Source organism: Mauremys mutica, chromosome 1 (assembly GCF_020497125.1).
Source record: "Mauremys mutica isolate MM-2020 ecotype Southern chromosome 1, ASM2049712v1, whole genome shotgun sequence".
NCBI lineage: Eukaryota > Metazoa > Chordata > Testudines > Geoemydidae > Mauremys > Mauremys mutica.
In genome coordinates, this window is record NC_059072.1 from 211,105,899 (window position 1) to 211,177,987 (window position 72,089).

At 44.9% G+C, this 72,089-nt stretch overlaps 1 protein-coding gene across 4 annotated transcripts; it reads right to left on the minus strand.

Moving 5' to 3' along the window:
- Positions 1 to 723: 723 nt before the first annotated feature.
- Positions 724 to 34,218, minus strand: DDX3X (DEAD-box helicase 3 X-linked). Of its 4 annotated transcripts, none has more exons than XM_045002686.1 (18): positions 34,037 to 34,218; positions 31,579 to 31,633; positions 30,006 to 30,056; positions 24,504 to 24,638; positions 22,065 to 22,188; positions 20,387 to 20,548; positions 20,196 to 20,295; positions 16,497 to 16,632; positions 12,431 to 12,516; positions 11,261 to 11,359; positions 11,024 to 11,184; positions 8,566 to 8,710; positions 8,310 to 8,454; positions 7,775 to 7,956; positions 7,550 to 7,667; positions 5,650 to 5,806; positions 3,969 to 4,114; positions 724 to 3,267 (listed from the first exon to the last, which is right to left on the minus strand). In XM_045002686.1, exons 1-18 carry the CDS (start codon positions 34,079 to 34,081, stop codon positions 3,182 to 3,184), a joined length of 2,133 nt encoding a protein of 710 aa, XP_044858621.1. In that variant the 5' UTR covers positions 34,082 to 34,218; the 3' UTR covers positions 724 to 3,181. The 4 variants fall into 4 exon arrangements, with proteins under 4 accessions (XP_044858621.1, XP_044858619.1, XP_044858622.1 ...); XM_045002684.1 differs by having other exon boundaries at positions 8,265 to 8,454; XM_045002687.1 differs by lacking the exon at positions 24,504 to 24,638 and having other exon boundaries at positions 8,265 to 8,454; positions 34,037 to 34,217.
- Between the last annotated feature and the right edge of the window lie 37,871 nt (positions 34,219 to 72,089).

Genomic DNA, 72,089 nt, shown 5'->3' on the forward strand with positions numbered 1-72,089 from the left:
GGGGGAATCAGGGCTTAGAATTTGCTGTCCCAGGGAGGTGAAGCCTAGTGTGACTAACATTTTCACACCCTCCCAATTCTAGGCTACTCTAAAAGTTTAGCAGCTCTGTTCCACTGTCTCCTACCCACTGCATACCCTAAACCCGTTTGTGATTGTGTCCCCAAAAGACAACTTGTGGCAATCTTCCTCAGTTTCAGTAAGCTGTGTCCCCATGCCAGATCAGAGACTTTTAGAGCCCTTTCACCTGGCATGCAGGGGCTGAATCTTAGATTATTAGGATTGGAAGGGACCTCAGGAGATCTAGTTCAACCCCCTGCTCAAAGCAGGACCAATCCCCAAATGGCCCCCTCAAGAATTGAACTCACAACCTTGGGTTTAGCAGGCCAATGCTTAAACCACTGTAAGGGATTGGGGGGGGGGGGGGGGGAAGGGAGAGAGGAGAAGAGAAAAACCACACCCCACACCTCACCTTTTATGTCTACTTACTGCAGAATACAGATCTCTCATTACAACTGAGGCAACACCTGCCCATCTCAATGGATGCTATACAGGACAACTGTTACTGTATTATGTACTAGCATAAATGTGTCAGGTGCCAGACTGTTCATTATCTCAGCCAGCCCTCTAATGTGCTATGAAGTTGCAAGATCAGAGATTGCACCAAATTATTCAGTTTACAGGCATGATACGTGAAACAGCGACACTTAAAATGAGTGGACTCTGTGCAGTTCAACTTTTTATTTTAATAAAATCAAGAGTAATGCACAGCACATGCAGTGCTAGCACCTAAACTAATACAATAAGCAATTACTAAACCTACAGTGACTTGAAGTTGAATTTTTACATTCAGCAAGTTTAAATGCATTCTTTGCATATGATTTTTAATCCTTATTTCTGAACTGAAAATATTGCTGGCTGATAAAACTTGCTAAAATGCACAAGTCACTGATTATGCCAATACAACAAAGATAACCACATGTTTGAGGATTGCAATGTGCCAGACATTCACTGAAAAATAAAAAACAAAAACAAAACCACACACAACTAAACAAAACTCACGCAAACAAACATCTGAGAATCTGGACACTTCACATCAGTGTTTAGAAGTGTTTCATTAATATCTTAAGACAAGTGTATCAAAACCTTGGCATGTTTAATTTTAAGTTGCCAATTTTTGTTTTACTATCAGAAAGTTATGGCTACACTGCCAATGCCGGGTCTGCTTAATTTGACTTAAGAGTTTAATATGACTTAAACATTAAAAGCTCACACTACCCCGAAATATATAATTTCACGCATACGGTGACATTCAACATTCAAGTGCCAGTGTTTTTGTACTGTCTTTTGGTCAAGTTTCTTTAAACTTTCAAAGAATCACTTTTAGGCTTACAAAAATAAATATTTGTCAAAAATGTTCAATAAATATTACACAAAACTAGCAGCAAAAAGTATCTAGAAATCTCGTGTGCAAATAGTTTTCTTCCCAGCTATCATTCCCATGGTCCCAAATAAATTTTAGAATCTAGTTCCTTCTCCTTAGACAAGCTGCGTTCAATCTCCAAGAGACAAAATAAGATTGGAAGTTAAGGACACGCACACAAGACATATATAAAATTCTCTGAATGTGCAATAAAAGAAGTATTTTGTAAAAAGTTATGGGCAAAATGTACAAGGGCCTAAACCTAGACTAATTGAAATAGCACCATAACAAATGACCTCAATACTGTCAAGTGCACCTACTTAATAAAAGTTTTAGAACAAGGCACAATACACTTGAAAAAATCTATTGCACTTTAGGAGATTTTTGCCATTTTCCTATGCCACTGTAGATTAAGAGTTGATAATGGCTCTGGCCACAAAAGTTAGCACAGAAATTCCAAGTGGCAGAGGCATTTTACTGGTGGACAATACTTATCTTTGGCCAGATTTAGCATAAACAGACTATAAATACAATGGAAACCTATGCAACTAAAACTGACTAAAACTGCACTTTAATAGCAGAATTGAAACCTTGTGCAGTTATGTACATTTCCAACCTCTGTGATCTCAAGATTTGTTTGTTACTCTTCTGGAGCCATTTTACAAAGTCTACAGTAAGCCAGTTTAACATCTCAACGCAGCTTGAACAGAGTAATGTGAATCTGCATTAAAATAAAGCCTGCTGCATAATTCTTCCTGTTCATACCCTCTTGACCAAAAAACATCAACACTAGCATGCGTTATTAGACCAAAATCAGTCAGGCCCTTAAGGAGGACCGGTCACTGTCGTGGTCAGCCATTCTACCATTTCAATTTCATATGGCAGGCATTTTTAAAAAGTCTAAATAGATGAATTCTCCTAAAAACTATTTCAAGTTATCAGACCTTTAAACATTCCCTGTAATATTCTGCCCACATTTGGCTAGCTCACATTAATGATCTGCCTAAACATTGAAAAAGGAATTGCTGTATTTACTTGCATTAACTTCAAAAACAGTGCTTTTAATGTATGCATGTATCCATACATCATCTCATCATGACTGGAATGGCTTATTAAAGACTATCAGGTTCTAAGTACCTATCCAGGATAGAGTGAGCAAATCAGAACTTTAACTTAGTACAGTTTTGCCACATTAGAAACGAATTCCATTGATATGCTTCAAGATGTTTGTTTGGTTTTTTTTTTTCTCCAAATCTGCAAGTATCAAAAGCCCTAATGCAGGCTACCGCATAAGTTTTTGTAATATTATGGATGAATCGATGATTCCTGTTTAAGTTGTCACACCTGTGTGCCAAGGTTTGATTTTAGCTCAAGTTCAGTAATTTTGATTTTGTCAACAATTGATATCTTGAGCATTACTGAGCCAACAGGACATCAAAATAAAAGTTGTCTAAAGTTAAAGGCACAGTACATTAACAAACAAATGATCCTCAGTCACAAAATCAGAAATGCAGTTCGGGGTTGGGGATGGCTGGGAGGGGAGTTAATCCTGACTACAGCAATGGACTCTTCACCTTCAAAATAGGGCTGCTTGTTCTTTTGTTTCTTCTGTGACCTTGAGCTCCCTTAAAAAAAATTTCAGTGGAGAATCACAGCTGGTAATGTACTGCGAGTTCTTGAAGCTACACAAGGTATAGTCTGGCTAAGTTACATGTGGTTTCCATATTAGCTTGTTTGGTAGGATATCTGCTGCAAGCAGATTCAGTTGCCCCACCAGTCAACCCCCTGGGAGTTATAGTTTCCTCCATATCCATCACTGTTGTAGAAGCCGCCTCCATAGCCACCACCTATTAGGGAAAAACAAAACCACATCAACTTACTAAAACCTTTACATCCTTACAGTCTACCCCAGGGGGTTCTCAATCTGGGGGTTTGGGACCCCTCAAGGGGTTAAGTTATTACATGGGGGGGTTGCAAGCTGTTGGCCCCCAACCCAGACTCAGCTTTGCATCCAGCATTTGTAATGGGATCAAATTAAAAAAAAAGTTTAATTTATAGGGGGGTTGCAGTCAAGAGGCTTGCAACGTGAAAGGGGTCACCAGTACAAAAAAGTTTGAGAATCACTAGTCTACCCCCTTTTTTTGCTTCTTCCTGGACAGAATCTTTCTGTGGACCAAGACAGTGAGTGGGGGGGGAGGGGAGGGAGGAGAGATCTGGAGGAGGAGAGAAAAAAAGAGACACTGACCATACATGGTATTGTAAAGCTAAAATTAAGACATTAGGAAAGCTTTGGTGTGTATCCTGCTTACCATAATTTTGGGTACCACAACCAATATACTGTGCCAGCTAAATCCTCCTTTGAATTGTTAGGTTAGGTTCAGTGTAACAGACTATAGTAAATTCATAGCCCTTACAGACCAATTTAAGAGTTGACTACTTTATTTGTTTTAAGACAAGACCTAGTTTTCCTTAAAAAGATTCAGAGCTTGTTTTGAAGCTGCCACCACCAGCTCCCTCCTTTGTATTTGATTACAAGACAGACAATTACCTCCAAATCCTCTGCTGCCTCCATGGCTGCTGCTGCTACTGCCACCACCGCTGCGGCTGCTGCCTGGTCGACTACTGCTAAAGCTGCTACTACTGCCACCGCTACTTGTTCGATAGTCTCTGGCACCAAATCCTCCACTGAACCGACTATACAGAAAGAAATATTATTCAGTGTGTTAGTGCATTCTGGTAGAATGCAATTAAGATAGCAGCTTTGAAAGCTAAGGTGGAGTTTTGTAAAGCTGTTTGAAATGAATATTTGCCAAATATAGCAGTGCCCTTATTGCTTAGTTTCAGCACCAGTGTTTGTTGCTTGCAAGCCTCTCATTGCTAGTTGGACAGCATAAGTCGGTTAACATTCCATTTGAAATAAGCTGAGGAAAAGGTCTAACGTAGCTTACTTTTCAGTTGAATAAACCATAACCTACTGCAAGTTAATGTAGGATTCTACATTCACAAGAGTTGCTTTTCTCGAGTTCAGTTGTAGGTCTGATGCAGTACAACCCACCCTGTACAACTGGGGTAGAGGAAACAGCTGAAGAGCAGTACTAGCTATTTAAGGAACTAGTGACACATACCATTAATACACTCCACAAACTGATACCTATATATCATTGCTTATGAAATGTCACTGTTTTTGTATTAAAAAAGTAATATGAAAAAACTAATTATACTGCTGATGTATTCTGCTGCACCATTTAGAGTTGTTTTTCCTATATGAAGGAGGAGATCACTCCCTCTTAATCTATAGCCATCTACAAAGATATCTTCAGCCCCATGTTTACTGGCTTGGAACCCACAGTATAGCACTGCACTGAGAAATATTCTTGTCCACATAGCAGCAATTTATTGGTTAATAGGACAGAATAAGTATCACATACAGCAGTAAAAAGTGTCTCAGCTGATGCAATATGATTGAGACTTTGCTTTATACTGCATAACAGCAGCTTTAAAAAAGATAAAAAACATCTATTCTATTCGAAGTGGAAAAAGCACACTTTTGTTGCCTTTCCAAAACAAATAATCCTGCTCCCTTTAACATGTAAATAAAGCAAAAGCACTTTATAGGTGAACAATAAAAATGCAGTACAATATACTTTGATTTAGTGAGTGGGGCTAACTTGCTAAACAAATTCAGCTGCTTAGCAGCTTAATGTCAGAACCCACTTTACAGTAAATCTTGTAAGTCTGGTTTTCCAACTGTTTATAGTTGGTCTTACTTGTTCCTCATCCCAAAATTATCATCCAGCTCTTAAACTGATTAGGAACAACTCCTCTTTTAACTGGATTTTGGAGACTTTCAGAATAGGACATTTTAGCATAGAGGGGACTTACACACGACAAGATGTGGCTTCCTATGAGGGGCTCAGTTTAAAGCCAACTAAAGAAAAACTTCTGTTTCTAATGGAAAAGCAAATTCTCAAAGATCATTTGTATTTCCAACTCAACATTTTGCCTTCCTTCATAGTAAAGACCAACAACTTGGAGCAGTTTAGAGGCACCACAGTGCAATCAGAGACAGCAGTACTAAAATATATCAACATGGATGAGTTTTAGCTAACTCTCCAATCTGAAGTGTAATTAAAGCAAAGGTTTAGGCAATAGGAACCTGAATCTGCAACCATGGAACTGGCATAAAATAGATTATGCCCTTAATTAATAATAAATATTAGTCAAGTTACCTCTTTGAACGCCCACGACTGCTGCCACCCTTATGAATCTGCTCATAAGCCATGTTTTCCAACCACGATGGTACTTCCTGTTTAGCTTCAACAAGGAGATCTAGCAAGTCCTTGGTGATGTTTATGTTCCTCTCATTGAAGAATGAGGTGGCAAGGCCTTAAAAAAAAAAAAAAGAAATTGATTCTCAACATTAGGTAACTTGGTATGATGCTTCAAGTCCAAGTTCATCTAAGCTACACAGAAAGGGTCTTAACAGGAGAACAAACAAACGAAGTTAGTTGGTGGGTTTTATATTGAACAGGCTAGGCCTGTACTGAACTTTAAAGATACTTGAAATCGGTCTTGGGACAGGAAGCTGCCTAATAAAAGTAAGTATCTGTCAGACACCACTAGGCTTGAAGGAGTGCATGCAAGCTTGCTAGTTTCTCTTTACCTGAGGTTTGACAGCTAAAGGTTTTTTTTCCTGTATTGCCTGAGAATACTATGTAATTGGGTTATCAGGTAGGAAGATACCTAGCAGATGCTGAATTTACTCCGAGACTTAAGTCAGCAAACATCCAAATGTTTTTGTTTCCCATTTCCTTCCCTGGGAATTCACTTTGACACTTCTGCTTCATATTGAGAGAGAGCGCGAGAGAGAGAGAGCGCGCGTGCTCTCAATGAGCCTTCTCTTGTGGCAAGTTGCTTTATTAACCTGATGTTAGGTAACCAGCCTACAGGATTTGGTATACTTTTAATCCAGATTATGGTGTTATACCAGCCCTTGCAGCAACAACCTGACTGCATTCCAAATAGTCTGTTTTAACAGAACATGCATAAATGGCAGTTGGTCCATGCGCACTTGCATGCAAGTATTTAGCAGCTTTTTTTCTAAAAAGCCAACTGGAACTCTGCTATACTGGTTTCTAGGGCTGTCAATTTATCAGTTAACATATGCAATTAACTAAAATGTAATTGCAATTAATCAGTTTTAGTCACACTGTTAACACAATACCAATCTAACTATTAAAAAATTTGGTTTTTCAACATTCAAATATATTGATTTCAATTTGTATTCTGCATAAGTGTACAGTGCTCGATATTTTTATTACAAACATTTGCACAGTAAAAACAACAAAAGTATTTTTCAATTCACCACAGACAAGTATTGTAGTGCAATTTTTGTTGTGAAAGTGCAATTTACAAATGTAGATTTTTTTGTCTTGTTGGAGTGCAGTTGTGCAACAATGTAAAACTTTAGAGCCTAGAAGTCCACTCAGTCCTACTTCTTGTTCAGCCAATCACCAAGAGAAACAAGTTTGCTTAAACTTACAGGAGATAATGCTGCCCTCTTATTTACAATGTCAGAGAGTGAGAACAGGCATTTGCATGGCACTTTTGTAGCCAGCGCTGCAAAGTATTTACATGCCAGATATGCTAAACATTTGTATGCCCCTTCAGGCTTTGGCCACCATTCCAGAGGACGCACTTCCATGCTGATGCTTGTTAAAAAAAATTAAATTTGTGACTGAACTCCTTGGGGGAGATTAGTAGGTCTCCTGCTCCATTTTACCCACATTCTGCCACATCTGAGACTGCTATAACAAAATATATGATGACCCAGCACGTTTATTTTAAGAACACTTTCTTTGCGTTTTGTCAAATAGGCAGTGAAGGTACCAACGGAAGAGACACTGGAGCAATAAGACTTGCATGGAATTTTGCTCAATTAAACTGAAATGAAGATTACTGCTGCAAAGACTAGAAGTGGGTTTGTCTGAAGTAGTAGCTCAAAAGTAAGCTTCGTTTTGTAGTTCAAGTTTACTCTATTAGAGAATGTATATAATGTTACTTATAACCCAATGGAATACTACATTTGAAGAGCATCTTTTAGTAGACAATGCACTTAAAGAGTCTTACCAAGGTTTCCCACACGGCCTGTACGACCAATGCGATGTACATATTCTTCTATGTCACTTGGCAAGTCAAAGTTTATGACATGTTTCACATTTGAAATGTCCAATCCTCTTGCTGCAACCTAATGGTGAAGAAGTTCAACTGTCAGCTCTTAGCAAAGTTTCACAAGAATCAAGTGAAATAAGCTAAACATCTTATAGGAAGAAAAAAAAAAGGTTAGGGACTTACTGCTGTGGCAACCAGAATTGGGCTTCTGCCTGAACGGAACTGGTGTAGAGCTTCCTCTCGGTCTCTCTGAGAGCGATCTCCATGGATGCTTGTACAAGCGTATCCTTCGTGGTAGAGAAAGTCCTCCAGAGAGTCAGCTCCCTTTTTAGTCTCCACGAACACCAGAGTCAGTGAATCTTTACCTAATGCAAGAAGTTAAACCACAGATTTGCCACCAGTAATGCTACATCTGCAAATATTTAGCACCCCCACACTGTGGTAAAAGGCAGTTTCTTATCTTCTGCTCCAGTTTAATTGTGTATTTATTACATTACTTCATTCAATGAGAGATGAGTACCAAGGCCATTCCCCCTCCCATGATATTAATATTACCCAAGTAGTTTATTTGCATGCATACTGTTTTAAGTCAAAGCCAAAACATTCACAACATATGAAAAAACGGAGGAAAAGACTAACAGCTTTTCCTCCACCTAACATAGATTCTCATTACCTGAGCCATTAGAGCTGTGTTGAAATTCTCCCAAACAGTCTTTACCTGTGGCATTTAGCAGGTCAAGCAGAAATGACCGTTTGTCTGACTCTTCCACCCACACTACTTTCTGTGTGATGTTCTCAGATGTAGAGCCAACTCTGCCAACAGCCAGAAAGATATATTCATCCAGGAAGTCACGGGCAAGCATCTAGGAGGTAGACAAAAAAATTCCCACTGTTTTCCCCCACAAAGACTGGGGGAGTTCAAAAAGTACATACATTAAGCTTGTAGGTCAAAAAAGCCTCAAGCCAGACAATACCTGGATTTCCTTGGGAAAAGTAGCACTGAACATCATGGTATGACGAACTCCCTTTGGTGGCATAGTATCTTGTTCAACAATACGGCGAATTTGAGGCTCAAACCCCATATCAAGCATGCGATCAGCTTCATCCAGTACCAGGTATCTGGGATTAGATTAATAGGATCAAAATTGCTTACAGTGAGGAAATGTTTTTTCTTCGATTACCATATATACTCATTCATAGGCTGAATAATTTTGGTAAAAAAACAGCATCAAAAGTCAGGGGTCAGCTTATAAACAGGTCTACACCAAAATTTGATGATTTTAAACTCTACAGAATCATTGAATTGAATATCTAATACAAGGATCAGCAACCTTTGGCATGCAGCCTGCCAGGGTAAGTACCCTGGCAGGCAGGGCCTGTTTGTTTACCTGTCACATCTGCAAGTTTGGCCAATTGCAACTCCCACTGGCCACAGTTCACAGCTCCAGGTCAACGGGGGCAGCAGGAAGTGGCGTGGGCCGAGGTATGTGCTGGCCACCACTTCTTGCTGCCTCCCATTGGCCTGGAGTGGCAAACCACGGCCACTGGGAGCTGAGGAGCTCTGTGCCTGAAGATGCTCTAAACAAAACGTCCCGACCTGCCAGCAGCAACAGGCCGGGAGCCAAAGATTTCCAACCCCTGAAATACAGGGTCCACTTATGAAAGGGTCATGCAGTTTTTGCTATTTTTACCTATTCATTTGGGGGGGGGGGGGGGGTGTTGGCTTATAAACGAACAAGTACATATGGTAGTTTTTTTAATCCCCACACACAAACCAGGCTTTTTTAAAACAATTGTCAATTAAATATTTAATGCAGTATGCCAAGATTATTCAATGACCACTTGTATGACCTGACATTAGTTGGGAAGTATTTATGAGCTATATGTAGTTTTAGATGGCAGAACTAGTCAGTCAATTTAACAGCATGAAGGCACGCTTTTACAAATGTCTGACAACAAAATTCTCAGAGCACACAGTATGATCATTCCCACAGGAACCTCAGCTTAGAGCAGGGGTTCTCAACAAATTTTCTGGTGGCCTCAGAGTGTGGCCACCAACTCTTGCTTGCTCTGACAATTTTTCCTAAAAATACTAATTAATTTTAGGAGGAAAAACATGCACATAAATGTCCAAATCATTGTAATTTATGAAGGGTTTGGGGTTTTTTTTGTACAAACAGTAATAATTACAGTGGTCTCAATTTTTTACCTGACCTAAAGAGACTAAAACCAAGAATAAGGTGCTTTGCATGTTCTTATCTTTTGTTTCTTTTGCCGGCTTTTTCTTTTTAATAAAAATTTGCTAGTTAGTAAGCCTGCTCCTGTGAAAAGTGGTATTTGTAAGTTTGTTAATATTTCACAGCAGCAGACTTGCTAGCTAGCTAGGAGGCAATGAAAAGCAGTATTGAACTTACACTTATCACTTTTCACAGCAGATTTACTCAACCGTGGCAAGCTAGGGGAAAATTAAGCTGTGGATAGGGAGGTGGGTAGGAAGGCAGCGGGGGCCAGTTGTAATTTGGAAAGAGGGGGAGCCCCTGAAGCCCACTGTCACATGACCAGAAGATGCAGCAGGGGCCAAGGGTGATGGTGAGCCTGGGGCCAGAGCCCCGTGGCTGGGGCCCAGGGATATAGTCTCCACTGCTACATGGTCAGAGCCCAGGGATGGAGGAGGCAGCGGGGGCTAGGCAGCAGGTGGTGAGCCTGGAGCCAGCGCCCACAGCTACTGCACAGCTGGGGCCAGAGCCTGCTGCCCTGTGGCTGAAGGAGGCAGCAGAGGCCAGGGCGAAGAGGGAAGAAAGGGAGTGGTGAGCCTGGGGCCTGCTGCCCACCACCACATGGTGGGAGTCAGAAGCCCAAGCCTCACTGCCTCCAGGAAGGTGGAGAACTCACCAGTTGCCTGCTTCTACAGCATTTCTGGCTCCAGAAACGGGCAGGACCCAACTCTTTCTGGCAGCCATCCCCCCAAATCACTACCCAGGAGGTGGTGGACCCAAGAGAAGGCCCTGGTGGCCACATTTGAGAAACACGGGCTTAGAATGTCTCATCCACAGCATGAGAGATTAGTACAAGCAGCAAGTTTGTAGGAGACTGCTAAATAGGTGCAGGCTGCTAGAGAGCCATTATCTGAATGTGAGACCAGAGGAACATGGGGGGGGAGGGGAGGAGGAGGAGGGAGGGAAAGAGAAATGGTGTTCTGCAAATACTGTCATGTTTTAGAACCTGGGAAGCATATATGGGATTTGTACTGTTCAACTAGTAAGCCTTTCCTAAATGACTGTCCAGCAAAAACCATGAGAAAAATACTATGGATCACTACTGTTTACATTTATGTTTTTTCCAGTTTAAAAACCAACAGCTAAGTCCCAGGACCTTGTCAGAAATTCTATAGACATTTGTAAGACTGTCACATTCCAAGATCATTTCACATACTTGCAGAAGTCCAATCCAATCTTCCCCCTCTCCATCATGTCAACCAGACGTCCTGGAGTTGCCACAAGCAAGTGACATCCACGTTCCAAGTCACGTATCTGTTGACCAATGTCAGCACCACCGTAGACAACACAAGGACGAACTTTGGAACGATATGCAAACTGTAAGAACAGAACTAGTTATTTTCTGTTTTTTTAAAAAGCTCAGGATATTATATAGACAAGTTGCCAAAGATACCTTTCTGGCTTCTTCATAGATCTGCACCGCCAGTTCTCTAGTTGGAGCCAGGACTAGAGAGATTGGGTATTGCTTACGGCGTCCATACCTTCCATTTTCCTGAAGGACAGAACATTTAGAATAAATACATACATATTAATTTAAAGAGTTGAAACTAAAGCCATTTCAAACCCCGGGCACATCCTTCCCCCACAATTCTGAAACTTTCTTGCCACCAGCACAGCACTCGTGGCTGAGCATGGATCACAGACCAAGTAGAGCATCTACAGCTTTCTTTGCTCTAAATTGGATGACTACCTGCAATCAAGGCTATTTATATTCCAAAGGACCTGTTGCTATGAGTTGTTAAAAAGTACAGGAAGTCTTCCACTACAGAAAGTCTCAATCATGCTTTAGGCATTGGTTCTGAAGACTTGTGTCCCAGCTACACTATCATCAGGTATGCTAGGTGACACAAAGCTAATATGTCTTTAGGGAACAGAACTACAGAGATTTTCAAGACTCCCTGTAAACATTACTTATTTTTAAATCTTACAAAAGGGATTCAATACTGACATTTATTGGAGGAAAAAACAAAATGTCTTACTCCATGGTGCAACAACTTTACTTAGAAATAGCCACTTTTCAGTGGCTACAAGACATGCTTATTACCAGTATAGTTTTTTCAGCCTTCATTCTGGAAGCCACACTACAAGAGATCCTTTCATACTTCTATTATCTGACTAGTCCTAAAGAAGAGTTTAGTCCCTAGACCATCAAGAATGGCTCTGTGGTCCTCCACTGGCCTAAATGGAATTGAAATTTGGCTTCACACAGTTTTGTTTTAAGGTCTTCCTCTTTTGTTATGAGTGTCTGAAGACAAGATGTGTTAGATGGTAATATTTTTTGTTTGAGCCAAAAGAAAAAAACCACACACAAGAGGACCACGATGCCTGTAAGTGAGCAGACAAGCAACAAATGAGCAGCTCTCTGAAACTGCCCTCTAAATTATTGGGGGTAAGAAATTGGGCACAGGCCTTTCTGAAATAGACTGCTTGTTACTAGGAATACTATAACCAGACATCTCTAGAAAGAATAAATATTAACAGAAGAATTGCAGGCAAGAAAAGAATCCTGAAGGGGGACTGCGCTGGTTTTAACATTTCTGGGACTGCACATTTAAGAACTTGCCTTCATAGCCCTCAAAGCGTCACCGGGACCATCTGTATAGATCTGACTCAATATTGGTAGAAGAAATGCAGCAGTTTTCCCAGAACCTATTAAGAAATACAAAGGTTAATTGTGACAATAAAAACTTGATGGAAGTATTGATGCTATCAGCTGCAACACCGTACACAGTATTCCAAACAACCTAGCTGAACTAGACTGTGCTCCTGATGTTAACAAAGCAAGAAATAAGCGTTACGTGTTCGAGATGTGTTGCTCATGTCCATTCCATTCCAGGTGTGTGCGCTTACCATATGCACTGGTGCTGGAAGTCCCCCCCAATCCCCCTATGGCATCTGTAAGATGACTGGCTCTGGTGTGGTGCACGTATGCACCAGCATAAGGGGTGGGACTGGGTCCCGGATTGGTGGAAAGAGCTATTAAGGGCCCTTCAGGAACCTGACTGACATCTTATGCAAGACTACAGATTTACCCTGGACATGAGGATGGAAAGCCAACATTGCTGCCAGGTGCACCTTGACTGAAGATAAGGCCTGGCACACGTGCTTTAAATGAAGCAAGAAATCCCAGTTGTCTTTACAGTTCATCTTGGTCAGGGAGATGTTGCACTCAGATGTCCAGCAGGAGAAGTGTTTCCACTTTGCCAGTTAAGTTGCTCTGGTGGAGGGCTGCTTTCCAAGAGAACCTGCTGTACCTAACTAGAGTGCATGCGGCATCCAAGCTGAGGTGGAGAGAGGTAAGACTGGCTCCTGCATGCCACCAATGATCCTGTGACAGTAGGTCTGGCAGCTGGGCAGGAGGCCACCACCAGTTCCATGAGACAGTTGAAAAACAGAGGAGCAGGATCCACATCACAGGCTGGAAGGTCACCCTGGAGCACACCCTCAAAATGCCTGCTTACCACCCAGTTGGTTATGGATGGAGCTCAAGTGTGTATAGGATGCTGACTGGTGGCCTTGCTGGTGCTTATAGCTCACGCCTTTTTTATAGAAGGGCTCAGACCCATAGGTTTGGGAGCCAACCTTGGTCAGTTGTTGCTTAAGCCACTTCCTTACCAGCACTGGCATGTATAGGCTCATGGTGCACAAAGTAACCCTCAAGTCTTTCAGGCTGTGCAATTTACTGTTTGTTCTGAAAACAGTGCCAGACCATTGAATGGGAAGTCCTGGATTGACTGTTGAACTTGTGTTAAAAGGCCCAATGACCAACTAGGACACCCACCTCATTGAAACAGCTGAGGACATGGTTTAGGCTGCAGAGTCTGCTGCATCTGAGGCCACTTGTAGGGCTGCTCTGGCCACTGCCCTCATCTCTGATAGCCAGGAAACCCTTCCTGGGTTCCTCTGGCAGTGAGTCAGAACTTGGCCATGGATTGCCAGCTATTAGATCATAACAGCCAAGCAAGGCCTGGTGGTTGGCCACTCAGCTGGAGTCTATGTAGCATAAAAGTTTTTCTACCAAGGAGACTGAGCCTCTTCGCCTCCTTGTTCTTAGGCACTGATCCCAGTTGGCCCTGTCTGTTACGCTATTAGCTGCTGACAATCAGTGAGTTTGGGGCAAGGTGGGTATAAAGATATTATGTCCCTGTTAAGGGTATTTTCACTCTGCCCACTTGGAGATGGGGGCAGGAAGGAAGATGTCTACCACAGGGCCCTAGTGATTTTCATCACTCCCTTGTGCACCAGCAATGCCACCCTGGCAGGAGCTGCTGTACTCAGTACATCAAACAAGGAGTCCAAGGGCTCTGCCAACTCCTTGACTTCCAGCCCCATGTTCAAGGTGACCCTCTTCAAGAGCTCCTGGTGAGCCTTGGCATGGTCCTGGGGGAAGTGGGTGAAAGGGCTCTGCTATTGCCTCATCAGGTGAAGATGAGGAGGCAGGTACAGGTCTGCCAACCCTGCTGAACCCAGGGAGCCTGCTCTGACACCACGCCTGAATCTGAGGTAGGTGACAGGCTATCGCTGACAGTCTGTCCGATACCCAAGGCTGGCCTATGCCCCTGCAATGGTTGGGGAAATCCTTAGGGGTTCCAGAGTTGCCAGGGGGCTTGCCACTGGCCCTGGCCACCAGTGACAGCATGGCCCCCAGAGGGGAAGGCAGGTGCTCTTGATGGATGATCCAAGCCCGTGGGCAGGATCTCTTGGCTGTTGAAGTCTGAGGGGGATACATGTCCGGGGGACCAGGACAGTGCCATGGCCACCTGTCTACCCCAATCCTGACAGTTCTAGTCCCAAAACTCTGCAGAGGATCTGTACGAGGGCAATGGCTCTCAGTGATGCGATCTTGGTGCTGGTACCCTGACAATTGATGCTTGATGTTTAGCAATCGATGCTTTTCTGTCGAGTAGGAGTGGGAATGTGAGCGAGTAGACTGACATGCTGGAGACTGCTGACATGCTGGTGATGAACTGTACTGTTGGTCCAGTGACAGGACTCTGGGGACCAGTGTCTCAATCCTCTGGATCGGTGCCATGTGCTGGGAGAGTGTCTTGGGTGCTCCTGGCACCTGGGCTCTGGGGATTGGTGTCATGCCTTTGTGGGTCTATGCCAGCCCACTGGCAATCATTGCCTTGAGCCCAGGGACAGACCAGGAACTGTGGCAGGCAAGCCAACTTGTGTCCGTGGGCTGATGGTGCCACTCAAGCAAACGCTGATGGGATAGCCCGTGGCAAGGAGTGGTGCAGCACTGATGGGGACTGTTGGAAGGGTCCCAAAGCCCGTTTACCCCTCAAACAGGGCACATCCATAGCCTTAATGGCCTGAAAGGCCTCCAGTGTGGACAGCAGCGTCAGGTGCTGAGTGCCTCCACCACTCCCCGGGGTGGCAGGTGGATCTTGAAGTGGGCTTAACAACTCAGGCCTCATGGGTCTTTGCTATTCTCCAGCCCTCTCCTTCCCTTTATGGGACACAGGAGAACGTCCCCTCCCAGCCTCTACTTTTTAGCCAGTAGCAGGGGATAGGGCTTGGTACTGGTCTGAACCCAGTGTCAGCAATGTGCTCTGCAATGAGGCTGCAGTGCTAGGAGCAGAACCCAATCTGGCTGGCTCTGAGGCCGGAGTAAGGGCTGACTCTAATGAGTGCGCCGAGACAAATATCCCACTCCTTTTTGTTCTGTGGTCTGAAGCTCTTGCATACGTGACACTTATCACTAATGTGGGTTTCCCACAAGCACTTCAAACAGCTTCTATGGTAATCACTGACTGGCAAGAGTTTCTTGCAACAGGCACATTTGAAGCCCAGGGACCAGGGCATGCTCTGTCCTTAGGCTAAGTATCATTTGGGACTAAAACACTAAATCCACAGTAAGGGAACTATAAAAAAAACCTAAAATTTCTAACCCTATACAGAAAGTTCTCAACTGTGCCTAGTTGTGAGCAGCTTAGAGAGGCAAGGAGATGTTCCAGCACTGTCACTGGCAGTAAGAAGGAACAGAGGGTGGGGGAGCTGGTGATGTGCCTTATACTGATGCATATGCATGCCACTCCAAAGGGCATCAGAGCTGGGTCCCCTATGGATACCACTGGGGGGGAACACACATCACTTCTGGCACAAGTGCATGTGGCAAGCACACACGCCTACAATGGAATGGACATGAGCAAACACTTGAACCAGGAACTCAAGGCAGAATTTTACCCCCCACACCTTGCCCTACATTGAGTTAATACTGATCTCACTTTGGCCAAAGGAACAGTATAAAAACACAGCAATTGTCTGAATTGGCAGAAGCAACCGTATTCTGCCATCAAGTTATGTACTAAAACCTTAAAAATGCTGTATTCTAAGTACTAAGAGGCACCTAGCATCCACAGAGGAGGGCATGACAAGTAAGTTACCCTCACCTCTAACTGGTCAATCCAGATTTTGTGCTAGTGTGTTGTTCTTGCTCTAAGGATAACAGGCTACAGTTCCCAGTATGAAGGAAATGCAGGAGCACTAAGTTTGTCTGTCATGAGCAGTTGCTTCCTTTCCTATTAGTGATCTGCAGCTTCAAGATTTGATCGAATTCCCACCCCCATTTCAAGCTGAACTGGAAAGTCAATATTGTTATAGGTGCAAGATCAAAAACCTACCTGTCTGGGCACAGGCCATCAAATCTCTCTTGTCCTTGATGATAGGTATAGCATGTTTCTGAACGGGAGTAGGACGGGTGTAGCGAGTGAGCTCAATGTTGCCCATGATAATTTCTCCCATGTCAAGGTCACTGAACTGTAAGACATTTGGGGGGGGTGGAGGGGAGAAGTTAGTGGGGGACTGACTTCAGAACCTTCTCACTGAAAAATATAGCTCAGCCCAAATGACATGTATCCATAGGATTAATCTGCTCAGTACATGTACACAAAAATATAATTTAACAGATTTTAAACCTGAATATTAAAAAACCCATTTGGTTCCTCTTTCTTTATGTATAAGCAGCATAAAAGTTTAATACCAAGTAGAATGCTCATATCAGAAGTCAGGCTTCCAAGCAAATGAGACTTATGCATAAAACCACAGAACTAGTGGTCTCCTCATGGGATGTCATCTAAAAATTCTAAAAACACACCCAACCACCATCCCTACAACTGAAGCAAGAACAAGCTCTTGCACCACTTCTATAGACCAAGATATCCTCCAATAAAACCTTTCAGGCTTTGAAGTTGCCAAAAAACCACCAGCCAGTAGCAGAAGAGCATCACTAGGTTCCTTCTCTGCCCCTTTCCCATGAAATCTGTCATTAGAGTACTGCAGTGGTCCTTAATTCAGAGTTTAATCTTGCACAATAGACCAGTGTGTTGAACTGATCATGACTTGCAGGTTTCTCAGTTCATCATAAAGATGCCAGAAAGGCTGTCACTAATCAGATAGCAAAAATTTATTAGTGGTCTCAAAGCACTTGTGGACTGACTACATAGCAGGTCTCCTGATCACTGGCATATGGCAGGCCATCACATGTGCTGAGAACAACCAAAGTCATCTGTTATGACAAAGCACTATTTACACTGCAGGTTGCCTGACAAAAACCCAGAAAGCTGTGTTTAAGCAGTATCCAGAAAGCAGTGTTCACCTGTTGCTGCCCTATTTCACCATACTGTCCAGATAAATTCTGCTCTAACTGAAGTTTGAGATGTTTTGTCCCTATGGGTGGTCCATCATAGGATGCCTACACCCATGCACTCTTGATCAGAGAGTGCAGTCAGCAGTACCCACAGGTCCAGACCTGTGACCTTTACATACTTGTGCCTTGATGCAAAAAAGGCATCTAGGGAGGAGCAGATCTGCCACCACTTCAATTCCTTCTCAGCCACAAAGCTCAAGATGGCACCTGTACAGTAACAGGAGTTACTAGAGATAAGTAACCTGAGGTGTCGCAATGGCTATACTCCACTGGAGTAGACTCCCAAGCAGTAACTTCTGGACACCCCCTAAAGGAGTTCTAAGGAAAGACTCATGAAGCCAACCCATGCCCTTCCTGGCTTGTGAATGGGTCATGAACAGCTGATTCAGAGGAACCACCTTTTGTTCCTCCTTCAAAACATACAATATTCTGACCAACAAAGTAACCCACCCTGGATATTTCAATCCTAGCCATCTACTGCCTACTGTCAAAACTCTCATTCCTGAGCAAGCTCAGAGAAATGAGCAAGAGGCCAACTACAAGCTCATCTAACTGTAGACACTAGACCCAGCACAATCTGGATTCAGATACAAACTAAGATCACATGGACTCAACTACCTATCCTTCAGCACACAACACAAGCACCATCAAGATGGCCCAGTGCTTGGATGAAGCGGACCTTGGTAAAACAGGTGATGTTGGTGGGCAGAGAACTATTGAGTTCACAACCATGGTACAGATTTCACATTCACATTCACAACTGGTCAGTTCAGTCTGTAACTGAGGAGTGCACTTGGATTCCTTTGGACACTGTTTCACATCACAATAGCCACAAGTAATGCTTTTAACATCTCCAGCTGGCCAGGAGACTACCCCATCACGGTGAAGACCTGGCCTCAGTCATTCATGTCTTTGTCACCTCTCAGCTGGACTACAGCAATACACCATACCTGGGCATAAAAACACTTCACTTTGTAAACTCTGGCTAGTATAAAAACACAGCAGCTCATCACCTCAGCAACACAAGCTACTATGAGCACATCACACCTGTCCACTCTAAGTTGGCTTCCCATAAAATTTTGAATCAAGTTCTAGGTCTGTCCTTATCCTCAAAGCACTCCTTGGTCTAGGCCAGCAGTTCGCAAAAAGTGGGGGTCAAGAGCCCAAAATGTCTGCACTGCATTTTAATAGGGTAACCTGGGCCAGCATTAGACTTGACTGGGGGGGGGGGGGCAGAGCCTGAGTCCCAGCAATGTAGTAACTGTTGTCAGAAGGGGATTTCAGTGCAATGAAGTTTGAGAACACCTGGTGTAGGCCCAGGATACCAAGACAGTCTAAAGTTACAACTAAGACTGTGCCAGAGGAGCAAAGTTGTTAACAATGTACTCCTAGTGGAATACTGCACTACTGCTCACTGACAGAATTCACATACCCTCACAGAAAAGTGACTGACTAGGAAGCCCCAAGACCAGTCATGTGCTCCTCCAAAGCAGCACAGGCATTTGTTTTGGGCACCTGGAGCAGCAGCAGAAAGGTAAATCACCAATTGGGGGTGGTGGGTGTGTGAGGGAGAAGACACACTCCAGCCAGTGGCTCCTACCCTACACCAGGCTCTGTCCCAGCTGGCCAGGACAAGACTTCCCTTGCAGGGGGAGAGTGACTGGGGCTGGGTCAGACACCCTCAGAAACCAACCCAGCAGCGGGAAGCACTGCTCCACACCCACCATACCACCCCCTGCACTGCCCCAATAAGCATCCCACACCCAGATCCCCAAACAGCTGAACCCATATCCCCACCCAACCAACCCCCAGCACCTGGGCACCCCCTGTGCAGCATCCCATTGCCCCTGCACCCAGAACCTCCCCCAATAAGCCTGTGCATCCATATCCCCCACTGAGCTGCCTACACCCAGAACCCTCTCACCCCACACTAGGATCCTGCTGAGCTGAGTGTCTGCCCATACCTGGTGTGGAGGGGCAGGCCCTTGTGTTGTCAGGGTTGGGTGCAGCCTCACCGCTGAGTTGGGAGGGGAAGGAGGAACAGTTGCAGGGTGCTCCTACTGCCATGCTGGAGCCTCCACATTTTATTTGACAAATTGGCAGAATTTTAAAATAGAATTTTTGGGTGCAGATTTCCGTCAGGAGTACACAATGGAATTCTCAATGAGAAAAAAGTCTGCATAGGAAACAAGGCCTTCTCCATGGGTGAAGAGACATTAGAATGAAGTCTCCGAGGAACTGAGGGCCATAAACCTCACCACCTTCTACTCCAAGTGCAAGGTGCATTTCTTTAACCTTATCTACTATAAGCACATCGCAACAGGTTTAACACAAAAAACCCGAAAACTTACAAGACACTTCAACACATATGCTTCTCTCTGGGTGAAATCTTTTCAGCTGCACACCTATGATGTAGCTATTAAAGCAACATAAGGGAAGCTGTCAAACAAGTGAATCTCACCATTCATAGTTTGCTTACCAACTGTTCTGTCATGCTTTCTGATTCACTAAAGTATGGTGGATCCATTATATATCAGGAGGAAAAAGTTGCTGGACATAGTTTAAGCACTAGAAGCACCAATTCTCAGATTCATCAGGTTTCTCTTGTCAGTTGTTTACTTGGTATATAGCAACTGAAAATCTAGATTCAATATTAAAAATTTAATAAGCTTACACTTTCAATATGTGGAGGACAGTTGCTGCCTGTTGCCTCAACGGGAATGTCATCATATTTCTCAAAGTTAATGCCTGTATTGCCTCCGGAGAAGAGCTCTCTGAAAGGAGACGATAGAAGACATCAGTATTCTAGTAGTTAACCTAGATTTGATTGGCATGTGGATACCTAAATGAAGTTAAGTTACTCACTGTTCCAGACGATCACTTGGTGCAAGTGGTTTTGACCAGTCATCTTCATCTGACTTTTCAGACCAGCGACTATTTCCACCACGGTCAAATCTGCCAAAGCCACCCCTATCACCACGACTGCCAATACCATCATAGTCACCACCTCTTCCACGGTCCTCAAATCTAAACAAAAAACCTACTTAAAAATCTAGCTCAACAAGGGTGGTTGTCTGACATGCAAACTGAGGCCCATTATGTTTAGCTGCATATTAATTCCACACATTAGGTAAAATATAAAATGTTATATTCCAAATCTGGAATCAAATTCAACAAAGCAGAACCCTGCCCATCAAGCTGGTGTACATTACATATACTTTGTTCGGTAAAAGTTAGTGACTAATGTTTTAGGGGAAAAAACAGTGCTGCTTCCTACATTAACTGCTCAATTGTTTGTAAACCAGAGCATGGATAAGCTTAATAATCAAACTAGGAAGCTAACTAGTTATAGGAGTTTATTTTTAAAAAAATACTGTTACTTAAGAAGTTTTAAGTTGAGAGAAACTGATATTTACCTGTAGAATGGTAATTCAGAATTCTCCCTTTTACATGTGTTTGAATTACAGGTTTTAGTGGACACCCATTCTAGAAAGGTGACAGTTTTGTACAAAGGGGAGGCACATTAAGCAGTGTTAATTCATTGACTACTTTATAGTAAAAATTCACAACTGGCAAGTTTTACTTGCTCCTATATTTTATTGCTCATACAAATGGAAATTCTCAACTCAAGTACACCTGGCCCTTTGTCATGTCAATGATTACATTATACAGGCATGCTCCCTTTTTGTAAACTGGGCTTTGGATAAAATGTAGGAAAAAAAAGTCCTTACCTGGGTTGCGTTTAGTTTTAGGCCTGGTAAACCATGTTTGAGAAAAATACAGGATACAGGACTAACGAGGCGAAAAAGGTCATTCTCACCACACTTGTGCATACAAACATGAGGTGTTTAGAACTGACCAAATAAAGGGAGAGAACCTGCAAGAGTCTTACCCAATTGTTTTATTAAATTCACTCAGATTTTGTTCTCAGCTACACTTTTAATGAGGAAAAAAATGTTGAGAACATTCTAACTTCAATTTTGTCATTTTACATTAAGCACTTGCTCCCAATAACTAGTAAGTGTTCACCTGTGATGCAAGCATCCTATTGCCATTCCACAGAAGTGGCAAATCGTTACAACTCCAATGTCATTAGCTAGTCCAAAGACTCAAATCAATTCACTCAGTTTAAGTCAGTGTTTCTCAACCTTTGTGCTGGCAACCCCTTACTTTAAGCTTGGGGTTTCAGCTGCCCTGCAGCAAGGGGCTCCCAGAATCAGCTGCCTCATGGGGCTGAAACCATGTACTTGAGTTTTGTGGGCCCTAGGCAATTGCCCTGCTTCTTACCTGCTAATGCCAGCCCTGCTTATGACCCCTAGGTTGAGAAACACTACTTTAAGTTATTTACAATACTGCCTATCCTGAAAGACTAGTTTTCCAAGCAGGGTTCTCATTCTGCTGCCCCAAATTACTAAATAGCCCTGTTTACATGTCATATGGAGACCTGAAGCTAGAGTGAAGCAAGATGATAGTTCTACCATAAAACTTATTAGTGCTGATGTAAAAGTTAGTTTTACACTGCATGGAGCAAGAAGATACTAACCTTCCTCCTCTTGACCCATTCCCACGTTCACTAAAGAAGCTCGATTTTCCCCCACGGTCACTCCGAGCACCAAAGCTGCTGTATGCATCCTTGTCTCTACCAGAATTCCACCCACTGTCAAATCCTAGATATGGAAAGAAAAGGGTTGACTTTTATATGACTAGAAAAGTAATAGGTCTCTGTTGAGGGTAACAACCCAATTTTAACAAGCAAAAGACTCAGTTCAATCTAAAGCCACCATGAAGGTGCACATGGGTTAGGAGCTAGCCAAAAGGTAAACTCCAACAGAGTGCATTCTCCCCACCCCCACACTTTATTATTAGAGTGATTTAGATCAGGAGATGGATTTCAGACACATGGCTAGCTATACTCATGTAGTTAGAGAATATTGGAAAGTTGTACAGTACTAATGAAACGACAGGTCAAGCAAGAGATTCACATTTTAGAGTCCAACTATGCAGTTATTTAAATCTACACTACTTAACTACATAAAACAAGGACTTAGTACAGGGATAGCCAAACTGGCTTGTGAGCCACATGTAACTCTTACCATTCAAGTGCAGCTTTGAACACTTCCTCTTCTCTCTCTTCCCACCCCAAATTCTCCACCTACCAGTCCTGGGGGAGGGGAAGCTTGGGACCTCTGCCTTGCAGCAGGGTGGGGGGTTGGGACTTCTGTCCAATGCAGGGGGGGGGAGAGGGTGGAGGGGTCTTGGAGCTTCAGCCCTGTGGGGTGCACCTGCCAAGGCTTAGGGCTGTAGCAGGAGCAGGGCTGAAGCCCTGAGCCCTGTCAGGTGCATCCCGGCTTTTGAACTTCTGAGATTGTCTAATGTGGCTTGGAGGGTCAGTAAACGTGGCTACCCCAACTTAGTATAAAATAGTCTCAGCATGTTGTGCTCATAACCTGAATTGCACCCGAACTGCTGCAGTTAAAAACCCCAATCTAAAAGCACACTGAGCTCTAATTTACTAGTCTAATCACATTCTGGGAAGGAATGTCCATGGGCACTTAATGAAGCCACTCTTCACCATACCCCAGCCATAGTATCTCATTCCTTAGAATTTCATAGTACTCCAAATAATGACAAGACACCAATGACTGGCTCAATCGCTATGTTAGCATACATGGTTAACAAAAACTGAAACTATAGCAAACTGCTACCCTTGAAAACATGAAAACTTTGGAGCTGGAGCATCAAGCTGTTCCCCCCGCCCCCTTGTTCATAAATCTGAGCTCCAGCCTCCTTTGACTGCTGAATAGAAGAACAGATTTCTCCAACCCCTACAAGAAAAGCAGGCAAAACTCCTCAACTCCCACCCAGAAGTGAAGGGGTCACTACATCTGTGTAAAATTTTATCTTTGCATCCAGAAGTTTTGAAATAGATTATCCGCTCTTGAAGGCTCATTCAAAAGAGCGCCTACATGTTGCATAATATAGACTATCCCAATTCTTTCTTTGCCTACCTGTTTTGAGACGGGAAATGAAATACTAAGCCAAACAACTCCCCTTTCCTGTAACCACACCAGGAGGGTTCAAAGTGAGATATCTAATATGGGACCACAAATGCTAAAGACTCCATACATCTGTAAATCTGTCATTAAGGACAAAGTTGAAGTTTTGTGATAGTTATATGTAATTTAGAGTGACTAAAAGCACTTACTGACACTTAAATTGGTTTTGATTTGGGAAAAGTTTTAGGACCATATTTGCATTTTGGCCAGCCAACCTGCAGTCTAACATCTCAAAATGTAGATCAATAAACATGAAAATCCTTTATTAGCAAGGCAGCTTAATGAATAGAGGAGTGCCTGTTTTAAGGCATCCCTTACACACCAGCAACACTAAAAAAAAAGTGGTAGAGTACTCTCATTTTGTGGGTGCTTTCCAGGGGCAAAGTTTGGAATCTGATGTTTTGATTACTCAACTTGAGCTAGAAGTCTTGTTTGTAGTTATGGCACTGGACTGGGAACCAGAAAATCCATTTTATTCCTTATTTAAGTACAGACTTCCTGCATGACCTTGGGCGAGTCACTTTGGTTGCATTACTCTTGTTTTAGACTGTAGCAGACTCCTACCTTTCGTATTCTCCGTTTACAGTGTAAACTCTTCAAAAACAGACCTTCTATCCATGTATAATATAGCAGCAAACAATGGCACCCCAATTTCAGTTAAGGCCTGTAAGCCCCATTTCTTGTATCCTGGTAGGTGAAGACAGGCAGCTCAGCACTAAACCAGTACCATGTGCACTAATAAGTCCAACTTCATAAGCCACTAGCATTCATGTGAGATCTCAGTTTCACATGCTACAAATTTAAACCAAACTGAAACTTTTGGGAGGAAAACTATTCTCTAGTTAGAGTAGAGTATCTTGTCTCCACACCAAATTGCAGGAGTGCTGTTGGCTGAAAGGTGAGAGTTTAACAATCCCCTCGCCCACCTCTGTCATCATGTCCAGATCCTCCTCTAGATCCAAACCCATTGCGATCACGATCATAGCCATTCATCCGGCTGTCTCGGTCATAGCCATTCATATAGCCATTACCTCCGCGACCAGAGTCCCAGTTGGGGGAATCTTTGGCAGAGAATAAAAAGTTAAACAATTAAAGGAAAATGTAACTCATGCCAGTGAGCAGTTTGCAAGCTCCATAGCACCAATCCAGAGGTGGTGTAACCTTTACTGCCAGAACGCAAAAAGCTGCAGCAATACAGAATCCTTCCAAAGGCAGGGGATCCTTTTAGGTCCCTATCCTTAATTGGAGCTACAGACCACTTTATTGGGAAGGATCCATGGCAAGAACAGTTTCTCTTGTTTACTAAACATTGTTCACAAACTGTTAACTCTTATGGAGAAGAGATTCCAAACTCAGCCAAAACAAACTCTGAGTTCGTTGAAAAGGCTCCTTTGAAAGCTAGTTTAGTTAGATAGCTCAGATGATGTTTCAGTAACATTAAGAGTATCCTGTGCACGATGGTTATTGCCATACTATAAGTTGATAGAGCCTATTGCAAGAACTCTGGGTAGTTGAGAATAGCTCTAGTACTTCATATGAAGGTAACTGAAATAGCAATTGAGGGAGATTTAAGATTCTCCCCGCCAACCTTTTATCTGCTCCTTAGTTAACAGGTTAGAATAAACCAACCATCAGGATAGGTTAGAATAAACCAACCATCAGGATTCCTTTAAGAGTCAGGAAAGCCAGATTTTAGTATGTTTTTCCACTTGAAGACAGTTACACAGGATGAACTCCTAAGAATTTTGGACTATTGCGTAGTATACTGTGCCACATAAGCAAAGCTGTTAGTCAGACAAGCCTTACTAGCAATGCAGTATTGGAAGACAGGTCATAGTAAGAACTAGTTTTTAAGAAAGGGGAATAGATGTGGTTAGCAATGAATCAATGACTGGGTCCAGAGAGTTAATGGCTGCATTTCTGGAGAGGTTTCAATTGCTATGTTAAGATTTCACTGGTACAGAAAAGAACAGATCCCAGGAGGTGAAGATTTATATCCTCATTTCATATAGGGAATGAGGCAGCAAGATATGGGCACAGTGAATTAGTTTCAGCAAGGTTTAGACCTAGTGTCACCACACAAAGGTGTGCCTGTTTTAAAAGTCAGTCCAGCTTTCAGTTAAAGTAGCACAGCTTTGTTTCAACCATGCCTTAGTAAAGGAGGCATGCAGCCACTCAAAGACAAACATCTATACCAAGGCAGTCAACATCATAGTAGAGAAAGTATGAGTGAGTGAGTCTTCAGTCTGAGTGAATTGTAATCTTAAATTTGTGAAGGCAAGCAGAACAGATTACAAGCTTAAGGAATGAACTGTGCCATTAACTAGCAACAACTAGGAGACAGTATTTTTAACGGTGAACTGCACTAGTGATGAAATAAAACATGGCAAGCAACATACAGGATTTTACCAAATGTCATTTATACCCATGCAAGTGTTCAAGTTAGCCTGCACACACTTTCCTCTGCATGAGCAAGTGCAACTCAAATAAGCCAGTGGAAGTCAATTTTAACTTTGAGACTCATTATGCATGATGACTTTCATCTGTTTCCAAATACAGAGAACTCTTAAACCATAGTGCAAATAGAACTGTAATGTTTGTTAGAAATAAAAGTCTGATGCAAGTTGACTTATCCTGCAAGTGTTTGTCGAGACCTTGGCTTTATAGCCATTTACTGGTAATCTTTGCCAAAGTCATTTTACTAGGCTTTCACCATAAGCGGAATGGCAACCTTTCATCCCCCACATGTCTACTGAGGCAATGTGGTCTGGTAGTAAAATTCTAGAGAAAGCCATGCTAGAAGTTGTAATAGGGTATAAAAACCCAACCAACCTCGTTTTTAAACGAACTCTTCATCTATCCAGGGTGATTACACCATCCATGGTGATTAAATGCAGAATGCTACTGGCTTAGCTGATTTGGCTAAGAGCACAACTACCCTAAGGATAAGTCTATAAGGGTGCAATTTCTTACTAATGTAGCCCTACGGTACTACTGAAAAGCAAGAATTCATCCATACTCATGTCTTTCTACTGCTTTAGAGCTGGTATAAAAGGTTACTTACTATCAACTACAGCCCATGAACAAATGGCCAGCATCAAAATGCTTCGTTTTGAAGCTTGCTTGGATACCAGATACATGTACTTTCTTAATATAAGCTCACTATAAGATTCTACAGACCTAAGCTATATTTGACTACCTTAAAGTGTTACATAAAAACATTTTAAGCCAAGCAGCAGCTAGTATACATATCTCCAGAACAGCTGAAATGCAGTCAGAAAGGATAACTGCCAATTTAAAACGAAAAAAATTGCAAACTCAAACATCGCTTGTTAGTACATTGAGTCACTGCTGTATAGCCAGTTTCAACTCATGCTATAGAATAGCATAGTTATACATCAGCGCACTGATATGGACTTACAGCTTCTTGGTGGCGGCCCTGAATTGGAATAGTAGTTTTTCATGTAGCTACAGATATTTCCTGTTGTAAAGAGAGCCATGAAAACTCCAGGGATATAGCAGAGTAAAAAACCAAAAGGCTTAAAGAACGCTTAAGACAGAATGTACTCTATACTTTCTCTGATCAGGCACAGTTCCATCAACCTGATGATCAAAGAGGCATTACAGAGAAGCTAAATGTACAGAGATGAAATTTAAGTGCCTGTTATGGCTACAAAAGAATGGGGAAAAAAAGATTTCCCTAGAGGACAGACAAAATTCCACAAGTTAAAGGCTTTTGTTTTCTCCCATGCATGCCATATAGAAAGTGGTTGGCACATTCATGAGTCAGCTGAACAGTACAGCATCTCATTTCATCCAGTAAGATTGAACAATGATTTAGCCAGTTAGTGAAATGTAAACCCTATTAAAGGAAGATTTACCATTGGTCTTTAAGTATTATCTTGGGCCAGCAAGCATTTGAATCACTTCCACTTCAGAATTACTTGTACACTCTGCCTACTCTACCATTCAAGGAATTAGTAAAGCAAAGGGTTCTACTGCAAGTGAAGCAAGATGGTCTCCGTAGGCAGTTCAGAAAAGGATTTTAAGTATATACCCACATTAGAAATAAGGCAAATAGAGAAGCAGCTCTCTTCTACCCCACAACATGGCCGTGGATCCACAGCACCAGGCTTCTCCCATCAGTAACTGCATCCTGAAGAGTCTTCCTCCAAAGAAATATGGTATAGACGCTACATATTTTTTTATAATAATCTTGGAGGCAGACTAGAGCATTTCCTTCCATCTGTAGTAAGCTGAAACAGTGGGATCCCCATAATCTCAGGGCTATGCCATGGGTAAATTTGGAAAGTTGTGGGCTAAAGGAAAAAAACATCCATAAACAATGCCAATGGGATTTAGAATGAGTTACCATGCATTGAAGGGGGACGTATCAGCAGCACTTTGGCTCCACCTTCCTGTAGATGAGCAGTCAGTGAGGTTTGGAACTTCTCTACCAGGTCTGGCCCATCCTATCACTTATCAATCCATTATTTGTATGCAATATTTTCAATTTAAACATGAACTAAATTATTTCCCAGACCACTCTTAAGCTGCAAAGGCTCTATACATTCCAGCATGTTCAACTAAAACAGGCCGACATTGTGCTGCTTTAGGCAATACACCTTTTTTCCTTAGGTAGGTATTTTAATGTTAAGATAAGGCTAGTTATAGTATGGAGGGGTATGCTTCAACAGCCACAAACCTGGAGATAAGCAAGTGCTTTGCTCAACAGTTTTAACATTGACTTTTTAGAAGTGCTTGCAAGCAGAATAAGTTTATGGTTTGTGCTAAATGGCTCCAGAAGTACTAGGCTGAAAAGGCCAAATTTTCATTTCAGTATCTCCAAAAAATCAATTGGTGCCATTATCCCAGGAATACTAGTGTTTTAGACTAGATCTTATGTTAAGTGAATTAATACAGGGATCTCAATTAAGAGTTCACTAGGTTATCAAAAGCTGAGTTGCCAAGTAGATTGCTAAATAGTTACATTAATTCTATTTTTAAGATGCTTTATGTGCGTTTTAACTAATCAAGATTTGACAATAAAAATCTATTTTAAGGCATACTCTTAAAATTAAAGAGTAACAGAATATACAGTAGTAGTTTCTTGGATTACAGTGGTGGTTTTGCTAAATTTAGAAAAATACTTGATTCAAGCTAGTCAGTCTTCTTTCCTCTAGCAAGTTGCATGAAGTAATGTAACATAGCTGATTGACACTTTTCAGTAATACCCATTGCCATGTACTGTAGTTTTAGCTGCCCAATTCTAACTATTGGGCTGTCATTTTTTACAAGGAATTGTGCCATTTTTGCTCCACCCGTTCCGTGCATATCATGTCGGCACACTACTGCGGTACTGTGCAAATACCACTCATTGAGCTGTTTGAAGGACTTACCTCTTTCAGACTCACTAAGAGGGGAAAAAGGAAAGGAAAGAATTAAGGATTCCCCCTCTTATGTATTACATCGACAGGGATGTAATTTCTACCCTCCCTCCCAAACTGAGCTGTCCATAGACCAGGTAAAGATCAGACAGCTTCATTTTATCTGATGCAAGTCTCATGATTTTATTCTATAGTAAGCAGCCCACTCATAAGCCATATGTAAACCACAGTTTCTCATATAGTCCATGTTTTCCTATGGCAGCAGGAAACACATTTGCAGTTTTGGGCCACAGGAAAAGGACACGGGTACTGTTGATACTGCACTGCTGCTATTGCCCATGGATTATTCTTTTTATAAAATAAAGAGAGACATTACACAGAATCTTAACTGAAGTGTACCAGAATCATTTTTACTACTCAATGCCAGCCAGCAACAGCATGAATTTTATCAATCTCCAGTGTAGGGAATTGAGGCATGCCTCCTATCCATAGGAAAATGGATCCAGACTGTATACTTCCTCAGAAGTGACAGCAGGAGTGAAGTTAAACTAATTTTTGGAGATATCACACTGCACTCAAGAGATCCTCACACTAGCACCAATGAGTGATTAGAACAGAGATGGCTGACCCCAGATCACTACAACGAAACAATCATTTATTTGTAAGATTAAGAGTCCATCTTGCTTCAACAGTGTCATTTGATTATGACCTATGCAACTTGGAAGCTGATATAGTCTGAGGCTTGGTAGACACATCCTGCACAATATAATCAAGTGACAGTTCAACTACAGCCAAGGTCAAATTTAGTGTTTAAGCTAGTGATACAGCCAATGAAAGCCAAGGACTTTTATGACTATGTAAAGAACAATCTAGCAGTATGTATAGTCACATTTACAATATCAAGAGTAGTGTAAAATGTCAAAAATCTGAAATGCATCTCTTACTATTGAGATAATTCAAGCATGATTGGTGCTTGCAGTTGTCCTTTACTGTATATTAGCATTAAGTAATGCCAACACATTAACAAAACAAAAAACATACCCTGTTTTGAAGGTTCTCTATTCCGTAAATGAGGAGGAATGTATCGACCTTCTAAAAAGAAGAAACACTAGTTAGTTTTGTTATAGAACCACATACAAATGTATAAGTAGCAACATCTGTTAAAAATTTGTCTTCACCACCAAAAGTGTCTTTATTCTGAGAAAGATCTGGTTCAACTACCTGCTTCTTAGGGGACTTTTCATGCAAATACACCATCCCAATTAAGGCCCATAGAACCTGCCTCAATTCTAGAGGCTTCAAAAGCAGCCCAAGACAGCGCAGTTATGACACAGGCCTGCGCGCTGTACACTGTTTCACAAGAATGTATTTGTCCACTATGTGCTTTATGCCTCCATAGCAGAGAATTGGCTAGTTCTCCACTTTTCCTTGATCAGTGGAGATGAGCAGCATTTTGGCCAGCTAGATTTGACCCAAACCCTCTGACTTTCAACTTCTGAGACAAAGGGTAGAGCTCAGTTTTAGCATGTTGACACTTCAGGAAGTACTGACCTTACACAATACCATTTTAGAGGACTTTCCCTAGTAAATCCACTGAAATGCTTCTTGCTGGGCCTCCCCAATAGCGACCTTTCAGAAATGACATCTTGTTCCATCTCTCTAGAGAATATTGCTTATTTGGTGGGCTTGAGTATAGTATAGTAAGATGTTCTACTTACCACCCCAGGATGCTCTCTCTCTATAGCACTCCTAGTTTTAAGGAGCAAATAAACTGATGCCAGATAGCTTAGACACTGGCTATAACACTAGAGCAACATCGGTCACATACAGATGCTTTCAGGAGATGTTGAGCTCTCTAAATATCTGAAGACAATCCACCATCCCCTTTCAGAGCACTACTAGAAGCAAAATGATCACTCCTTTGTTCCAAATTTCACTATCTCAGCAGAAAACACCACGATACCCTTGCTTCAAGTGAAATTCTTATACAAGAATCAAATGTGAAATTCATACAATCCAAAGGAAGATTCCCCTACTGACACCACCTATATGAGGGCCTCAGTCCTGTGCTGCAGTAAAGAGCCTCCCAGAAATGTGATTTCCATATGCCAGAAGCAGCAATTCATGTCTTCAAAGCAACACTCCATTAAACTGACTTGGAGTGGAAGTAGACTGGCATCCCAGAACCACTATGAAAAGATGCCTACTGGGGCTGTTTCTTGTCTTGCATAGGCAGATTTAGTTGAGTTGAAGGGCCCCCTCATGCAGCTTAGCTTCTAACTAAATGCCTGCTTCAAAGACTTACCTGGTGGGGAAGACCAGAACTAGTCTCAAACTTGGAGACCAGCTTCTATCAAGTTAAATTATCCTGAAGGATCTGAATAGGTTTTGCTTTTAAACAGGGAAGGAGCATTAACCCATACTACTCATTGATTTAATACATCCCCCTACCCCCTCCAATAGTCAACCCCTTTAGTTTCCCCCCCTTACATTAAGTCATTTTTAATGTAAGGCCCTGAAATGGGTGGTGTTTTTCAAAGCTGTACAGAACAAGCAAGAGCTATATATCAGGGTATAGCCAAAAGAGAAAAGGTACATCAAGTTATATACTTACTTGCTGTGCTTCCACCACTCTGAGAGTCTGAGGAATTCAGGTCTAGACCAGCAAACTACAAAAAAAAAATATATAGCATTCATGTAGTTTATATTAACACACTGCCATCGATTCATATCATGGCATTAAGACATAGCCCAGTAACAATTAAATTTTTGAATGCTTTTATGCTCACAAATGAATGTGCACCACATTCAATGGCTGCTTGGTAACCAGAACCTAGCTCTCAGCACTTGCAATTCAACGGTTAAGATAATCAAATCAAGAACTCTAGTCATTTCCCTCTTATGGTACTAAATTTTCGTTAGGACCATACAAACACACTAGAAAAATGGTCCAAGGATGCTTTCTATAAGGAGTATGATCAAGGTTCCCAATACACAATTTTAAAAAAACATGGTTGTTCCAGAAGTGGAAAGAGTACAGAACAACAGTTTTCAGACACAATAAATAAAGTTTGATTTTTGTGTAAGCATATAAGACAGCTGTCTTCCTTTTACTAAAAAAAGCAGTATGGGGGTAGGAACGCACTGCTTTAGTAACACTTGCTAAATGACTATATGGCGTAAAATCTAGGCCTTAAGGTGTTTTTTTTTTGTTTTTTTTTTTACGATAAAAAGCCAGTAAGTTGACTTGAAAGATTCAAATATATTCAGTGAGTATGCCGCTTTTGATACTGGTACATTATTACATATGTTAATTTAGATATTAATCTGCCTGTATTTGTAGCTTCAATTTCACCTATATTAACACAGAGATGACCTATATTAACACAGAGATGACAAAACCTTGTTATGATTATAAGGCAGGCTGTCATTTGCCAATAGTTGGCACAACTCCAGATTCAACTTGGAGTGGGGTTAGGTAGCCTACTAGTTGTACAAACCAACTACCATTTATAAAAAAATTCCAGGGAATTATAGGGCTAAGATTTTCTCAGAAAGCACCTAACAAACATGTCTACAAGTGGTCTCTGAAACTAGGATTGTGTAAGATGATGGTTTTTGGCAGCATGCCATCTCCACTTACATAAAAAAAGCTAAGTGGAAGAAACCTTCAGTGTGCACACTGTTCTTGATGTCAACTCTAACTTGTATAAGGGGCTGAGGGGAATGCTTCCATTTAGGTAACAGATGTTCAACTCCCACTTAAAAAATAAAATTTGCTAATTTTTGCAATCCTATGAAAACAAAGTACACAGCGTATGCGCTGTTAGTTTCAGAGGCATGGTGTTTAGACTTGCTGCCTACTGACACCACTGTTGTGACAAGGAAGTGTCATTCCAATTCTGGGGAATGGGTCGGGGGGGGGGGGGGAGAAAATAACCAAGCGCAGATTTCTGTCTGATTCGAAGTTTCAATTGTAGCCTTAACACAGCCTGCCATTTTAGGCTAATAATTATTGACGGGGGGAGGGGGTGGTGGTCGCTGCAGCCGCTGTCCTGGCATTTCCTCTCGAAGTAGGTCAGACAGCCGGTCCCTGCTCCGAGGAAACACGTGATCGGTCGCCGGATTAGCGGAGCGGCTGCTCCCTGCAGCATCTGAAATCCCCGCCCGCAGCGCCTGCTGCACCGCCGCACTGAGATGGCTGCCGCAACGGTAAATGCCGGGGGGGAGGGGAGCGGGTTCCCCGTCACAGCGCCGCCCAGCGAGGGCCAGACTCGGGGTAATGGGCGAGCGCGCGGCGCGCAGAGGCAGGACTCGGCTCCCCGGGCTACTTGCCCCGCTTCCTCTCCACGCTCCGGCACGTGGCCAGAGTCCCCTCCCCCCCCCACCCCGCGGCACGGAGACGGGAGACCGGCGGGCCCGCGGCTACACCGGGCTTCCCCCTAGCGCCTCGTTAGCTGCGGCCGCCAGAAGCTCCGCCCGCGGGGCGGCAGCGCGAAGCCGGGTCCGCCCGCGACACTCGCCGGCAGCGGGGGAGCTACGTCCTGGCCCAGCTGCGTCACCGCGGCCCAGGCAGGCAGCAGCGGGCGCGAGAACAAAGGAGTCTCTCCCCCCCCCCCCGCGCGCCCGTCCCGGAGCGCGCGAGACAAAGGCCCGGCCCAGCCCGCCGCCTGCCTCCGTCACACGCACAATGGCCGCCATTGTCCCCGCAGCCGTTCCTCGCAGCCGCCGCCAGGGGTCCGGGGCCTCACACAAAAGCCGGGCTTGGGGCCTGCTCGCCAGGCCGCAGCGACACGCGCAGCCCGGCGGGCAGGAGAAACAGCCACCCCCTCGCCCCGGGATCGAGACCAGCGCGGCGATTAGTCGCCCCACGACGGAAACTGCGCAACAATTAAATGCGCAAGAAGCCGGCGGGCGAGGGGGTTAAACGGGGGGAAAAAAATCGCGACGCCCTCATTGAGAGCCGAGGCCGAGCTCGCAAGGTTCGCGACAATCGTGACTCGATGCTGCTGCTGCTGCTCCCCCCAGCCGCCGCCATCATCGATTATCTCGCGGCCCCGGCGGCCCCTCACCTGCTGGTCTAGACTGAGGGCATTTTCCACCGCCACATGACTCATAACGAGAGATCGTCTCGGGAGGTCGCGCTCCGCGTCTAGAGAGTCGGATTCGCCGGGTCTCGAACTCGCCGCTGCTGCCGCTTGTTCGCGTCGAATCGTTTCGCTTCTCTAACTGAAACCCCCCCGGCTCGGCCCGGCCCTTATATACCCCCGCCCCCTCCCTGCCAGCGCGCTGACTTCAGCACGCAAACTACGCCCCTTCTCCGCTCGATCCCTTCCCCCACCCCTGCAGCAAGGATCTCGCGAGAGAACCGGCAGTTGTGTATTAAGGGAGGGGAGGAATCCAGGAGTATCGCGAGATCTCCGCAGGCTTGTCCCCTCGGTTTTCGACGGGTGAGGCTCCAGAGACGTCGCGCGAGATCTCCTACCATGGGCTTCTATGATCCCAAGTGGAGCCGCTCGGCTTTCCTGGAGGATACCGCGAGATCTCCTCCTGGTTGCCCTCACCCACCTCCGGATTCTAGGAGAAAAAGTTCCCGAAGTCTCGCGAGATATTGTTGCTCTCCCCCCTCCCCGGGACTCAGAGCTCGCGAGAACGCTCAGTCCGTCTTTCTCTCGCGCGGGTACGGAACGTTCGCTCCAGAAAGAGCCGGAATCTAGGTCACGTGGGCGGCCCTGCGCGGACCCGCCGCCATGTTATGAGCTTCGCCGGCGGCGCTGCGCGGAGTCTAATGGGGCGCGGCCCGGCCCCGGCCCGAGCGCGGCGAGCAGCGGTGGGTGCGGGCGAGAAACTGCTCGTGTTACCGGGGCGCGGCGTGACCCGCCCGGCCCGAGTGTGACCTAGAGCGGGAGCCCGGGCAACGGGGGGGGTGACCCCTCCCCGCGGGCTGGTGCCCCGTGGCAGATCCGCGGAGGCCGGCCTGCCCCTCCCGCCCCCGGTGTCGCTGTTCCTTCCCGTTCCGGAAGATCCAGCCTTGGTCTCCCGCTCCCCCATCACCTGGGCTCGGCGGGATCCGGGTTGCTCCGGCCTGGGCTGCGCATCCTGCCTCGTTGCTGCTGCTGCCATCGTCTGCCCAGCACATGGCGCGGAGCCTGGCAGCCCGTGTTGCCTCCATCTCCCCCTTTATCGTCCCATAGCGGCTGCACCTCCAGGCGCCCCTACCCCAGCCAGCCTGTGCCAGCAGGTACCAGGAGTGATGGGCTACACTGAAATGCACCATTTGTTTTTTGAGACACGCACGCTACCCATCGGATCTATTATTTTGCAGCAATGTCAGCTGTGAATTTTGGTTTGGCAGTGATGGCAGCCTTGTCTCACCGCTGCTTCTGCCATAAGGGGAGAAGGGATAACTCAGTGGGTCGAGCATCAGCCTGCTAAACCCAGGGTTGTGAGTTCAATCTTTGAAGGGCTATTTAGGGAACAGGGGTAAAAATCTGCCTGGGGATTGGTCCTCCTTTGAGCAGGGGTTTAGACTAGATGACCTCATGAGGTTCCTTCCAACCCTGAGATTCTATGATAAGCACTGTTCTCACAGTTCCCATCAAAATCCATAATGCCACCACCTTATTCTGAAGATTCAGCTGTGTTGTGATGTCTGCAACACACTGTTGGCTGGGCAGGCAGGCAACTAGCTCTTGTTTATTATGCAAGAGCATGATTGTGTGCAGAAAGTGCAGTAACAGTAAAATAAACTTATGTTTCATCCACCTGCTGTATCATTACAAACCTTGGATCTGGTCCTGTAGATATTAGTAATGTCAGTCACTTGAGTAGTCCCATCAAGGTCAGTTAGACTACTCACTTGTAGGCCAGAGCCCTCAGTTATAAGCTACCAGGAATTGCACTTTTACTACATATTTGTATAGGACTTAACACAACTGGTCACTGATCATGGCCTCTAGGGCCCAGATCCACAAAAGGAATTAGGCACTTAAGTCCAAAAGTTTGGCACTACCAAGTTCCTCAAAAGCTGCTCAGCTGCTGCGTAACATCCCATGGCCCCTAGCTTTTTGCTGTAAAGAAGAGGTCCTCATACTGGGTGGCACAGAATGTATGGGGGGAGGGGAGGCATCAGAAGCTTTACGGGGGGGAAAATTGCACACATTCAGAGCTAGGTGGCTGGAGAGCAGTGGCTGCTGGCCAGGTACCCAGCTCTGAAGGTAGCACCCCCACTAGCAGCAGCAGAGAAATAAGGGTGGGATGGGATTGCCAGCCTTACTTCTGCACTGCTGCTGGCAGTGGTGGCGGCACCTTCAGAGCTAGACATCTGGCCAGCAGCCACCACTCCCTGCTCTGCCTTTAGAGCTGGGTGGCCAGAGAGTGGCAACTGCTGGCTGGGTGCCCGGGGGGGAGGAGGGCATATTCTACTACAGACACAAAGAAGCGGGGGTGGGTGATCAAATAAGTTTGAGAACCACTGTGTTGAGGTCCCCATGGCAACTATGTTTCTGCTGCTGGGCATGTGTGCAACACCTATCTCACACTTAAACCCCAGCAAGCACCTCAAGCCAGGTGAAAATAGGTATTACCCTCCCTATCTTGCCTGCAGGACCTGATCTGGTAGGTGAGCTCTGAGCACATGTACTGGATCATTAGACCATATAAGACTCCAGAGGACTTGGAGCCTCTCTTGTAACCTTTTGTCTAGTTAGTGGTTATAGCTCTCAACCTCAGAGACCTGGGTTCAAAGCCCCTCTCTGATGGACAAAAGGAATTTGAGCAGGGGTCTCTGACCTCCTGAGAGTATAACAGCTTCAACAGGAGAGACTGAAAAAGACACACACACACACAGATCTATCAGAATATCTCATAGCCGTATGGTTAGGACACTCCGGAGAGGTGGGACTGGAGATCTCCTCTTCAAATCCTTTCATCCCAGTAAGCAGAGGGGAAAATGAACCTGGGTCTCCTCCATCTCAAGTGAGTGCTCTAACTTGACCTAGGTTCTTTCACAATGTAGATATACCCTTAGCCACAGATGCCATTGGGGTGAGGAGTGGGAGTGGCACATAGCGCCACATCACCCACTTCACAGGGGCTCTTCTACAAACACAGGAGAGGATTCCCACATCATCCATAAACATAGGTTGACTTACTACTGTTATTTGTACTCTCCAATAACATCTGTGCATCAAAATCCTTTCCTATTCAGATGTGATTTGCAGCCACCTCCTACCTCCAAATTCATAAACAGGCTTCCCCCAATTTTCCCTAAAGTTGAAACCCTACAGTTTGAAGTCCTCTCCTAGGATTAAACTCTGGCAGATTTGGGTACAAGCAAACAACCCTCCAAATGAATTGTACATAGTCCCTTTCACAGACATATAACCAACTATTTAAGGAGCATTCTCTGTTTTTTAAGCAACATATTTACCATTCTTCTGCTTTATTCCTCCATAAAGCTCTCCTAGCTGAATGTGTCTCAACAGAGTTTTTAAAAAAAAAGTATGTCTGTTTTCCTCCACCAGATGTGTCTATTTATGTAATTTAAATATTTGTAGGTGTGTCTCCATCACCAATGATGCCTAAGATTAGTATAAAAATCACTGGTTCTGTATTTTAAAGGAAAACCGTTGGGTACTTTCAAACTCAAATTTAGTGTTTAGAGGGGAAAGGGTTCTAGAAAACCTGTTGTTAACAGAAATGTTTTAATTCATTTTCTTCTACATTTTGTTTGGATTTAAACATCCCCCTACAATGTTTGCCACCCTGACACAGTAGCCTCCCCTGGCACCCACATCCCCACCAAGCCCCAGCCACCTTCACCTAGACACTCTCACAGATTCCAATTCCCCCTGTGCATCCAGATCTCCCCCCCACTCCCATATCTGGACCCCGCCACTGAGCAGCCCACACCAAGACTGCCCCACACAGAACCCTCTCACCCCATACACTAACCTGTCCATACTTGGATCCTGCCAGGCTAGCCCCATACCTGGATTGGGGGGCAGGGCTGGGCATGCGTGCAAGACTCTGTCCCTCTCACTCGCTATCTTGGTGCACCTGGCATGGAGGGGCAGGGGACAGGCTTCAACAGTAGATTTGTTTGATGTGCGCATTGCATGTGCTGAAGAAAACTATAATTACTGGACAGGGTCTGTTTTGTGCTGAGAAAACAGTTTAGACTTATTTTATTGAACAACAACAAAAGGTAGTAGCCCTCCTATCCCAGGAGAACAGGAGCACTGATGTACCTATAGCACATTTCGGGAGGATGCTTTAAGCCGATGGGAGAGAGAAGCTCTCCTGCCAACATAGCGCTGTCTACACAGGGAGGGTTAGCGTCAATATAACTATGTCGCTCAGGGGGTGGATTTTTCACATCCTTGAGTGATGTTTTTATACCTCAGTAAGTGAGTAGTGTAGACCTTCCCAGAGACTCCTGTGACTTCAACGGGAATTAGATCAAGCACCTTGAGAAATGACTCTAAAAACCTATAGCAGGGATATAATTTTCTATTACATTCTATAGGATGATGCAAAACATCTATGGAAAAGTGACTCTGTGACCTTTAAAAGTTTTAATTTAAGTAAAATATTACTCTGTTTTAAATTAGGTCCATCACATTATTTTGCTCTATCTAAAACCAAGAAAAGCTAATGGAAAGGAAAGACGATTGCTTCTACATTAAGATAAATACAGTATTTCTATATTAAGACAATATTTATATAACTCTAAAACCAGGGAGATATGATTCATAGTTAAATGAAAGTGCTTGATTCTGTTTATTTAAGAATTTGTTTTTATGTTAATGTTGATTTTTAAGTGGTAGCTGGTAAACATGGCAAGTAATTAAGTTAAAATTTTAAAAAGGGTGATTATATAATGAACATAAACTATATTTTTGATTTTAAATACATTGTAATTTAACTACCACTAACAATCAGTGAATCCAGAAATTAGACCGATTCATATTATTAAGCCCCTTGCCCCCCCAAATATAGAAGTCAAATTATGCCTATGATCCTCCTTACCCCCACACAGCCAAGCAAGCAGAAAGGAGGTACTACATCCCCTCTAAGGGGAATGAGCATTTGTACTTTCACTATCGCCCAGGTTCCTTGGTGGTGGTGGCTGCTACAAATGGGAGACACAAGGACACCAAGCATTGATCCTGAAAGGCAAAGATTTGAAGAGGCTGGACTTGTTTCGATGCAAACTTCATTCTACAGGTAGTCTGCAACTCAGAATTGCAAACCAACAGGCACTTTCCAACAGGGACTGGTGAGCAGGGCCGGCTTTAGGACGTGCGGGGCCCGATTCTAAAGAGCTGCCGCCGAAATGCTGCTGAAGACAGCGGCAGCTATTGAGCTGCCGCCGAAGCAGCGGCAATTTGGTGGCAGCTCAATCAGTTGCTGCTGTTTTTGGCAGCTCTTTGGCAGAGGGTGCTTCCTCGGCAACAGTTGTCTTCCAGGGCCTTACCTTGCAGGGCCCCTCTTCCGGATGCTGTGGTGCCCGATTCACAGGAATCGGGGGAATTGGCCTAAAGCCGGCCCTGCTCTTGAGCACTATGATTTCACCTACTGGGAGAACATTCTGAAATTTGCAGTATTGGTGGATGAGGGCAAGCTAGTTGCCACAACTGCTATCCAGGACAGTTTGGATGATGTAAATGTGGCCCGGTCTCAAGATCTGCTGAAAAGAAAGGGCAAGGGTTATAGGAAATAACATCCGCCACCCTCTTTTTCAGCATCAGTGTGCTCATCCCATCCAGCAATCTCATTCAAACAGACATTTTGTTTCATTGGTCAAGGGCAGTGTACCAGTTACTCTAGTTCCATCTGTTTCCCACCTTTTGTTTACAAATTACCCACTTCCTATGTGCTTGGAGCGACATAACATTGGATTGGTGGGTCTTAAGGATGGTGGAACTAGGATATGCCCTTCATTCAATTAATTTCTACCCCTCCTTCACACCCCCCTTCACCACTCTCACAAGATCATCCTTCAGCAATAGGTTCAATTGCTTCTTCAGGCAGGAGCCATAGAGAAAGTCCCACTGGGCCTTGGGGGAAAGGCTTCTATTCTCACTAATTCCTTATTCCCAAAGCAAAAGGAGGTTTCAGGCCTATTTTAGATCTAAGAGAGTTGAACAAATTCCTGAAGAAAATAAAATTCCGCATGATTACCCTAGCTTCCATTATTGCCTCTTTTGAACAGGGGGACTGGTATGCTGCCCTCAACTTAAAGGATGCTTACTTCCATGTCACGATTTGACACAACCTTCAAAAGTTTCTCAGATTTGTGGCAGATGAGTCCACTATCAGTTCACATTTGGTCTCTCAGCTGCTCCTCGAGTGTTCACAAAGTGCCTGGCAGTGGTGGCAGCACATCTACAAAAATCAGGAGTTTGTGTGTTCCTGTCCCTGGACTACTGGTTGATGAGAGACTGGTCTGAGGCTCAGGTGTTATCTAGTGTACCCACCATCCTGTCCACATTCAACATCCTGGATCTTCTAGTAAATTGGAGCAAGTCAATCCTAAAACTGGTACAGAAGACAGAGTTCACTGGAGCAGTCTCAGACTCCACAAAGGCCAACACCAAGGCCAAGACTTTGCTACCACAATCCAGATTCTAACCACTACAGGGCTTGGTGCTGCAACTGAAAGCATATCCTCTCAACATGGCAAGCAGCTGCTTCAGTCTGTTGGGTCACATGGCAGCATTGTACCTATGTGATTTAACACACCAGGCTGCATCTCATTAATCTGCATGCATGGCTAGTGTTGGTGTGTGTCCCAAGCAGGGCCGGCTCCAGACCCCAGTGTGCCAAGCGCGCGCGTGGGGCGGCATTTTAACGGGAGGGCGGCAGGCATGACTGTGGCAGGTGCGCTGGTCCCGCGGCTCGTGTGGACCTCCCGCAGGTATGCCTGCGGAAGCTCCACCGTAGGCGCGGGACCAGCGGCACGTCTGCGGGAGGTCCCGCAAAGGCGCGGGACCGGCGCCTGGCAGCGCGAGCGGCGCAGTGCGCCGCCCTGCTTGGGGTGGCGGAATTCGTAGAGCCGCCCCTAGTCCCAAGTCGGTCCCTTCTGACCTTAAAGTCTATGATTCTAAGTCATCATCATTTTGACAAAGTGGTTTAGGTGCCCTTGTCAGTTTTGTCATCTATGGATTGGTGGATGCATCCTCTGAAAGTCTGTGTGGGAATCCCCTTTATCCCCCTGCTGCCAACCCTCACTCTAGTCACAGATGCATCAGCCCTGGGCTGGGGGCTCATATGGGGTCCCTGCAGACTCAAGGTCTCTGGTCATCTCAGGATCTAATGGTTTATGACTAGCCTATTCAGCTTTCCTCCCACATACAGTAGGAAAGAACTTGTTAATTCTAACAGACAACTCTGCGACGATGTTTCACATAGACAGGGAGGAGCACAGTTGGCCCAGTTATGCCAGGAGGCAATTTGCATTACTGCTTACCTTCCAAGGAAGCAGAACACGGTGGTGGATCAACTGACCAAGACCTTCTCTGAACACCACCAGTGGTCTTTATACACAGACATTGCCAGACCCATCTTCCAGCTCTGAGGAACTTCCCAAGCGAACCTGTTTTCAACAAAATCCAACGAAAATGCCATCAGTTTTGTTCCCGGGCGGGTATCATCCCAGGCTGACTGATAAATCCTTTTCTGCTACCCTGGAGCGACCCACTCCTGTATGCCTTCCATCCGATTTCCTGTCTGCTCAGAGTGTTGTTCAAAGTCAAACAAAACCATGTGCGTCTCATCCTTACAGCACTGACGTGGCCCCAAGAACACTGGCACTTGACCCTACTGACCATCTCAGTCAAGCCTCTGCTGTTTCTCTCACTGGAGCCAGACATGATTTCTGAGAATCACGGCTGCCTGCTCCATCCCAACCTGTGAGCCCTCCACCTGACAGTATGGATGTTTCATGGTTAACACCTTTGGAGAAATCCTGTTCTAAGGATGTTCAGAATGTATTTCTGAATAGTAGAAAACCCTCAACTGGGGCACTTACCTGGCTAAATGGAAGTGCTTCTCCATTTGGTCCTGTCAAAAAGTGTATCCTTATACCATGTACCCTTGAACTTCATATTGGACTATCTCCTATGTGTAAAACATCAGAGTTTGGCAATTAACTCTAAGAATACATCTGGCAGCTAGTTCGGCCTGCCATACCTCAGTGGATAATAGGTCCCTTTTTCCCAAACCTGTCATTACCAGATTCCTAAATGGATTAGTCAGATTGTACCCACATGTGCAAGATCCTATACCTCCTTGGGAATCTGAACTTGGTTCTAGCAAAGTTGATGGGACCACATTTGAACCCCTTGCAACTTGTTCTCTGCTCCACCCCTCTAAGAAGGTAGCATTTTTATTTGCCATTACCTCAATCAGAAGGGTGGCGAGTTGAGAGCCTTAGCATCTCCTTATACAGTTTTCCATAAGGATAAAGTTTATCTTCGCCCTCACACAATATTTCACATGACGGTAATCTCTAATCTTCATGTTAACTGGGCAGGCTATTTGCTGATGTTCCATGCATATGGAGATGAGGAGAGACTTCATTCACTGGATGTGAAAAGGGCTTTAACTTTCTACCTAGAGCATACTAAGTCATTTAGATCCTCCATGCAGTTGTTTGTTGTGGACAGAGCTAAGGGCCATCCGGTTTCCACTCAGATAATCTCATCTGGATTATCTGGATCTCTTCATGCATTCGTTTATGCTACTAATTGGCTAATATAACCCCGCCAGCTAGAGTACTGGCAAATTCTACTTGCATCCAGGTATCTTCAGCAGCTTTCTTAGTGCACGTACTGATCATAGACATTTGTGAAGTAGCAACTTGATCATCGGTCCACACTTTTACTTCTCATTATGCCAGTTCCCATCAGTCTAGAGACGATGCCAATTTCAGGCAGGTTGTCCTATAATCACTGTTCAGGTAAGCGCTGAGCCCACCTCCATGTTTGTCGGCTTGTGATCACCAACAGTAGAATGGACATGTGCAAAGACTCAAGAAAAACTGGTTACCTACCTTCCTATAACTGTTGTTCTTTGAGATGTGTTGCACATGTCCATTCCATGATCCGTCCTCTTTCCTCTCTCTGTTGGAGTCTATCCAGTACAAAGGAAGCGAGAAGGGTTCTGGTCAGCCCTGCCCTTTTATACCCGCACACAGTGGTATGTGGTGACAGAGGGTGTTTGAGCCACCCTGATGGGTACGGTTGAGGAAAAGAATTATCTGACAACTGAGCACGAGGCATGCAACTACAGTGGTATGGACACATGCAACACAACTCAAAGAGCAACAGTTACAGAAAGGTAGGTAATCATTTTTTATTAAATACAAAAATGGAACATTTCCAACAGGAGCGAGTGAGAGAAGCCCACCCCAGAATACCTAGTAGCCTGCTGGTTTGGACATTCACCTGAGCTGAGAGAGACCAGGGCTCAAGTGTCTGCTCCAAACAAGCAGTGCTGGGATTTCAATCTGTCTCTCCCATATTCCAGGTGAGCACCCTAGCCACTGGGCTGTTATTGGTCTTGCTGTTTTAGGGGCTGGTTTAGGTTCTCTACTCTAGGAGAGCATTCACAGCTCAGAATCCCAAGCAGAAAAAGGCACCTCCCTCCAGTCTATTGGTCAAGAACCTAAATATCTTTGAGGATTTGGTCCTATGCCCTGCCCCTGTCTTCTGCATTTAATTCCTGGTTAACTTAGCCTAAGTTTGTTGGCTTCTGAGACTTCCTTTCTTGGATGCCTAACTCTGGCCATACAATGCAAGGAGAACCTGGGTGCCTCAGTCAGGGCTGAGAATTCCACCAGGCAGCAGAGCACCTACGGGATTAGATATTGCAGCACTTAAGTACCTTTGTGAATCTAGCCCTTTATGTATAGCCAGTCACTCAGGCTGCAGTCCTGCAAGCTGCTCTGTACATGGGGTCTTCTACCCATGTGGAACTGTCCACAGCATTATAAGTATCAGTTTCCTCTGTTATTTTTATGGGATTTTCACACAGCAACAGGGAAAAAATAAAATAAGAAAATATGATTTTCCAACCACAAAAAGTAGCCGGGGGGTGGGGGGGGGTCAGAAGAAGGGGTAGTTCATGAAGCTACATTTGATTTTGGTTTTTAACTGACTAGATTTAAAGTTGATCGTTTTAAGTGCAATGTAAAAAGTAAATAAATAACATAAATTATTAACATTTTTTTTAAAGTTCTTCCAGTGTGAATAATTGGTTGAGTTTATGGGGCCTTAAACTAAATTCAAAGGCATTTCTCTGTTTATCTGAATCATGATAACATTTGAATGCCATGTCCAATCAACTGCAGAATTTCAGGGAATATTCAAGGCATCATTGGGCAGAATTTTATTGATTTAGGTGAAAATCAGGAAAATGGGAAAAACTGGGGGCACAGGGAGCCCCTGACACCTGGTTAGAGCCATCAGCCTAAACCAGGGTGATCACAGAATCCAGCTGAGGCAGCCATTACCACCTTCCACAGTAACAATACCCCCATCTCAAATATTGACACCCTGAATGACTTATCTCAGAGCCAGAAACAAGAAATAACGGTGGCGTGTGATAAGGTATACAAACTCCCCACCGACAACCAGGGGTTAAGGGGCTGCTCTGGGCTCAGCCTGCCAGACCTGCAAGGCATGCACACACTGAAGGAGAAGATTAAAAAGGGAGCAGAGGAGCCCACTTGTGGGCATACCTGGGAAGAGGACAGACTGTCAACCCTCAGCCCCTGAGCAAAGGACTGACTGAAGGCAGGAACTTCCCAGACAACCACTGCCTGAAGCCCTCCCTGAGGAAGTGAGGGTCAGACTCAACCCTGAGCAGGATTAATTCCCCTCTGTCTCTTATTAATTCAATTTATTTACATTAATTCCCCCTGCTTTTTATTCACAGACAACCCTGGAAGGGGAGAGACTTTTAAGTGACCTGGTCAGAGGGCCAGGTCACAGGAAGAGACATGTTGCTGCAGAAGTGGAGCAGCCACTAGCTGGAGACCTGCAGTGGAGAGAGAGCTGCTATGTCATGCCTGGCCAAAAGGAAGCACCAGGAGTGAGTGGACCCCTTCACAGGGACACACAAAGCCTCTGCTGTAGGGGGAGGGGAACAATGGAAGGGAGTATACAGAGTTCTTGATATGATTTTATGCTTTGTTATGTCTGGATCATCTGCCATATGAGATCTCACTCTGACACAAATTTAATTAACAAACTCCAGCTTCATTGTGGCTGCTTATAACATGGCTTCTTCAGCCTCATAGCTTTGCTACACTTGCAGACATAGAGCACTGGGAGTTAAACCAGCCTTCGGAGATCACAGCAGGGAAAACGCTGCCGTGTGTTTACACTGTCAGCTATAAGCGCATGGGCATGGCCACGTTAGCAGCTCTTGCAATGCCACAAAGAGCAGTGCATTGTGGTAGCTATCCCAGTGTGCAAGTGGCTGCAATGTGCTTTTCAACTGGGGGGGGGGGGGTTGGAGTGTAACAGGGAGCATGTTGTGTGTATGTGGGGGGAGAGACAGTGTGTTTTGGGGGGGCAGAGAGTGTGTCAGCATGCTGCTTTGTAAGTTCAGGCAGCAGCAGACCCCGTCGCACCCCCCAACACACACCCACAAAAGCAGCATTCCACACTAATGGTTTGCTTCGTCCCAAAGCAGATAAGCATGCCGGCTGTCAGAAATGGAGCTTTGAAAGGGGATAGCTGCATGCCTGCAGGCAATTTCAAAACAATAAGAGTGGCCACTTGATTTCAGGGGATTATGGGACATTTCCAGAGGCCAGTCACAGCGCAGTAATGCAACACATCGTCCACACTCATGCCCGGGTGTTTCAGCCGGGGCGCAGCAAGCTTTATACTTCTTGTGGAGGTGGAGTACCAGGAGTGCTCCAGCTGCAGTGTCCAGGCACTCTACGTGCCTTGCCAGTGTGGACACCTCGGGAGTTAGGGCGCCCAGGGCTGTTTTAATGCGCTCTAACTTGCAAGTATAGCCAAGCCCTCAGACAGTTCCCCAGGAGGTGTCGCTTCCAAACGCTTTCCCACAGAAAACAATATGCTGCCTGAAAGGGGCTGCTAGCAGTTTCATATTGTTACATCCCTTGTCTTTAAAAGAAAACCATCTAGCACCCCAGCAATAACTGATAACCTAATCTAATATATTCCTTTCTGATGCTGACTGTTCTTGCAGTTACCGCATTCATCACCTTACAAGTCTGTCTATCTATATACCTGTACAACTTGGAAATCCATCACACAAAATCCCTCAGATGAGCAGGTCTTTTAACAATCTGCCCTCCTCTAGTACAGTGTGATTCACTGGTACTGCCCTGGTGCTGCCTTCCTCCTGTCTGGTCAACCACAGTCTCTAGGCTTGGTGTTGCTGGAGTCTCTATCAAAACACTCTCTTCTTCCTGTTTTTCCTTTGGTAGGCCACTGACACTGTTCTCTACTACAACTCTGGCTCGGGATTCTCCTGCAGTAGAACACTATCATGTGTTGTCTGTATTGTCCTTAGAGGTTTCTTTTGTTTTCTTGAGGTGCCTACACAGTTTCACCTCACTATCTCTCCATTGTCCATGTGGACTTGATGAAATCTCTGTTTTCCTGCTTACACCACTGTAGCTTTGTGCCAGAACTTATCCTGTTTTGTTAATGGTTGTATATGCACTTTGTCACCTGACTCCAGATCTGGCAGATCTGTTGTAGTAAAACACTTGTTTTTTCTGTTGGTTTCTCCATAGTCGCCAAGGGAAGCACCGCAGTACCCAAGCTCTAACAACCTTCTGCTTGTCAGCAAGAATATCTTCGTTCTCTGGCTCATCAGTCTTTGGGCCGGCTACAATTTAGGCCTTGTGAGGGAGTATTCCTTTGATCTAGCAGTGCGAAGTAGGGGTCAGCATCTGCAGTTTTTGCTTTTCTCAACAGTTACTTTAGCAGTTTTTACTGCTGAATCTACTTTGCTGTTGCTTTGAGGATACCCCAGTGAAGATGTTATGTGATCAAAATCCCAGTCATTACTGAACTTCTGGAACTCTTCTGAAACAAATTGTGGTCTGTTATCAGAAAACACGATACCTGGTATCCCATTCCATGCAAAGTGTGCTTTTCTTTTCCATATGACTGTTCTGGATCCTGTGTTTGGTAAATAGTCTATCTCCCAGAAACTGAAAAAAATAGCCTACAATGATCATGTCCTTTGTCCCCAAAAGTAAAACAAATCCACTCCCATCTTCACCAGTGGTCTTTCTGGAACTTTTTGTTGCCACAGGGTCTCTTTTGGTTGACAGTCTTCCCAGGATCTGTATACATCACACTATTCCACGAATATCCATAATTGCTCATTCATTCCTGGCCAGTACAGTAACTCCTCACTTAACGTTGTAGTTATGTTCCTGAAAAATGCGACTTTAAGCAAAATGATGTTAAGCGAATCCAATTTCCCCATAAGAATTAATGTAAACGAGAGGGTTAGGTTCCAGGGAAATTTTTTTCCTCTCTCTCTCTCTCACACACACACACACACACACACTCTCTCTCTCTCTCTCACACACACACACACACTCTCTCTCTTTTAAACAATTTCATACTGGTACACAGTGCTGATGATTGTGAAGCTTGGTTGAGGTAGAGGAGTCAGAGGGTGGGATATTTTCCAGGGAATGCCTTACTGCTAAAATGATGAACTAGCAATTGGCTGAACCCTCGAGATTTAACTCTCACACTCTAAAAGGCAGCAGGAAAGGAGGGAAGGGAGACAGAGACACACACCTTGTGTGTGTGTGAGAGAGAGACTCACATTTTCCCTCTAAGTATGAAGAGTGGGGTCAGAAGTACACTTGTTAATTAGATCAGGAAGCTGAGCCCGGACTGCAGCTGCTGCTGCCTGGAAGCTGTCTCTGTCGTGTATCCCCCCTGCTCTATGGAAGATGGAGTAGCGGGGTGCAGGAGTAGGGGGAGGGGGAGACCCTGACATTAGCCCCCCCTTTTCCTCCCTTCCCCCCCTGCACAGCAAGCAGGAGTCTCGGGGAGCAGCTCCAAGGCAGAGGGCAGGAGCAGCACATGGCAGTGGGGGGAGGGACAGCTGCAATTGCCAACCTGCTGGGCAACTGCTGCACAGGGAACTTAGGGGAGCTGATAGGGGGGCTGCCGGTCCACTCTGGTTCCAAGCCCCTACCAGGCAGCTGCAATGGGCTGCTCTTCCTGCAAACATTGGACAAAGCATGCGGCTGCCAAATGACGTTAGAAGGGAGCATTGCACAACTTTAAACAAGCATGTTCTCTAATAGATCAGCAACGAAACAACATTAACCGGGACAACTTTAAGTGAGGAGTTACTGTATAAAGTCTCTCTGGCTCACTTTAAGCAACCTTCAATTCCCAGATTGTGATGAATGAACTTTGTGTGTAATCTCATTCTTAAGAGCTGCTGAAATAACTGCTCTTTTTCCCTGAAATATAACATAATCTGTACATACATTTTGTCTCTACTGAAAGAATGGTGTTACCTCTTTAAGTACTTGGTCTTTTGTCCCTGGCCATCCTTGTGGGATCATGAGTTTCAATGTCTGCAGCATTCTCTCTTGCTCTGTACCTCTCTGTATATCTCTCAGCCGTTCTTCCAAGATAGGTAGGTACTGTACCATATTTATTTTCTCAGTCTCTACAGATCCTTCCTTACTGGGTTCTGGCAAGTATGTGTGGGCCTCAGATGTGCACCAAAACCAAGTCTCTGCCTGAGCAATACTTGATCTGTATGTTGTACATCTGCGGTCCTATCATCATCTAGTGTAAGCACTTTGCTACACTGAGTAATGGCTTTCTCCAAATGCTTTTGAGAGGTGTATGGTCAGATCATATATCCACGGTGCAACTGTAAGTATATTGGTGATTTTTTTCCATTCCTAAGAGTATGGCTAACAACTCTTTTTCAATTTGAGCATAGCCCTTCTCTGTCACAGACAATGCTGTGCTTGTAATCACAACAGTTTGTCCTCCTTGTAACATGGTAGCCCGACACCAAACTCAGATGTATCACATTGCAGCATCAGGGGTTTCTCTGTATTGTAATATTTCAAAATGAGAGCCTTCCCACTCATCTCTTTTACTTTCTGGAATGCTTGCTTGTGTTGGTCTGTCCATTCCCATAAGGTGTCCTCATGTGTCAGCTGTCTCAGGATTTTGCAGCCCTCAGACAGATGGTTGCAAAGCTTTACTAAATAATTGGCATTGCCAGGAATTTTTTGACTCCTCTAACATTGCTGGGTCTTGGTATTTCTCTATTGCCCTCACTTTCTCTGGGTCTATTTTCAGGCCTTAGGAGGTCAACATATGTCCAGTCTGTGGCATCTTGGTTATGATCAACCTGAGCTTGCTAAGTTCAATTTAATATTCTTTTCTATGTATCACTGTAAAAATTGTAGTAATTTGTAGTCATGAACTTGTTGCGTTTGTTTTGGATTGTCACCTTCTCCCACTATCAGCACATCGTCTGCTATTGTCTGGATTCCCATCAAGTCCTCCAATGCTTGGGTCAGTCTGCTCTGGAATACCCCTCTCTCAGACTGATTCCCACTAGCATCTTTAACCATTGATTGGTATCTCCCAAATGGAGTTGGTTGTAAATAATGTGATTCTTCATCCAGTTCAACATGCCAGAATCTCTTTTTTATAATAATTGGAGATATACCAATCTCTTAGAACTGGAAGGGACCTCAAAAGGTCATCGAGTCCAGCCCCCTGCCTTCATTAGCAGGACCAATTTTTGCCCCAGATCCCTAAGTGGCCCCCTCAAGGATTGAACTCACAACCCTGGGTTTAGCAGGCCAATGCTCAAACCACTGAGCTATCCCTGAGTATATTGCATACTGTAAAAAGTCTCACTTTAGACAGATCTGGTAATATGTCCTCAATTGTTAGCAGAGGGAAATGGTTCCGTTTCAAAGCTTCATTTAAAGGCTTTGGGTCTATGCATATTTTCAGTTTTCCAAATGGTTTTCTTACCACCATGAGACTAATCCAGTCTGTGTTCTTCTCTACAGGCTGTATGATTTCATAGGCTCAGCAGTTCCTCGTTTAATGGCTGTAGTAATGCACTGGGTACTTTTTTCTTTTGGGCAATTTAAATGGCTTCACACTGGTGTCAGTCTCTACTTTATAACAAGCAGCTAACTGTCCATCTCCCTGAAACACACTTGTCTGCTCCCTCTATATCATCTTCTGGGCCCAGGTAATACCATCCAAGGAATCTTCAGTCACCCTGCTATCCACTTTCATTATGTTCTGGAACTATACTTTTATCAGGTTCATGGCTTGCGCATCCTTGCTGCCCAGAAGTGGTACTGCTGTCTCACCATCTATGACCACAAAATCCAGTCTGTATTTCTTTTTGTTCCTTGGATTTCCTAATTAAATTTTACATTTTCCCATGGGCTTTAATGTGGTATGATTGTACATTGTTAACAGCTGGTTAGTCTCTTCCAATCATATGTCTGCATTCACCAGATTGATTGGGATAATGTTACAATTTGCTCCACAATCTAATTGAAATCATATCACTTTCTTTCCAAGTAACATGGATGCATACAACTGTGTCTGGTGCTTACTAGGGTCTCCTTTCACGGTATTTACCCACTGTTCAGTCACCCACATAATGTCCTTGTAGCGAAGCGAGACCCACTAGTGCAGCACCTCCTGCTGGTTGTCCTGGGAATTAGCTTGATTGCAGCTCAGAGCGCTCTCTGCAGGCCAGTGGCTCACCAGCCTCAGGTCCCCATGTCCTTCCCGGACCCCGGTGCCCCTTTACTCAGGGTTCTGCCCCCAGCAGTACCCCGTTACTCTGGGTTTCCCCTCCCAGGGGAACCCCCAACCCTATAAACCCATCTTGTCTCAGTGGCTACTGCCAGTCATTATCTAGCCCCTGCTCACTGGGGCAGACTGCAGTCTGTAATGGCCACTCATCATCGGCAAGGGGGTTAGGACCTGCTGCCTTTGCCTATTCCCAGGGTGTATCTCTGCAGCCCCAGTACCTTTGTAGGCCTTCAACAAGGCCTGCAGCCTGGGGTTTTACCAGGCTGGAGCTCCCCAACTCCTCTTGCCCATACCCAACACTGCTCTGCTTCAGCTATCTCATTTTCAGGCAGCTAGCCCTTCCCACTCCAGGACTAGAATGAGACTCTTCTGTCTCCTGTCTCCACAGCCCTTTTATCCAGGCCAGCTGTGGCCTGATTAAGCCAGCCACACCTGTGGCCAACTACCTCGCCAGCCTCCCTCAGCTGCTCTGAATCCCTTTTACTTTGCAGTGGGGCAGTTGCCCCACTACAGTCTTCATACTCCATGTTGCTCTCTTCAGTTACTCTGTGTGCCTTGGATTTGTGTTTTTTTTCCCTCTGGACATACACATGGCTGCAAAATGATTAAATTTGTCATAGATGTGGCATTTTTTCTCATAAGTCAGACACTTTTTGTTCTATCTCACATGTTTTCTCCCACAGCATTTGCATCTGTCTGTACCGTTGTCATCTACTGATGTTGTATCTGTTTTTTATTTCTCTTATGCACTGTGTGGGCAGTTTCTGCTGCCTGCCTTTCCAGGCTTCTAATCCTCTTTTGTATAGCTCTGCAGCCCTACATATTTCCAAGCTTATCCCCAAAATCAAGTCAGCTTCCCTCAGCAACTGCTCTCAGACTTGCAAGTTTCATCCCACATGCTGTCCAGTCTCTTATCAATGAATCTTTAAGAATTCCAAAATTAGAACTGGCTGCTAGCACTTTTAAATCAATGCTGTACTCATCTATACTCTCTGCAACTGCTTCTTGGGGTTTCAGTGAATATCGAAACAGCCTGTTTTCCTTCTAAGGTGCGTTGAGGTTCGGGAATTTCCATGCACAAAGTCTCACTTATCTTTCTTCCTCTTTCTCTAATAACGGTGATAAAACAGTTTTATTATCACAGCATCCTCTATCTGCCAGAGCTATAACTACATAGAAGTTAAATTCCTCTTTTCAGATCTTCCCTGGCTGAGCTAAATTCTTAGCTTGCAGATTTAATGTCCCTGGAGTGTTCGGACCCTCCATTTTCTGTTATTAGCCTTTTCTCGTAAGACAAACCATGTACTCACAGAAGTATTCTGCCCTCTGCAGTGAAGCACTGAATGTTCTCTTCTGCTGTTTCAGATTTAATTACCACTGCCACTATGTTTTATGCTTTGTGTCTCAATCATTTGCATTTTAAGATCTCACTCTGACACAAGGTTCATTTACATTTATTGTGGCTGCTTACATCATGGCTTCTTCTGCCTCATGGCTTCTCAGACAGTTTCCCAGGAGGTGTTGCTTCCAAACAGTTTCCCCCAGGAAACAGCATGCTGCTGAAAGTGTCTGCTGGCACTTGCATATTGTTACAAAGGGAAAGGGTGGCATATAGAATCCTGGGAATCGGGGGAACACACAGAACTCCTGGCATGGAGGATTCTAGTTGGTGGCAGCTGGGATGGTGTTTTGTGATGTGAACAGATGATCAGTAGCAACAGAACTGAGACAAATAATTTATTTCACATAAGTCACCAGTCTTCAAAAACTCGATTTCAAACCCATTTGTTTTAACAGTTAAGGATAATGAAATCCTGTGGCTCCATGGGTTTCAGCTCACAGAATTTCCATCTTTTGAAAATGTCGCTCTTAATAGTCTGAATCTTTTTATCAAGAGGTGCTTAGTCATCTCAAAAAAAAATTGATGTCAGTTGATACTTAAAAAATAACTTATTTTGACACCACAACACATCTATAACTTCTTTAGACCCATTACGCTGTGAATGGAGGCATCTGTATTGATATAATAGTTGGTTTGTCCCTTTGCAGATTTGAGATATAGTTAAGGTTTCATAAGGGAAGATTTGACAATAACCTATCCTCGTCTCATAATTTTTAAATAGCCTAAAGGTCTCTGATATATGACCATTTGGAACCCTTGTCATCAGGGAGTTATACATAAACCCTTCTTTATACAGAATACTACACACTGCTCTGTTAAAGATTCTTCCTGCGGGAAGAGATGTTGCAACTACCAGGTCAAGAGTTTCTTTTGCCACCACATTACAACTATCAATCTGTGAACCTGTCTGCACTACTGCAGAATTACATAGCAAGAAACCGAGCAGGGACAATAGGAATGTTTATAGCTCCACTTAGGAGCTGTAGAGGGCTGGAGTCTGAAGCTAAGTCCTTGCAGAGCTTTTAAACTCTACAAGAATGAAACTCCTCTTCAGTGCCACACTTGGGTTTTGCCTGCACTTGCATTTTTCCAGGCTATCTCCCACTAGTGCCCTACCACCAATGCAGGTCTACTAATAAAAGCAATGCTGTGTGACCTTGTATAGACAGAGCTCAGGTGCTTTCACCACTGTGCCATCTGGTCCTGCTTTAAGCAGGACTAATTGACATGGTGTTAATGCTTGTGTCAGCCAAGAGCCCATCACACTAGTGCTTTCAACGTTACTAACACCAGTGGAGCTGAAGCATTGTTAACAATGCTGGGAGATTTTTAGAAAATCTTAGTGTGGACAGGGTCTCTGTGAAGAAGTCAATATCCCCTCCCACAGCAGAGAGCTGGAAAAGCTGCAGATCAATTTTCAGGCTATTGTGATGTCATTTTCCTACTCTCTTTCTCTAGTCCTCAAGAGAGTTCTCCATCAAAAAACAGTGACGTCATTGATATTGTTGCTATTTTTAAGGTTAAAAATCAGTAGAATCCCTCAGTCTCTTTTTTAATTACATGGTCTTTATACATAATACAACAATAAAATGTGAAAGCAAAAAAAGTCTAGTGCACCATCAAAGTTGAAATATAGTTTCCATTCTAAACTCTGTTTGTTAATTTGATTTTTATTGCTGCAGAATAGTACACTATACAGGCTCAGAGATTCATTACAAAATACATGGTGGAAAGCTTCACTCTGCATGAATAAATCCACTACAAAATACTGGGAAAGTTTTTTGACTTCTTTTTTTAAAAAACCATTAGGCACAGTAGTCAATGCTTTATTCAGTACCCCCCCCCCCAAAATTGGACAGGAGTGAGAGGAACTGGGAAAAGAGGAGACAGGAGAGGATCAGTGTCACAGGTTTGATCTTAGGATATCCTTTCAAGAAACAGTCTCATTTATAAAGCGTGTGTCAGGGAAGCCGCGGGGAGGGGGGGGTGTTTCTAAAGTCAGTGGAGAACACCATTTTTGTGCAAACTTCAGTCTCAACCCTGCAATTTACAATACATGAGTAGGGCCTACTCATGTGTTGTGAGCTGCAAGCTCAGGGGCTCATGTGCCTTATGTGTGAAATTCACCCGTTGTGCAGAGGCCAGTGCAAGGCCTCCACACCGTGTAAGCCCTGCATAGAGGATGTACAGGGGGCCTGCAGCAGAGTGGTTGCACTCCCCCATTTACTGTGGAGAGGACCTCTCTGCTGGTTCAGCTCCAGTAGACACAGAAGGCCATGAAAGATGACAGCCCGGTGAAGAACCACAGAGGAACCATGTGCATGCAGATCTGGTGTTCAAGACACCCCCTCACTGGTTCTGCTATTCCAACCAGTAGTTTGTCAGAAAGGGGGGAGGGCACTACACCACACAGGGCCATCCTTAGGATTTATGGGGCCCTACGCAGTATTATTAAATTGGTGCCCCTATGCTCGGGCAGCCCGGGTGCGGAGGGGAGGGGCGTGGCAGCAAAGGATAGCGAGACACCCAGCCCGCCTCACAGTGGCGGAGAGTCACAGTTCCCCACAGAGACCCCCCTAGCCTCTTCAACACGCAAAATGGACATTCAGAAAGTACCTAATTAAAAGCACTAAACTTGGGAATAAAAAATGTCAGTCACAGAGTTTTATATATGCCCTGAAGTTTGTCAGACATTGATTTGCAAAAACTTTGGAGTAAGGGCGAGTCAGCTGTCTTGCTGAATACAACATTACATATTATGGAATACATGATGCAGCTCTTCTCTGTTTTACATTTTCTTAATCAGTATTTCTAAGCTGATTTTATATTTTAAATGTACTCTTAAGCCTTCATAAAGTAATCATTCCAGATTACTACATATTTACTTCACTGAAACAAAGACATTATTTTAAATTAATCAGCCATAGAGGTTTAGTATGTTCATAACAATGTTCATTGCTTTTAGAAAAAGGGAACACTAATTTACTGTGTGTGATCTCCATAACACTAGACATGTTTATGACATTTCACCAACTTTAAAAAATATGTTTCTAAAGATTTTAGGCATAACAAAGGATTTTATATCTTACTAAGATACTGATTTATATCTTACTAAGATACCGGAAGACAGAAGCTGTGCCGCTACAGACAGCTGAACATAAAAGGCATGCGCATTTCCGCGGTGGTGGCAATTCAGCCGCAGCTTGTCTTCAGCCAGAAGACGGAAGCTGCGCCACCGCGGACAGCTGAACATAGAAGCTGCCGCCGAATTGCCGCCGAATTGCCGCCTCTGCGGAAACGCCTGTGCTGCCCTAACAGCACACGGACTGCCCCCGCCATCCACAGCGGCAATTCAGCGTGCTGCTTGGGGGCAAAAACACACGGACTGCCGCCCCTTGCAGATTGCTGCCCCTAGCACCTGCTTGGAATGCTGGTGCCTGGAGCCGGCCCTGTTTGGAAGCAAGTGTTTTTTACTATACTAATTAAAATTAAAATGTGTATTTTAGATAAGGGTGGTCTTTTGAAGGATTTATTTAAAAAACTATAGTCAGAAGATCCAAGCATTTAAGGCTAAAGATGATTGTTCATCTAAAAATCTGTGCAGGGATTTTTTAGAGATGTGATTTTATAATCTTCACCAACTCACTACTAAAATATTTTTAAAGCAAATTTTAAACTAAGGTCCTGTGTAGACTAACAAGTTCTGAGTAAATATTACAGTCATGCACAACTGTTTTTGTCAGTAAATTCAGAAACTGACAGATGACAACTGGGGGTTGGCGAATGGCTTCATTATTCCTTGAATGGCTCTTCAACAGTTTCAATGCTGTGCTAATTGGGTTGGCAGGTTGGAGGCATTTTCACTTTTAACTTATGAGATCCCCTGCAGAGTAACATCTATACTACCCCCCCTCTCCTGGATTGGCGGGTAGTGTTCGACGTATCGGGGATTGATTTATTGCGTCTGATCTGGACGTGATAAATCGATCCCCAAATCGACGCCCGTACTCCACCTTGGCAGGAGGAGTAAGTGGAGTCGACAGAGGAGCCGCAGCAGTCGACTCGCTGCCATAAGGATGGCCAGGTAAGTCGAACTAAGGGTATGTCTACACTACAAGACTATTTCGAATCAACTTAATTCGAATTTGTGGAATCGACCTTATGAAGTCGAAGTTGTGTATCCACACTAAATACACTAGTTCGACTGTGTGAGTCCACAGTAATGGGGCCAGTGTCGACTTTGGAAGCGGTGCACTGTGGGAAGCTATCCCACAGTTCCCGCACTCCCCGCTGCCCATTGGAATTCTGGGATTTCCCCCCAATGCCTGCTGGGGGAAAAATGTGTCGAGGGTGGTTTTGGGTAACTGTCATCATTGAACCGTCAATCACGCCCTCCCTCCCTCCCTCCCTCCCTGAAAGCGCCTGCGGGCAATCTGTTCGTGCACTTTTCTGCTCAGTGACAGCGCGGGCGCCACAGCACTTTGAGCACGGATCCTGCTGCAGTTATGGCCGTTGTCAACTCCTCGCACCTCATCCACAGTCAGCTGCTGAGAAATAGGGCTACTTTTCAATGGTGCTGTGAGCACTGGTGGACCATGGGGGACGTTTTACCAACATCAACGTCGGGTGGCCAGGCAAAGTTCATGACGTGCGTGTTTTCAGGAACTCTGGTCTGTTTAGACGCCTGCAGGAAGGTAGTTTCTTCCCGGACCACAAAATAAGTCTTGGGGATGTGCAGATGCCTATAGTGATCGTCGGGGACCCAGCCTACCCGCTAATGCCCTGGCTCGTGAAGCTCTGTGCAGGCGCCTTGCACAGCGACAAGGAACTCTTCAAGTACCAGCGAGCAGTGAGCAGCGTGACCTGAGACTGTTCAGTTTCTTTACAGAGAAGCTGAACCTGCCCCTGTTTCTTGACCAAGTGACTGTTGACTAGCATCTGCAGTTACATACCCCGCCCACCCCGCTTCCCCAACTTCCAACACACGTTTAAAAATAAAATACATGTTCCACTGTAACTTTACAAAGGTTTCTTTATTGATGACTTTGCGTTACAGGGTTGAAACTGGGACACGGACTGTGCTGGGTAGGGTGTGCAGTGATGTAAAGACCGCCTGTAAACTCGAGGAATGACAGGCTCCTGCTCCCAGAGCGGTCTGCAGTGCCGGACTGGATGTTTCAACGGAGCCTGCCATCCCTCCTTTTTGGGACTCTGTGTGCGGGGGCTATGTGGCCTTTTGGCGGGGGAGGACGGATACAGATTCCTCTGCTGCGTGGCTCTGTGGTCCAGGACAGGGACTGTTGCATGAGATCTGTAACCCCCCTCCCCCGCTACAAAGTCACGTACCCCCCCACCCACACAGAACCTGCAAACCACCTCCCATACCGACCAGGGTGCGTACTGACTGCAGTGTGTGTGTGACCTGCTGCTGATCCTGCCCCCATGTCTGTACCCTGGTAAAGGTGAGTGTCCTGTCCAATTACCAACCCCCTTCCCCCCCTTCAAACACAGTCTCCTCTAAAAGAACATGACGGAAAAAGTAATTAACAGAAAAGTATTTTTTATTATCAACTAGACAGTTAGGGGATGAAACTGGGATGGGGGCTTGGGTGAGGCGGGAAGGAAAGGACTTCTCAAAATTTAGGGTAGGAGAGCTTTTGGGTACTTGAGCACTCTGCTGGGGTGCAGTGACAGTTTTCACGGCCTCTGGCGCCCCTCCTTCTGGTTATTTTGGGTGAGGGGGGTATGGGACTTTGTGGCGGGGGAGGGCGGTTGCAGATACACTGCAGGGGGGCTCTGTCCTCCTGCCTGAGGTCCTGCAGAACATGCACAAGGCGCAGGAGCATGTCCGTTTGCTCCCTCATTAGTCCAAGCAGCGTTTGAGTCGCCTGCTTGTCTTCCTCACGCCACCTCTCCTCCCGTTCGCTGTGTGAACGCTGGTACAGAGAGAGGGTCTCCCTCCACTGGCTCTGCTGGTCCGCCTCATCTCGGGAGCACCCCATAAGTTCAGCGAACATCTCGTCCCGTGTCTTTTTATTTCGCCGCCTAATCTTTGCCAGCCTCTGTGAGGGGGATGCTGTGGCAGGTCTGGACACAGTCGAAGCTGTGTGATGGGAAAAAGGGAGTGAATTCCTTGCAAAGATACATTTTTGCGAACAATGAACACAGTCTACTCTGTCTCTGTGAATTCTGGGTTGAGATCCCAGTGCCTGATGGGGCAAAAACCATTTTCGCGGGTGGTTCTGGTTAAATGTCGTCAGTCATCCCTTCCTCCGGGAAAGCTACAGCCGACAATCATTTCAAGCCCGTTTTCCCTGGATTGCCCTGGCAGACGCCACAGCGTGGAAACCATGGAGCCTGTTTTGCCTTTTGTGCCTGTCACCGTATGTGTACTAGATGCCGCTGACAGAGGCGGTCCAGCAGCACTACACAGCAGCATGCTTTTGCTTTTGCATGACAGCAGAGATGGTTACCAGCCATACTGTACCATCTACCATACCATACATTGGTAATAAGATGGGCATGGTTACCTGTCCTTTTGCACTGCACCATTTGCTGCTGTCATAAGTGCCCCTGGCTGCTCTTAGCCAGGGGCGCAAAAGCCAAAATTGGGAATGACTCCCTGAGTCAATCCCTCCTTTTTGGTATCTAAAAATACAATCAGTCCTGCCTAGAATATGGGCAAGTGTACTAGAGAACCACTGTATCAGAGAACCAGAGAGCACAGCTGCTCTGTGTCAGATCCTGCATAGATTATGAGCTGAATGCTATTCACAGGGGGTGCTCCTGCAACAACCCCACCTGTTCATTCCATTCTTCCCCCAGCCTTCCTGGGCTACCATAGCATTGTCCCCCCTCTTGTGTGATGAAGTAATAAAGAATGCAGGAATAAGACACAGTGACTTGTTAGTGAGAAATGAGTGGAAGGCAGCCTCCAGTTGCTATGATAGTCCAGACAGGACATTAAGGAGTGTGGAGGAGAGGAGCCCAGCATCCTGCTGCTAGTCCAGGGGCAATTGAATCTTTTCTTTACACATGAAGGGTGGGGGCTGATGAAGCTCAGCCCCCTGTTGCTATGATGACGATGGTTATCAGCCATGCTGTACCATCTACCAGGAAAAATTAGGGCCAGGCGCCCTTGATCGACCTAACAGATGCTAGTCAGCATGGTTACCAGTCCTTTTGCACTGCCCCATGTGCCAATAGGCTGATGATGACGATGGATATCAGTCTTATTGTACCATCAGCCATCCATAGCGTGGGGGGAGCAAGGATGTTGGTGTTGAGTGCTGCACCATCGCGTCTATCTGCAGCATTCAGTAAAGATAGGGTGACATGTAAAAGAGTCGAGAGGATTGTTTTCCCTTTCACTTCTGGGGGTGGGTGGGGGGCTGCGTAAATTGCCGAGCTATGCCCTGACCCACCGCGGACACTGTTTTTGACCCTAGAAGCATTTGGAGCTCAGCCAAGAATGCAAATCCTTTTCGGAGACAGCAGGAACTGTGGGATACCTTGCGTCCTCAGTCCCCCCTTCCTCCATGAGCGTCCATTTGATTCTTTGGGTTTCCATTACGCTCGTCACGCAGCAGCGTGCTGAGTCTCTGCTATGCCGTCTGTCTGGAGATTTTTTAAAAATACTTTGGACCAGGCGTAACATTACAGTAATTCCCCTAATTAGATGCAGGAGTCTCCGAGCGAGATCACCCTGAGGACGGTCACTGAAGGAGATAGAGAGCGCATGCTGCGTGAAAGCCAGCACAAACCAGGGCCCTATGCAGCCGTGCTCGGGGAGGCAATGCTCCCTGAGTACCTCATGAAAGCCTCGCGCTGAAAAGTGTGCTACCACGGAGCACCCAATAAGGCAGCTCTCCCCAGGAACCTCCTGCAGAGGCTTTTCGATTACCTCCAGGAGAGCTTCGTGGAGATCTCCCAGGAGGATTTCTGTTCTATCCCCGTATATAGAGAGACCTCCTTTTCACATACTTCAGATTCCTGTTATATTAAGAATAAAAGTTTACATGGTTAAAGCACTTACCGACTGCTCCTTCCCCTGATTCAGGATCCGGGTTAATGGCCGGGGACGGTTGGTAGGGGATCTCCGTGACGGTGATGAAGAGATCCTGGCTGTCGGGGAAACCAGCGTTGTAAGCGCTGTCGCCTGCCTCGTCCTCCACAAACCCTTCCTCATCTTCCCCGTCCGCGAACATCGCCGAGGAACTGGCCCTCGACACTGTCCCATCGTCAGAGTCCATGGTCACTGGTGGGGCAGTGGTGGCAGGCTCCGTAGCGTCCGTTTGCCGCTTTGATTTTTTGGTAGCCTTGTCTGGGGTCCTTGATTTTCACGCGGCACTGCGTTGCATCCCGGCTGTATCCTCTGTCTCTCATGGCTTTGGAGACCTTCTCGTAGGTCTTTGCATTCCGTTTTTTGGAGCGCAGCTCCGAAAGCACAGACTCCTCGCCCCACACACCGATCAGATCCAAGAGTTCCTGGTCAGTCTATGCTGGGTCCCTCTTTCTATTCAGAGATTACATGAACTCCTCTGCTGGAGAGCTCTGCATCGCTGCCGGTGCTGCTGAGCTCGCCCCGATGTCCAACCACGAAATGAGATTCTAACTGTCCATACAGGAAAAGGAATTCAAATTTTCCCGGGACTTTTCCTGTGTGGCTGGTCAGAGCATCCAAGCTCGGACTGCTGTCCAGAGCGTCAACAGAGTGGTGCAGTGTGGGATAGCTCCCGGAGCTAGTAAGTTCGATTTGCATCCACACCTAGCCTAATTCGACATAGCCATGTCGAATTTAGCGCTACTCCCCTCGTCGGGGTGGAGTACCGAATTCGAACTAAAGAGCCCTCTAGGTCGAATTAAATGGCTTCCTGGTGTGGACGGGTGCACGGTTAATTTGAATTAACGCTGCTAAATTCGAATTAAAGTCCTAGTGTGGACCAGGCCTAAGATACTTCAACTTCAGCTACGCCAATAAGAGTCACCAGACTGCAGCAGCCAGCTGTGGGAGCCTGCATGAAGGGTCAGAACAAGGACAGGAAAGCCAGGAGGGTGGACTAAGCTGGCTAGATTGTTGGGCTCAATGGGTAGTGGTCAACAGCTCTGTGTCTAGTTGGCAGCTGATATCAAGCGGAGTACCCCAGGGGTTGGTCCTGGGAATAGTTTTGTTCAACATCTTCATTAATGATCTGGATGATGGGATGGATTGCACCCCCAGCAAGTTCACAGATAACACTAAGCTGGGGGGAGAGGTAGATACACTGGAGGGTAGGGCTAGGGTCCAGAGTGACCTAGACAAATTGGAGGATTGGGCCAAAAGAAATCTGATGAGGTTCAACAAGGACAAGTGCAGAGTCCTGCACTTAGGACGGAAGAATCCCATGCAGCGCTACAGGCTGGGGATCAACTGGCTAAGGAGCAGTGCTGCAGAAAAGGACCTAGGGGTTACAGTGGATGAGAAACTGGATGAGAGTCAGCAGTGTGCCCTTGTTGCCAAGAAGGCTAATGGTATATTGGGCTGCATTAGTAGGAGCAATGCCAGCAGATTGAGGGAAGTGATTATTCTCCTCTGTTTGGCACTGGTGAGGCCACATTAGGAGTATTGCATCCAGTTTTGGTCCCCCCACTACAGAAGGGATGTGGACAAATTGGAGAGAGTCCAGTGGAGGGCAAGGAAAATGATCAGGGGGCTGTGTCACATGACTTATGAGGAGCGGTTGAGGGAACTGGGCTTGTTTAGTCTTCAGAAGAGAAGAATGAGGTGGGATTTGATAGCAGCCTTCAACTACCTGAAGGGGGGTTCCAAAGAGGATGGAGCTAGGCTGTTCTCAGTGGTGGTAGATGACAGAACAAGAAGCAATGATCTCAAGTTGCAATGGGGGAGATCTAGGTTGGATATTAGGAAACATTTTCGCTAGGAGGGTGGTGAAGCACTGGAATGGGTTACCTAGGGAGGTGGTGGAATCTCCATCCTTAGAGATTTTTAAGGTCAGGCTTGACGAAGCCCTGGCTGGGATGATTTAGTTGAGGATTGGTTCTGCTTTGAGCAGGAGGTTGGACTAGATGACCTCCTGAGGTCTCTTCCAACCCTAATCTTCAATGATTATGTGATTGCAAACTTAGAGCCTTATACTGCAGCTCTAATAAGTGCAGTGAAACAGTATATCATGTGTAATATGTATTATAATCTCTAGTATGAAATGGTGTGAAAACTCCTTTTCTCATTTAGCCGTTATCCAATACCTACTGGAGTCAATGGGACTATCTCCAGAGATTTCAGGGTTCTGGGTCAGGCCCTTAATCATGAACACACAAAGAGGACAGAGATTACATCATGCAACCCTCCTACAACATGCTAAATCCTGGCTTTGACTTTGCTTTTAACTATGTAAAAATTCCTTTTTGATTTAAATGTCTTATCTTATTTTAAAGTCAGAAAAGATTTCTTTTTGTGAGTTATTAAATTTGTTCAAATTAAATACTAATTTATGGGGACATCACCCGTAAAATCATTCCTCAGTCTGAATTTTTAACCTACTTTTGTTAACACATCCTAGAATTACTAGAACTGAATGAATTTAGAGAAAAAATATTTTCTGGATTTTTAAAATTAGTTTATTTTCAGCATTTGGCAGCATTTTTCGAACAGTCAGTTTCAGCATTTCCCAAGTACAATCAGTTTCCATATTGTTTATGTGTATCCTTTCTCACAGTAACGGGAAAGAAAAGCACTGAAAAAAACTGGAAAATGTGATCACAAAACTACACCCATTGGCCAGGGAACTAAGGGGCAGGTGTGTTCCCTCCTCCTAACTCATTTTAAAAATTCGAGGGGTTTCAAGTTGACAATGCCCCTCTAAAAATAACTTACAATAAAAGAGTTCCAACTAGTCCTATGGGCTAGTCCTTGCTGAGAACTACAGCATGAACTGGTTTGACAAATTTCTGTTTTGAAATAGGAAACATTTTAAAGACAAAATAGCTAATATTGGACTCTCCAGCAAGTCCTAGACTAGCATAAAATGCGGGCAGGGGTTACCATTTTTGTTAGACACCTCGTTTAGATCTATGATGATTGTTGTCTGTGCCAGTAGAGCTTTTAACTTCTGTAGGCCTCTTTTTAATACAGTACTGTAAACATTACAAGTTCCACCAACACAGCTATGAAATATATATATTAATAGGGCAGCAGAGATTGTAATTTCTGTGAGATCGCTGACTTTTAAGATGTGTCTCAAAAGTTATAATCTTCACTGGCCTAGCTGTGCTGTCATATTTTTATACTCATTAAGATCTTCATTAAAGAATCCTCGCTCCCTTAGGATTTACTTCAATAAGCTACATTGAGGACAAACTACAACTTACCCTGTCTACATTAAGATTTAGAAAAAGAATAGGAGTACTTGTGACACCTTAGAGACTAACACATTTATTGTAGCATAAGCTTTCGATCCGATGAAGTGAGCTGTAGCCCACAAAAGCTTATGCTACAATAAATGTGTTAGTCTCTAAGGTGCCACAAGTACTCCTATTCTTTTTGCGGATACAGACTAACACGGCTACTATTCTGAAACCAAGATTTAGCTATTTCGTTGTAAAAAGCACCTAATTTTCCTATTGTGGAGATGGTCCAAAAGAGCTTGGCTCTTACTCTACGTGTAGGAGCCAAAGGGCATGGCTATACTTGCAGATGTAGAGCGCTTTGAGTTAAACCAGCCTTCGGAGAGCACAGTAGGGAAAGTGCTGCAGTCGGTCCACATTGACAGGTGCAAGCACACTGGCATGGCCACATTAGCAGCTCTTGCAACGGCCATAGAGAGCAGTGCATTGTGGTAGCTATCCCAGCATGCAAGTGGCTGCAACATAATTTTCAAATGGGGGAGGTGGGGTGGAGTGTGACAGGGGGTGTGTTGTGTGTATGTGGGGGGGAGAGAGTGGGTTTTTGGGGGGCTGAAAGCATAACAGCATGTTGTCTTGTAAATTCAGACCTCTCTACCCTCCGCCTCTCTCTCTCACACACAGCATTCCGCAGTAATGGCTTGTTTTGTCTTGGAGCAGATACCGGCTATCAGAAACGGAGCTTTAAAAGGGCATATGCGCATTCCTGCAGTGATTCCAAAACAATGGCAAGAGTGGCCACTTGACTTAATGGGGTTATGGGACGTTTCTGGAGGCTGATCAGAGCGCAGTAATGCAACACCTCGTTCACACTGACGCCGGGGTGTTTCAGCCAAGGCGCACCAAGCGTTAATCTTCTCATGGAGGTGGATTACCAGGAGCGCTCCAGCTGCAGAGTCCAGGCACTCGAAGAGCCTTGCCAGTGTGGACGTGTCATGAGTTAGGGCAGCCGGGGCTGCTTTAATGTGCTCTAATTCGCAAGTATAGCCATGCCCAAAGACAGCAGCATTAACACTTCTTTAACACTCCCCACAAACCCACTATGGGCTGGAGACCCCATTGTACTTTCTTCACACTCACAATATGGGCGGGGGACCCAGGTATGGCTTTCCTATTTCCAGTATGGGTCAGAGGCCCAGCTTCCAGATAAGAACCAGAGAACTTCATGTAACTTGTTAATCTTAAACACATTTGCTGTGATAACCAGTATCCCATGCAACCTATGTGATCTGAAGACCTGGTCGTACTCCATATAGAAGTTGGCAGGGAGGATGTGAGTTAGCATCATACAACAAAAGACTATAATGGTGTCATTCATATACTCAAAAAAGCAGAGTTAAATTTAATATAGCAAAATATAATATTCTCTGGCTAGTATGTGGAGGTTGGGTGAAGATAGGTGGAGAAATAGAATAACTTCGAATGAGAATTACTTCACTTTTAATCATTTAGTTATTTTTAACTATGACGTTTCAGTAACACAGTTTTCTGTAAATTTATGCCATGTAATCTCAACCTTAACTCTGCCTTAAAGTTTTTCATCTGGAAATATTTCATGTAATGTATTTCCATCCAGTGCCTGTTCCTGTCCGGTGGTATTAACTCAGGGCAGGGAATGTTTGTAGAACACTAAGCACTCTGACAACACTCACTAAATAATAATAAATCAGACTTGGTTACTATTAACAACTAGTAAAAATAATGTTCATGCTCTCCTTGGATACAAATCTTCTGGACTCTGCTCAACAACCTCGTGTGAGTGAAACTGGATATAGCACTGACGTTAATCTGGCAGTTTAGATATTTGGCAGGGATAAAGACAACTCATTAGCTAAAGAAGATCTCCAAATCCACAACGTAACTCCACAGCTAGAGGCTATGGCCTAAATTTGTTGGGCATGCCGATAACCCCCATTTATGAAAAGATACAAATAGTTTTATATATATAAACAAGGTAGAGAAACAGAGTAGCAAGTGCATTCAGATCAGCATTTACAACATGCACAAAAATTCAAGCCCAGATTCTTTCCCCTGCTGCAGTCTCTTAGCTCAGCTCTAGCAGTGCAAAGGGGCAGGAGAGCTATTGTAGATCGGGGTCCCCTGGTGGAGCAGCGCACTCATCTGACACAGGCCTTGTCTACACTCAGAAAAAATATTTGATGTTAGACTAACACATTTGAAAAGGCTAGGGTAAACAAGGCAGTGTAGAGCACATCAAGCTGGTTGAGTTAAATCCCTAGGCTCTCCCCTAAGCTTTAAGTAGACCAGTTTAGCATGTATTAAAGGCAGTGTACCTTGTCTACATTAGACTTTTAAAGTGTATTAACTAGAACATGTTAGCGAACATGTGTTAACATCACACCTTTTATTCTAGTCTAGATAAGGCCATAGAGACTACACAGCCAATTCCTTTGCCACTCCTCCAGCCCCACAATCTCTGGCATAAGGGGCATATTGGGAATGGGAAGAGGCATGCCTGCATTTCAGGTATTCTCCACTGGTGGATGCTCCTTTGCATCCAACTGATGTAGTATAGAGCAGCCCGCAGGCTACTTAAGTGAACCACGGTCAGCATAGGACACGCCCCAGAATCAGGGAGCTGCAACTCATTTCTCTGATGATACACACACATTCTTGAATGGCACAAGGCACCACTGGGTAACCTTATCTTTGTGTTAACAACATTTTTGGTAATTTAATTTCCTTGGTTTAAATTTTTTTTTCTCAGTACCCCCATGTACCGCAGTCCAACTCTCCCTCCGCTGACTCTGGCTCTTTGGCAATGATTACCCTGTCCCATCATCTCATCCCCCATCTTTCTGCCTGTCCAGAACAGCCTGAATCTCCCTTCTTAGCCTCTCACAGAGAGATAGGTGTAAGCCCAGAGCCCACAGATTGAAGAGCTGGGGAGAGGACGCAGGAACACTTTAGAGACTAGAAGGATTATATCGGGACAGTTTTGAAGATGGAGGGACAGACATGGGATGACATGGATGTGGGCGTTTTGAGGGACCAGATGAAGCTGTGCCAACATTCCCCACTATACATCTCTGACCCCCTCCTTCCCAGCCCACACTTCCCTGCACTGTTCAGATACCCCCACACACATTTCCACCTCACTGATCAGACTCTCCCACTACTGTTCCAAGTCCTCCATCATGCCCAATGCTCTGACCACCTCCCATGCCTTTCCTGCTCTAAGCACCACACATGCACACCAGCACCATACTCCTTGCCAGTTCATGCCCCTCATAAGCTTTGGGGGGAACCACTGGGGGAAGGGACACGATGGTGGTGGGACTATGAGGAGTGTATGTACGAGTTAGAGGCACGAAGGGAAAGGAGAATGGAGATGCACAGTCCCCGTCCCAGATCTGGGCCTAGTGTATGGAGAAGGGACTCTACACATCCATCTGCAGCATAGGAGGTTCAGAGAGGTGTGACGTGGACCATTCATCTCAATGAGATGTTCTCAGCTAAATGAGCACCCCCCCTGTAGATGACTAAACTTTAAATCAAATAGATCCATCCAACTCATTCATGTTGTCATCTCTTCCTTGGGTGTATAATATCCAGGCTCACACATGAGAAGGAGAGTGGTTAGAGCCCCCTAGACAAACAGGGACCCTCAGATCCCAAGTCACATGGGATGGGGGTGAAAAGAAGGACTAAGAACCCTCCAGAGCGGCAGAGCTCCTCAGATTTCAGCACACATATGGGGGCAAGGAGAGGGGCTTAAAAGCGCCCATAGTGGGGCAGGAGTCCCCAGGCACCATATGGGGGTGTTAGGACCCATCAGAGGGGCAATGCACCTAGATCCTGGCTTACATGTGGGGAGTCTCTGCCCTCTGGCTGCGGTTCTCTGCTGCCCCATTGTCCCTTATCTTTTTATGTGCATTCCCTTCCAAATCCTGGTCATAGAATCACAGATTAGGTTTGGAAGAGACATCAGGAGGTCATTTAGTCCAACTCCCTGCTCAAAGCAGGACCAATCCCAACTACGTCATCCCAGCCAGGGCTTTTTCAAGCTGGGCCTTAAAAACCTCTAAGGATGGAGATTCCACCACCTCCCGAGGTAACCCATTCTAGTGCTTCACCACCCTCCTAGTGAAATAGTGTTTCCTAATATCCAACCTAAACCTCCTCCACTGAAACTTGAGACCATTGCTTCTTGTTCTGTCGTCTGCCACCACTGAGAACAGCCGAGCTCCATCCTCTTTGGAACTCCCCTTTAGGCAGCTGAAGGCTGCTATTAAATCCTCCCTCACTCTTCTGCAGACTAAACAAACCCAGTACCCTCAACCTCTCCTCCTAAGTCATGTGCCCCAGCCCCCTAATAATTTTCATTGCCCTGCGCTGGACTCTCTCCAATTTATCCACATCCTTTCTGTAGTGGGGGGCCCAAAACTGGATGCAGTACTCCAGATGTGGCCTCTAGTGTCAAATAGAGGGGAATAATCACTTCCCTCAATCTGCTGGCAGTACTCCTACAAATGCAGACCAATATGCCATTATTCTTCTTAACAACAAAGGCACACTGCTGACTCATATCCAGCTTCTTGTCCACTGTAATCCCTAGGTCCTTTTCTGCAAAACTGAGTTGGCTCCAGCCTGTAGCAGTGCATGGGATTCTTCCATCCTAAGTGAAGGGCTCTGCACTTGTCCTTGTTGAACCTTACCAGATTTCTTTTGGCCCAATCCTCCAATTTGAAAAGGTCACTCTGGACCCTATCCTAACCCTCCAGCATATCTACCTCTGCCCCCTGCTTAATGTCAACTGTGAACTTGCTGAGGGGGCAATCCGTCCCATCATCCAGATCATTAATGAAGATGTTGAATAAAACTGGCCCCAGGACCAACCCCTGGGGCACTTCGCTTGATTTGGACTGACAACTAGACATCGAGCCATTCATCACTACCCGTTGAGCCCAACGATCTAGCCAGCTTTCTATCCATTTTATAGTCCATTAATCCAAGCCTTACTTCTTTAACTTTCTGGCAAGAATAGTGTGGGATACCTTATCAAAAGTTTTGCTAAAGCCAAGGTATATCATGTCCACTGCTCTTCCCTCATCCACAGAGCCAGTTATCTCATCATAGAAGACAGTCAGGTTGGTCAGGCATGACTTGCCCTTGGTGAATCCATGTTGACTGTTCCTGATCACCTTCCTCTCCTCCAAGTGCTTCCAAATGGATTCCTTGAGGACCTGCTCCATGATTTTTCTGGGGACTGAGGTGAGGCTGACCAGTCTGTAGTTCCCTGGATTCTCCTTCCTCCCTTCTTTAAAGATGGGCACTATATTTGCCTTTTTCCAATCATCTGAGACCTCCCCTGATCACCATGAGTTTTCAAAGACAATGGCCAATGATCATTGCTCTGAGAGACAGGGCTGTGAATGGGAGACATTGCCCCCCACTGCATGATCTGGCCAGGTAAAGGGTGCAGAGGAGGGGGCAATGACTTCAAACAGAAGGGAAGAAGATGGGGCTGACAGCCCCCCTTGCATCTAATCTCTTCCACATTCTGTCCGCCATCCACCCCAATGCTCCCTCTCCCAACTGCCCATCCCACTACTCCTATCCCCCTGGGTCCAACTCCCAAACCTACTCCCCTCTACTAATCCCTCCCCTACCACCCATCCCCATTTATCCCCCTCCCCTGAAACCTCCCTTCCTTTGCCACAGCCCCAAACACCTCTTCCCATATTCTTCCCACTCCTTTGCTCCTTCCTCTCCCCTCCCTTCCCTTACCTGCACCATTCCCTCACACTCATGTATTGGTCCAACTCTCCCACACGTACACGCCTCCTCATTGCTCTGACACCCCCCCCACCATATTCCCTATGTTTGTACCAAAAATGTTATAGTAATCTGAAAATGTTCTGAACAGCTCACATTAGGGGGTGCTGTGTATTAGGAACACCTGGACCAAATGACCAAGGAACTTGTTTCCTTTGATCACACTCAGTCCCAATGTTCAGGAAACATGACTACATTATCCTAACTGCTTCCTAGAATCTTTCACATTCCCTCTATTTAATTAATGCCAATTTCCTTGTGAGTACTTCTAAATTAAATTGGAGTCTGCATGTGGATGTTAGAGAACATAAAGAGTGATATTTTAATCAGAAATTTTGGCCTCAGGGCAAAACTTCCAAGGGGAGCCCCTGCAGAAAGCAGGGAACATGCACAACACACATTCTCTGAAAACTGCCATGGGTAGAGCTCAAACTCACAATACAGCTCAGGTTCAGTGACCACACTGTGTAACCATGAACCACCCAGTGATGATTTACTGCCTGGAAACATTCTTGATTCAACAAAGCCCCAGGTTTGTTGCATATCTGCATTTCATTCTGTTAGGAGCATCAGTCTGACATACACCAACCTGGAATTACAAACTTTACCCTTCATAACTTTTTCAATATTGCTTCCACAAAGGGCCAGTGGGTGCCATGCACTAGCTGAGATAAATCCCAAGTGACTGAGATCAGTTTGGGGAAGATCAGAACCACAGTTTGACCCCTAGGTATGTGCACAAAAGGAGATGATTTTTAAATGCTGTTTTTGTGGGGCTGTAACTTGGTAATCCTTTGCTCAAATGACTCCAAACTTGGATCACTAGCACTAGCCAGTACCCCTATGAAGCACAGCCAATTTCATGACAATCCAAGTCAGCATATAGATTTTAGAACACTTAGAAAAGTCCACCTTTAGACAGATAGTGACACTCAACCTTAACTGCAGCAGACCTGCTGCTTTATTATAATATTTAAAGAAATAGAAACAAAAGCAAGAGTAAACCTCCTCCTGCTGTCATATTTGCAAAGTAGAATTACAATTAATTCTATTTCAGGATGTCAGCTGCATAATAATAAACAAAAAAAATATTGAAATACTGAAGCTGTGTGTCTATAGTACATAAATATATGCCCTGCTTAGAATAGTCCAGAGAGTGAGGTAATACAAATTCTGCATATATTTAACCAATGGTCAAAACAGGATAGGATAGTTTTCATGTAGAAGATTAAATCATATTTTACACAGTTAATTTTTTTTAATCTATTGGATCTGAGATGTAGTGTATTTAGATCTCAGTACACACTGGTAATGAATTCCAAAAAAAAAAAAAATGCAATGTACATTAAGAGTTATTCATCCAAGTCCTTACAGTTTTTATGAAATGTGTTCCTGACTGCCTCCTTAGTGGCCCCAGGGGTCCCTTCTGATTTATGCCTTATGTTCCTAAGATCTCATGCTTCAGGGCCTAAGCCAGTCACCTGTGGGGTCAGGAAGGGCTTCCTTCTCTCCCCTAATGTATTCTGGTGCTGGGTTGGTTTTTTTTGTTTGTTTGTTTTTTGTCTCCTTCCTTTGAAGCATCAGAAATGGCCATGACTAGGGATGGAACACTGGCCTGGCCTTTGCTCTAAGATGATACTAAGAATTCTCTCTCTCATGGGGACTTGGTTTGGCTGGTTCTTGCTGATATGCACAGTGTCTAACTGATCACCATATTGGGGTCAGGAAGGAATTTCCCCCCAGGTCACATTGGCAGTGACCTTTGGGGGGGGGCGGTTTTCACCTTCCTCTGCAGCATGTGGTGCGGGTCACTTGCCAGGATCATCAGGGTATATCTCAATTAATCAGTTCCCTGCCATTGCAGGGGCCTCAGGCATTGGTGCACCTCAATCTCTCCTATTCGCTATGGCACACAATATCATAGATTCTCATGGGTTGTAATACTGTGGTCTAATTTCAGTTGTTGGGGGTGGTATATAGATGGCTGGGTAGTGTTTAGTGGTGTAAGATATGCAGGAGGTCAGACTGGATGATCTAGTGGTTCCTTCTGGCCCTAAACTCTACGATCTCCCTATCAAGAAGGTGGCGATTGAACTGGTTTAAATAGGAAACTATTGGGCCAGATCATCTCTGTCATGATACAACTCATAGGAGGGGTGCTGAGGGAGGAAATCTCTACAAACATTCCATGTGTCTCTCCTTGCATTGCCCTGTCAGGGGGGTGAATTTGCCCCACTGCAAACCAGGCCAAGGGGCCCACTCAGAAATCATGCAGATCCCAGGGGATCCACTCCAGGTTGTATTATTTTTAACTTGGAAAGGCCTCAGGACCAGCAGGGGAATGAAGTGTGTCATTCAACATAGCCCATTCCCAGCCCCATGTGGACCCTAGCCCCACAGATGGATCTCTGTGGACGCCTGGAGATGGATTGTAGGACAGAGAGGACTGACCTTCCTTCTGAGCAAGAAGGGAGAGATCCATATGGAGGTTTCAAGGGGACAATCCTCCCTATTTGTTTTAGGTGCTAGGCATGAAGCTGATCTAGTAAAAAAAAAAGCCCCACGTCTTCAAGCAGTGCAAACCCTGTGGTTGCTAGTTCCACTGCAGTTTGATTCATGCAGGAGATAAGTTTGCCTGTTGCAGAGGGCAACCAAAGGGAAAAATGCAAC

What these genes read in the sequence shown, in the direction of transcription:
- DDX3X (XM_045002684.1), bottom strand. Translation starts at nt 34,081, where the DNA reads ATGAGTCATGTGGCGGTGGAAAATGCCCTCAGTCTAGACCAGCAG. An exon ending in GAGTGGTGGAAGCACAGCAA is followed by an intron (nt 30,057 to 31,578) that starts GTAAGTATATAA and finishes TCTTCTTTTTAG; the next exon opens with AAGGTCGATACATTCCTCCT. An exon ending in ATTGGATTGGACTTCTGCAA is followed by an intron (nt 8,711 to 11,023) that starts GTATGTGAAATG and finishes ATCTAATCCCAG; the next exon opens with ATACCTGGTACTGGATGAAG.